Here is a 72,089-nt window from a genome sequence, read left to right as displayed (position 1 = left end):
CAGGTGACAGTCCCAAGGGGCTCTGTGACCGAACCCATCACACCTACCTTCAGGGTGAAATTCACAAGGCTGATACTCCACTTAAGTCCCTCTGAAGCCCTATTTTAAGTGGGATTTAAGTGGAGTAGCAGCCCTGTGCTAGCTGTGTATAGAGTAGAATTTCACCCTCCATGCATGACTGGTGTTGTCAGATGTTTGGCTGCGTGCATGTTCTCCCGTGTGCTGTCTCAGCTCTGCGCAGACAGCTGGCACAGCCGACCTCGAGCGCACCACCCAATACATCCACAGACTCGGTTCATAGCGAAGGCACTTGGTCAGGTTTATTGCTGACGAAGCATGGTGCTAATGCCCTAGCTCAGTGGTTACAGGTACACTAACACATGTATGCCCATGACAATGGACCGGCTTAGTTAGTGGCAGGACTTTCCACTATCCCCTAGGCCAGACAAAGACACTCCCTCTGAGATACATCTTTATACAGCAATACAAACAAGTTACATATCATCCTTGATGTATCAGGGTGCCAACCTCCAACGTATTAGGGCGCCACCCATTGCCTTGTACCTGTAGGTGCGATCAAAACACCTCTTCATCATGCTGTCATCCTGACCTTATCCTTAAGATGGGTCAGCATATTCCTGTTATCTTTGGGAAATGTGTTTATCGGGGTGTTCTGGTACCACCCTTCTGGAATGTGCTTGCATGAGTGTTTTGTGCCTAGCGCCTCTTAGGAATATATGTTTTTGCAATATCAATCCTATGCTTGCCAAATTCTGTGAGCAGAGCCTGCCTCTTGTTCACAACTTAACTTTGCTTCATATCAGCAAGGTTTTAACTACCTTAGCCCAGGCCTCAGGCCTCATACCAGGCCTCTAATATAAGGCCTTATGTTTCAGGCCCTCCTCTTACTACAACTGGTTTAAGTGAAATCTCTGATTTGGTGTGTTGTGGCCTTTTAAATCGTTTTATGCGACAAATGCAGGCAGTGACTGGATAGAATGACTGATCTGCTCCCAATCCAAACAGCCAGCACCTGTATTAATGTCATCCTTCTTCTCCTTTTGTTTCAGGGGGGGAAGGGGCTTAGGGCCTCTGAAACAAATGGAAAATGAAGATCTTGGAGAACCTCCCTTGCCCAAAATAAAGCGAAACCAGCCTGAAGAGAAAACACTACTGGGGGTAGAAAAAAAGAAAAGAAATATCTGCAAGTTGTTTACTAATTACCCCCCACTTCCTCAGACTAGACCCTGAACAAAACCAGAGGCTGAGCTAGTTCCATTGCACCATTGTCAATGAGGAAATACAGCTGCATGCCCCCGCAGAGTGAGACCTACTGCCCCCTCGCAGGGTTTAGACACGCGACTGACTGCCTCTTTGGTGCGGGGAGAGGCGGTTCTTCCTTTCCTTTTCTGCTCCTACAGACAATCTGACTCTGATCACCACCGATAATCATTCTTTTCCTGCTTTCACTTGGCATTGACTGGTCTGTAAAACTCAGAGGTGGAGCTGTGGGCGCTTCAGAACGTGGCTGGGAGTAATGGCCGTGAGGCTGTACAAATACTGCATGTGAGCATTGAAATAGGTCCCTCATGCACCCTTCCAAAAAGAGAGCTTCCTATTTTTCCCTCTCCCGTCACTTCTGAAACCATAAAATGGTTTCATGAAAAGCCACGACATACCAAATGTTTCACACTGAGAACGCCCGCTGCAACCTGCTCACTTCTTTGAATTGAGTTCTCTTTCACAAAGACTTAGCTTGATTCAATAATTGCTTTTAACTTCTCACTGGAGACTCGTATTCTCTCTCTTCCACTACAGGGCTGTTCTGCTTTTAGCAAGTGGGGGTGGTGGGGTCTGACCCAGAATAGCAAATGTTATCAGGTGAAATTCGTGGCACATAGAATCACAGAAGATTAGGGTTGGAAGAGACCTCAGGAGGTCATCTAGTCCAATCCCCTGCTCAAAGCAGGATCAATTCCCAACTAAATCATCCCAGCCAGGACTTAGTCAAGCCGGGCCTTAAAAACCTCTAAGGTTGGAGATTCCACCACCTCCCTAGGTAACCCATTCCAGTGCTTCACCACCCTCTTAGTGAAATAGTGTTTCCTAATATCCAACCTAGACCTCCCCCACTGCAACTTGAGACCATTGCTTCTTGTTCTGTCATCTGCCACCACTGAGAACAGCCGAGCTCCATCCTCTTTGGAACCCCCCTTCAGGTAGTTGAAGGCTGCTATCAAATCCCCCCTCACTCTTCTCTTCTGCAGACTAAGCAAGCCCAGTTCCCTCAGCCTCTCCTCGTAAGTCATGTGCCACATCCCTCTGATCATTTTCATTGCCCTCCGCTGGACTCTCTCCAATTTGTCCACATCCCTTCTGTAGTTGGGGGGATCAAAACTGGACGCAATACTCCAGATGTGGCCTCACCAGTGCCGAATAAAGGGGAATAATCACTTCCCTCGATCTGCTGGCAATGCTCCTACTAATGCAGCCCAATATGCTGTTGGCCTTCTTGGCAATGAGGGCACACTGCTGACTCATATCCAGCTTCTCATCCACTGTAACCCCCAGGTCCTTTTCTGCAGAACTGCTGCTTAGCCAGTCGGTCCCCAGCCTGTAGCGGTGCATGGGATTCTTTCGTCCTAGGCCTGGTGCTGGCCCTCTTCGCAAGGGTGAACTTAATCCAGCCTCAGTAATTGCTGACTTTTCCCTAGACGATGTCACTTTTCAGATCTAGTGTGTTGAAAAATGTCAGGGTGACTCCCTACAGTGAAATTATTGCAAGAGGGGCAGTTGTATGAAAATCTCCAGTATGCACATATAGTGCATTCTGGGCTGGCTTGTCAAAAACCATCGGCTGCCTCCTTTTCATGCCAACCTGTTGTTCCTCGATAGTTTCCTTTACAAGATAGGCAGCCTTAACGAGGAGTTACTGTCCACACAACCAAAATAACATATCCTAGCTGTGTTTTTATAATGTGCCCGTCTGGTAGCTGAGTGCTCTGTATTGCCCTGTTTTCATACACTCTCTAAAAACAAGAGCCGACATTAGTAGAAAAGTGTCTTTCTTCTTCTTTGTGTTTTCATAATTGTATTTCTGTAAAAAAATAAGATAAAGACAAAGTGAAATGTGTGGTGTTAGCATGATGTCGTGTAGTGTATTACTGAGTGCACATGTGATGGAATAAAAATGGATCATAATTGTCCTTTTTCTATCTTTCTGTCTTTTTTTAATTTGGTGCATACTTTCTTATTAAACTCATCATAGGCGCCATGTGTTTTGTGGCCAAGTTCTGTTGAATCGAGCTATTGGTGAGACCTCGGAATTACCTGCCTGTGTACTACACGGCCTGGGTAGTGTCATTTCCTCTTCTTCGTTTTCTCGCATGCATCGAGCGAGGATCTAAGATATGAATGGACAGCGGGGCCTGACCCAATGCTGGCTGAAGATAATGGAAAGAATCTCGTTGACTGCCCTGGGCTTTGGATCAGATCAGTACTCTGAGCTTTTCTCAGGGAGTAGGCCTGCTGGCCTTTCTAGGCGCCTGGCAACGTATAGATTGATAGAACGTGTGGCCAGAAGGGACCATTGGATTGTCTAGTGTTACATCCCTGCCGTGTTGGCAAATGACTCGGATGTGGAGGACAGTTCCTGTGTGCAGTGTATAATGCCATAGGGCAGGGTTAATTCAAACTTGGGGATAACTCTGACTTCAGCAGGGTTACGTGTGGAGGTGCACTGGCCCAGAAACGCTTCCTGGAGGCGTTCTGCTTGCTGAGAACACAGGCAGGCAGAACGAGTCTGGAGGTACTGGACGAGGACTTGAACCAGGCAAGTGTTCTAGGAGCGCAGGGTGTGGTCCTACAGGCCCCAGCCTATACACCAGAGGGGAAGGGAAGGGGGCCATGTCTGTGCACTGGGGTGAATTTCACCCAGCATGTACAAGGAGGGGATTCTGGCTGCTCTTTTGTAGTAGAGTACAAGCGAACAAGAGCTTTCTGGGTCTTTCCCCACCACTGCATATTTTTGCAAGAACAGTCAGATTATGGCCCAAAGATAAATGGGCTAGATCCTCAACTGGTGTTGATCAGTCTCGCTCCGACAAAGTCAACAGATCTGCATCAATTTACACCAGTTGAAGATCTGACCCAGTAGCTGGTGTATGAGCACAGAGAAAGCTATTTTTCATAGGCAGGACTGATTCTTGTTTTGGCCTATCCACACCCATTGTGGAACCCCTGAACTTCTTCCTTAGGGAAAACGGCACAAAACTAATGTCTATCACAGCTCCGGTATGACTGAAAATGATTCAAATCCTGAGCTATATTTTCTGAGTTCTGGCATATTTGAATACTTCTCTGTTTAATAACATTTATACAGAACTACATTCCACATGTAAAAATATGGTGTGGATAGATTCTTATAAAACCTGCTACCTTCACTTCACCACTTCCTCCACCATTCCCATTTCAGTCTGTATCCGCCCCGAGGGGCAGGTGGATCTTGTGATGGAAGAGGTAGATACTAACTGGGATAATGAAGCCAGAGAAGAAGTGATGCACTGGGACAACGAGGCCGAACTTACAGTGTATGCTCCTCCCAGCCACTCACGGAGAGAGGAAATTCAGGAAGAAGAAAAGAGGTAGGAAGAAAAGGTTGATATTGGAAGGGGCTGTTGTATTATAAAGAACGAAGTACTCTGCTGTGGAGTGTTATGAAGGTTGAATATCATCCATATGTGTCTGTTCTTTCATTGTAGCCATACAATATGTTGTGTGAGTTAGTTGGCAGATGGTAATTTACACAAGTCTAGGAAAGTGATATGCACTGCAAACCTCCCAAAGTTAGTAAAACAAGCCATTGACTTTCCCTTTGATTTCCATAGGATTTGGATCATAGGAAATGCCAGATGGGATCAGACCAGTGGTTCTGCTAGTCTGGCATCCTGCCTCTGACAGGGTCCAAGACTACCTGCTTCAGAGAAAGGTGCAACAGACCCTGTAGTAGGCAGTTATGAGATCACCTACCCCAGGGAAAGTTTCTTCCTAACCTCTAATAGTTAGAGTTTGGCTTATGCCCTGAAGCTTGAGGGTTTAGATCCCTTCCAAAAGGCTTGCTTAAAAAAAAAATAGTTACTGTTAAAACTGGAAATTCTTGGCCCCTTCTCCTTATAATTCATCTAATCTCTTCCAAAAAACTGTCGTATGGGGTCTGGTCTTGTATCATTGAAGTCATTGGCAGTTTTATCATTGATTTCAGTGGGAGCAGCATCAGACCCTTGTGCTATAGTGTAAATAAAGACTTACTTAACTGACCTTTTCCTCAGTCTTGTGGGAGACGCCAGCCTACAGATTTGAAATCTCTGCTGGAAAGACTGGATTGTTAGAATTCAGTCACCTACCGGCTTCAGTGTGGTGGACATCCGAAAGATAGTCAATGGTATAGTCCAGCCTGAAATGCTTCCAGAGAGGCTGCAGTGTATTGTGAAAGCACCTTTGAGTTCAATAGCAGCATTTGCAGGTGGTGAGAAAATTGTAAGTATTTGCAAGTGCTGAATTTCAGGTTTTCAGTAACACATCATTGCAGAATAGAAAATTCTACTGGGAAGTGGCCCCATGTGGCTAGAGATTCCGTACATAGAAAAGAAATTTCCAAGAATAAATACATCTGTAATATAATTTCAAATTATAGCCTGTATTGCACAAGAATCAAAGGAAATCCATCCTCCTACGTAGTGTGATTTAATGCTGCAGCCCCATGGAATCAGGCAGGATCTGCATTCTCTAATAGTGGAAGAGGGAGAATGGGTAGTTTTTTTTCTTATCCTATGGGACAAGGGCGGTTTCACGAAGGAAAAGCAAAATCTGAGTCTGTTGGTGGAATCCTGCTGGTTTAATCTCATTCTGTACATCAAGCTAACATAGTAATGGGGGCGGGGCCTGGAGAAGGATATCGGGATGAAGCTAGGAAAAGAGGGAACAGCGCCTGTGATACACGGCCCTGCATAGCCATAGAAAATTGGTCACTTTGAATAAGAAACTGGGCCTGGAATATATTTCTTGGGATATCAACAAGTTACCACTCTAGGCTATCCACAGGGAAGGGAAGAGAAGTTGGGATGAGCCTGGCTGGCCAATGGATGTCAGCATAGCCGCGCACATACAGAAGAGGGGTTAACTTTTCTACATTGCCTTCAAACAAGCGGCTAACAGCGAGGTCGTTCAGTAGCTTGCTTTGTGGGGGATGGGAGTCTCTGTACCTCTTCAGCGGCCTGCTGGCTAACTCGGTCCGCACTCCTCTGGGAGAGTGCGTGCCAGAATGGGAGTTGTGATCCCCTTTAACAGTGCGCTGAATGCATCCCCACCCTGAACGAACTCTGACCAATGAGCCACCGAGTCCACTATCTTGCTGACAGTAGCCAGGAACAGGTGCTTGAGAGGAAGGTGTAAAACCCCCATAATGGGGTCCTGGCTAACAGTCTGCACTGTAATGTAAATAAGACCATAGAGGGGAGAGAGACAGTGGTGGAGAAACTGATCTGGTATAACAATTCCTATGGTCCTAGAACCATGTTTAAACATTGTCTTTACTGCTAGCTCAGAAATGAGACACTGAATTCTATGTGTGAATTTAACCTGCAGGGCACAGTCCTTGATAGATTTTGCTGCTCTGCAGTTCTGGAGCTGGGAATCCCATTCCTTCTCACTGATTAGCTTTCCTGACAATAAATGACGGTGCTAACGTAAAGGGAGCCCCAGAGTTCCATTCATTCACGTGCTGCTTAATGGTGCTTCCTTCCGCCATGCTGAAAATGTATTTATGGATTTGTTATGAAAATATCGTACACGGTTTTTTTCTAATGTACAGTGCTGGAAACCTAGCATTCCACATGGCCAGCAGCGGATTTCCTGCCCTGGAGGGTGAATACTACTAACAATGAGGTCTTATAAAAAAGACACTCTTCCTGCAGCGCAAGTTGAATTTTTAGTGTCCAAGACTGTATTTCTCTGTATTTATAACATTTTTACTCCATTACTCTGTAGATATTCTGTATTCACTCCCCCACCCCACTAAGAACCCACATATGATAAAGGCCTGTGAAACAAGGCATGGCCAATATCCCCAAATCCCTCTCCTCCCGATATTTCTTTTGTGGTATTGAGCAGGTACATTCCCTCACCCCTGCCCAAAGGGGACCTGAAGATTATTGCAGAGTTGTGTAGGTAGAACTGGCTATATTTTTATAGTCTAAAGATTTCAGATTCCCACCTAAGGCTCAAACTATGTATAAGACAATGAATATTTAATATAAGAAACCTTTCCTTTTCCAAGGTTGCACTCATCATGTTCCCAGAAAGGTAATGAGGAGGAAGAAAGAAAGATTGCAGGGTAAGTGCTATTCAGAGTTGTGTGAGTTCTTTCCACTTTGGCTCAACATGGATTTATGATTTTATATCCAAATCTGTTCATGTGCATTTGCAGGCCATGGAGTTTAAAAGGTTTGGGTGCAACTCATCCAGCAGAGGGATAGCTCAGTGGTTTGAGCCTTGGCCTGCTAAATGCAGGGTTGTGAGTTTGATCCTTGAGGGGGCCATTTGGGGATTGGTCCTGCTTTGAGCAGGGGGTTGGACTAGATGACCTCCTGAGGTTCCTAATAATCTATGATTCTATGACAAACACATTTGGTTTTGTCCTAAGCTGAATCTCACTGCAAACCCACAGGCAAGATTCAGTTTGGATGGGTTCATGCTCTTTGCGTGGGTTAACTGTTTTGCCAGAGCCAGAGGAGACAAGAGGCCATGTAGGAAAATATCGACATGATGTGCTGCAGGGGACTTCTCCCGCGGAGCACACTTTGAACTTGAAAAGCTCTGACAAACAGCTGCCTACAAATATTTGCAGAGAGAGAGAAACGTTTTGTATATCTGGATGTGTCACAAAGTTTAGAGCCACAAACAGAATTCACATGAACCACTGCAGGTTTGCAAAAGCAGACCACACTCAACCTTAGGCTGAATTTGAATGGGGTGGGAATTCTGGTCAAATGTTCCACATCTTCTAGTGTCCTTTCTGAGGGCAACTGATATGCTCTTTGCAAGATATGCACATATCTTCTTAACTGTCAGGGAGGTTAAGCACTGGAACAAATTGTCCAGGGAGGCTGTGGAATCTCCGTCACCGGAGGTTTTTAAGAACAGGTTAGACAAACACTTGTCAGGGATGGACTAGATAATGCTTAGTCCTGCGATGAATGCAGGGGACTGGACTAGCTGACCTCTTCAGGTCTCTTCCATTCTTATATTTCTATGTCTCTGTGCAGGAGACAGAACTGTTTTCAGAGATCATTGCTAAAGTGCAGCCTGGAAAGGATGCTTTAGCTAACTTGGCTTATTCAAGGGCTTGCTGATGACGTGAGGTACCTAGTAACCAGCAAGTGTCTCCTAGCGACATATTCTCCTCCTTAGCAACTGCTCAGCTTCTCCTAGCAACTGCAGCCCTTTGGTCCCTAAACTGTTGCCCCCTCCCACAGGGGGTTCTGCGGCACTGCCTGCACAGCCACTCGATCCGATTAACAGGAAATAGGATTTGCAGCTAATCTGCAGACATCAAAAGCGAGAGACAGAATCAAAAATCTTGGTCTCGAAGTAGTTCCAGATAATTTAAAAACATATATGTTAATAAAATGCATTCAGGATTATTATGAATATTATGGAGCTGGATTTAAAGATGGGATTGTGTGTTAGATCCACAAATGCAATTTAATACAAGTAGGTGAATTTTTAAATCGTTTTTCTGTTATAGGAAATAGTTGAAGTGTCCACAACCTTTATAGATGGTTACATTGGGCTACGGATACATTAGAAAGCTTCTTGGCTTAGCGGAGTGGTTTGTTTTGGTTTCACATGGTGCAAACATTTGGAGTTTTATTATCTAGTATACTACTGCTACTGTAATACTATACTCTGCCTTTTAGTTAAAAAACTGAAACGCCTAGATTTTCACCTGGAAACTGAAAATGCACTATTGTTCAATGTTTAAATTCTACAATTTTTGCTTATTATTTTATCAAAAACTGTTTTTCAGAAACTGCTGCACTGTAATTTGTTGAGCTTTGATGCAAGTGAAATCCTTTATTACTGGTTATTAGCAAAATGTATGTTTCAGTTTTGATTGCAATTGTTCTTTCAGTGTGTTTGGATTTTTACTGGAAAAGAGAAAGACTGGGTGTGTTTCTGGGATAAGATCAAAAGATTTGAGATGGGATTTTGAACAGCTTTTCTTAATCAAAATGAAAACAAAAATCCTGTGAAGTAACAACTAAATGCAGATGAAAGACTCATCCTTTTTATTATACATCCTCATCGTTAAGGACCTACCTAATATGTGATAATTGTGGGCATTGCAATTTTCACGTATTTAGCTATTTTCTTATTTATTTTCTTAATGATCCCCATTTTCCATCCCCAAAAAACCCCACAAAACAAAAAACAAACAAACGAAACAAAACACCACTACCACAACAACCAACAACTTGATTTGGGGGTGATTTTTGATTAAAGCTGTTGGAGCATTAAGAGAAGATGATCACCAACCACAGCTATCTGATTTTTTTTTCAGTTAAATTTAATAGTCACCTTAAACTGATAACATTAATCTTGTGGGCCCGATTTGTCAAAGATGGATGGCAGAGTCGTATGTACAGATTTAGTTTTTGGACACTAAAGTTGGCGGTTAGGAGCCGAAAATGAACATTATGTGTTACATTGACAATTTAGATGTGGAAATGAGGGGTTTAGATGGTGTATACAGGTGCTCCTGTTGGAAAATCGGGCTCTCTGCTGTTATTTGATGGCTCTCACTTAAATTAGAAATGTATTGAGCACAGCAAGATGAGTTTGTTTTCCTACAAATGTATGTTTTATATGATTTTCACTTGGTCTCCCACTTAATATTGTTTCCAACATTATAAGAACGTCTCTTCTCACACACTAGTTACAACGTTCATCTCATGCATTACGTTTCATTGATATTTGTCTATTCTTAACTAAAGGCTGCAGGGTAGTGCCATGAAAAAGGTGCTTTTGTCAAAAATTTGGAATAATCAATATCTATTTTCTTTAGAGCGGGCTTTGCAAATGGCTAAATGGACCATGGCCTCTTATAATAACAACAGTTATTAAGACTCTCTCCCTTCAGCTCCCTGCCTAGGTCTCTGGTATAGTTGTGTGTTCTCATTAATCTGCAAATGGGCTTGAGTAGATAGCCTATGAAGCAATGGTCTTGCAACCTGACACTCAAGAGACCTTTCCCTTAGAGACATTTCCACTCCCCTGATGGCTCTTGTCCGTCATATGCCCAGGCTCGGAAATGGCTGGCAGAAATCCTGTTCTTATTTTGCTGCTTTTCATCTGCGTTCTGTAGCTCCCTGCCTCACTCTCCTTGCGTTGCTTACAGCGGTGAGCTGGATGAGTGCGCCTTTGCAGCCGCTGGCCCGGGTTTGGAGCCGCTAGAAGAAGACCAGGGGGCTGTTCCCAAAGGCCCTTTGCTACAGGTACAAGAATGCTTCAAAGTCTTGCAGTTCAGGTTGCTAACCGCCCTCTCCAGAAACAACTACTTGCAAGTTTAAGGATGATCCCTGTGGAGACATAATGCTTTGGTTTCTGCCCAGGGAGCTTCCTAGCCGGGCAGACTCTGGCCGTTCTTTTCTGCAGGCTGCGGGAGAAGTTGCTGAAGCAGCCGAGCCATTATTGCAGAAATTGTCTGTTAGAGCTACTGGCTCTGCTCCTCCTCCATCCTTGCTCCAACCCCCCTGCTCCCCCAACCACTCCCTCTTTGTCCAGGGAAAGGTAGCTTTGCCTGTGTCGTTGTGCCCTGAGATGTGCCAAGGGTGCACACCTCTTGCAAGGTCTTCCCGCCCCTTTTCTGTGGAGCAGAGCCCATACCAATTCCGCTGTGTTCAGGACCTTCGTCAGCTGGATTTGCCTCCGGGTACATATTTAGGCTTTGCTTTTGGAACTATAGAAGAAATAGTTCACGGGGCAAGGAGCAGTGATAGCGTTGACCCACTCCCCTGCAGTCTTGAACTTGCTTTGGAAAAGAAAATCTAGAAAGCCCTGAAGTTGAGGGAGTTTCAATTGCTTTAGATAGAGCAGCTCAGCAGTAAAGATAGAAAGCTGGACTCAGAAGACCCAGAGGAAAGTGAGGAGACGAAATACCATCGTGAAGCTGGGGATTCAGGATTGTGACATATTTAGGTACTTTATTAATGGATGCTAACAGATGGCAGCTAGACACCGTGAAAATAAAAAGTTTGAAAACTACAAATATGGGAGAGAGAGACTGCCTGGGTGCTGAATTTAGATAAATGGTCAGTGTTTCCCCTTATAAAACACTAGAAGCTCTACACACTGCCCCACTAAAAAAAAAAGTGCATTATTCAGGGGGGCTGGAGCAATTTGTACAGTGGGGGAGCTGAGAGCCACTGAACCAAACTGTAAACCCTGGATGTGATGGAAAGCCCTTCAAGCCAGGGGTGCGGCAGCACCCCCAGCACCTATTGCGTCAGTAAAGGGTAGAGTTTTATGCCCAGTGCTGTGTTCTGGATGCTGTAGAACTGCCAATGTACACTTTATGCTCATCACATTGTATTAGTATTTCCCATGTGGCCCTATAGTGTTATACAGTATTTAAAAAATTAATTGAAAAGGAAAAAAAATAATTGTCACAACCTCCAAGAAGCGTCTTTGCTCTAAAACGAATGAACTGTATAAAAGGAGCTTACAGCTGATATGTTGATCATCCAGACCACCTCTGTCTTTTCTCCCCCAGATACAGGGGAACTTGTTAACATATTTTAGAAATATTAACTCTCAGTTTGCTACCAAAACTGCATTGAAATCCAACCCTTGCGTATAAAGGATTGTTTTTCTGTTTTGCTTTTTGTAATGGAAGGGGAGGTTTTTCTTTAGAACTGTCTGTTTGTTTTGTGAAGGTGGAAGAGGAGAAAGCTGGAGCTGCCAGAACTGATGCTGAAGGTACAGTATATAATGCAGAATGGCGTGGAATTATTATAACCACAAATGGCAATGAGATGTCTGGTGAGAAAAAAACGACGGATAGACTCACCCTTTTGAATTCTTATTTGATAGAAACGAACAAGTGATTCTTCTGTGCGAGGGGCCTGCTTTCTGTGGTCTTTTACTAGTTGCAAGTATCCTATAGGAGCAATACAGCAGCGATGTTGTTATCAGTTATGCCCAGATATAAGAGGCTGGTAGTTACACAGCACTTAATCTTGCTGATTAAGTTAACCTTGCTGTGAAATAAGGATTTCTCCTTCAGCTGAAGGAGACCTGGAGGAGAAAAAAGTCTTTTTCTCAGCTACCTTGTTTTATCTGAAAAATAACTGTCTCCATCAAATGCATTTTAATTTAACATCTTAGGAGGTAACGTTTTGGTAACAAAAATTAGAGTGGGACTTGATTCGTAAGACTATCAGAGACTCACTGGGCCAAGGTAATTCCTGGCATCGCTCCGCTGAGTTCAGTGGAGTTACCTGAGGGATGATTTGACCCATTGCTCTATTACTTTTTTGAGAGTTGTTTTTTTTTTTAACTGCCAAGTGTGTGTTCTTGCAGCTACATTGGATAGAACATTACAATTTCAGCAGCAACACTGCAGGGCAGGTCTTTTCTGTGACTGAAGTTCACAAGCCCCTATGTACTGCTTACGTTCATATAAGCCTTGCGTTAAGAGCTTAAAAAGGTTCATAGGCATCTGCATTTAAGTGCAATTTCCCACAAGGATAGTCTCAAAATAATTCTCCTAAACCCTCCTTCAACACAAAAGCAACAGCAAGCTGAATCCAAACCAGTAGCAATTAGCCAGGAAATGAATTATGGGCTAGATTCTCTGCTCCACTTAGTCCCCTTTGCATTGCTCTGGCAGCACATATGGGAGGGAATTTGGCCTGGTCTCCCCTGCTAGGGATTCAACAGCATGGGGGCCTCTCCACTGGGAGCAGAGCTGGAATAGCGCCTGCAGAGACCCTGGCACAGGGGTTGTATCAGGGACAGGCTGAGACAGGAAACAGGCATGACTAACACGTACTGTGCTCTTACTCTCCTGGCAGACAGTCCTTTGAGTGCTGTTGCCAGAGGATGCAGGTTAGAGCAGCCCCCATGCTGCTCTACCCTGCCCTGGGGCTGGGCAGAGAATCAGGGATCTGTAACCAGTTCTGTGATGCCTCCAGTGCTCTGGAAACTCAGCGCAGTGGAGAATATGGCTCTATATTTGTAGTGATTTAAATTTTCTTTTAAAATAAAATTCCACATGGATAATTCTTAGAGCCTGATGCCTGGTTTCATCATTGCCCATCATTCCCCGACACTCTCCTGTCTGGTGGGAGAGCAGAAGAGCATTGTGTTGGCAGATGCTTGTAGATGACCATTGCGCATTGTATGAAAAGACCACAGAACAGAAAAGTGATATCAACGTTACGGTTTGGGCTGCGATGGTACTCAGGTATACAACACTGGATTCCAGCAGAAGACAAATAGAATGATGCGAGTCACAGCCTAACCTCACAGGAAACATTTTGTGTCCAAGACCAGGGATGGAGCCCTCTCTCTCCAGGATTTTACTGCCAGCGCAACAAGAACATGGAGAGAGAAAAGACTTTCTATTCCAAACAAAGTTTTCAAAAGTGTCCATTAATTCCAGGTGCCTCCGTTTTTGGGTGTCTGCTTTGAAGCACCTGGAGTGTGATTTTCAGAGTGCTGAGTACCCTCTTCTGCTGCTGTAGCCAATGCTAGCAGCAGGCTTCTGGGAGTCTAGAGGTGGGCTTCCAAAACTAGAGGCACCTCGAATGGATAGACATTTTTGAACATTTGACCCTTAATGCTTCTTTTAATCTTTGGGTCTTATCTGTGATACAGATTCATTTCAGCTGGATGGGAATAGGGATCATGAATGTCTGCCCTTCAGACTGATGCAATTTCATATTCCACTAGGACTTGTGCTTTGGAGACTGCTTGTTTCGTATTCTGGGCAACTGATGAATGAGAGACATTAGATCTGGAAAGGCCTTAAAGTGAAAACAGTGGGCTTTGGGCAGGCAGGGGAAGCGAAGCAGCGGAAAGGGGTACTTGCCCTTTCCCTTCTGGAGAACGTTGCTTGGCTCAGACGGGAGATGTATTTGGTGGTGACAGTCTAGTTCCTCAGGGGACATTTGCCGTTGCAATTTTGTCGTGACTCTCAGTCTCTGTTTAGATGAGACTCAGTAGTGAAATAACGCTGGGTGCTGAAAATCAGGACAGAGGCCCCTTAGTAAAGTTGTGTGTAACCCACACACCTCCTGGGTGTAGTGTTCTGGCCCAGCTAGTGGCACTGGGACCACTTAGAGAGAGGGAACTTAATGAGTCTGCTGTACAGCCTTAGCAAAGAGCCCTATAGCTTTCAGCTTATGTATTTAGCTCCCGAGGTCCCAGGTTCAATCCCGCCTGCCGGTGTTACATGTGTAAGGGAAGCCTGTATGGCACTTGCTTCCTCTGTTCCTGATTCTAAGCTATTAGCTTTTGCCCTTGTGAGCACTAAAACAAAAATCACCACCAATGTTGTATTTCTCTTTTAAAGAAACAGCTCATCTGGAACTAAAACAAGACTGTCTCACCTGATTCTATGTTTCTTGTTGCAGCTTCAGACGCCCTGTCCTTTGCTTGAAGCGCCTAGGCTCCTAGCATCATGTCCAAGCAAACCAGAGACGTTGAGTTAGATCGCCTGGTGCATGACCAGCCGCTTGACTGCAGGAGCTCCTCCCCTTCCTCCCAAGGCACAGTAGAGCAGCTACCCAATGTTCCCAGCTACCAATTCTCCACCATCTCCCGCATCCCCGTCCTCATCTCCAAAAAGCAAAAGTCTGGTGTGGTGAACCCCAGTTTTTTGAATGAGGAATGGTCCCCTTCTCATCCTTTAGGTAGTATAGAGGATGGCTTTTCTGATGTGCTTGCATGGCTTTGGGCATGGGCTTTTATCTCTGTGTGTCCTTTCTGGTGCTCTTGTTTTTAAAAAAACATGTTCCATATTGCAACATAGTGATGCACGTTATTTCTATAATGGAATCATTTTGTGTTAATATCACTGAATTATAATTACAGTATTGTCAAGTTCACCCAACAAAGAACATTAAAAAATGTCAGGGTTGAAAAAAACAACAACCCCACAACACCAATAAACAACAACCCCACAACACCAACAAAAAACCCTCACAACAAAAAAAAACCACCACTCCCCTTCTCACTGCTCAAAAATCTCAAAAGCAACCCACAATTAAAGGACCAAATCTCCAGTACACGGACACTTTCTGTCGCTAACACACCCACATACACGCTCAGCGAGAACAAAGGAATGGGAAGGGGAGTCTTGTTATAAGCAGTTTAGTCCATAAGTGTTAACCTTGCTTTTGTGGATCTGTTTCACAACGAAAGCGCCAGGTTCTGCCATTCTTATGTCAAACATTAGCATCCTTCACAAATAGCCCCACAGAAACGGGTGGAACTCCTTTTGGGACATGTGATAGAACGACATTAAAATTCACCACTCTGCATGAGTACGGGTGGCAGAACCTGCCTCTTAATGGCCTTTTAAGGCTTAGTAGTGTTTGTTGTGTGACGTTTCTTGTGTTTTGCTTGCCTTGTCACTTCTAGCTGAATATCTTCTCTGATGAACAATGTAGAGGTTTGAATGGGTTTGTTTGTGCATGCGACTCTCTCTCCTGTGCTTTTGGGGTGATAGTCATCTCTGGGCAGAAAGCCCCCCACTGAATATAAGTGGTGCAAGGCCCTCTACACACGAGGCTGAATTTTCACCTTTTGTAAATAAAAGTTGCAAGGACTCGCTGGCTGGGATTTTAGATATCATCATGAGGATAGGTTTCGGCAGGTGAAGGCCAGGCATGCAGAGTGGGACCCGGGTGCCGGCTGTGCTCCTAACTGTAACGTGCGTGGCTGGTTGTTCTGAGATTCCTGCCAGATTGAGTCGAGAACCTTCAAATTATTATTTAAATAATGTCTTATTTGGGGTAAAAACAGGCAGTCATGCAATTTGAAATCTACAGAATGAATCGGAACTCTAACAACATAATACTGATGTAAACCCCCTTAGAAAACTTCATGGGTGTGTGTATGTAGGAGTTGAGGGACTTTACTTATGGATACCTAGCTGGCAGCTTTTGATGTTGATAATCTGAGTCACTTCACCGTATTTTTTCCCATAATGTGGAACGAGCGACTACAATCTGTCCAGGATATTTAAAAGACAACATCACTCTCAAGCTATGAGTGCACAAGAGAAGCAGCTCGATCAATTCATGTTGTGATGCTTAATGGGCCAGATCTTCAGCTGATGTAGGTGACTGAAGTCAATGAAGATACGCTGATTTATATCAACTGAGCATCTGGCCTGGTTCCCCCCGCCCTTTCAGGATGGACCTTAACTTTGAATTTTGTGGCTTTGTTAGTTTCTTTTCCAAGCTGAATGGTACTACATGTGCTGTCAATGTACATAAATACATAAGGCCTGGAGACAGCTTAGATTGACGTCAGTGCCAACAGGTTGACTAATTTTGACGTTGAGCAAAACCACTGGTCCCAAGTGATTCTAGAGAGATTTTTGCCCCTTAATGTAGCCCGTTTCCTTTTCTGATTCCTTTTCTGTTTTTTCTCTCCAAGAGCCATCGTCCAGTAGATATCCCATTGTCAACGTCAAGGATGTCGACGCCAAAAGCAGCTGTGCAGGGGTGCAGAAACACGACCCCCATCTGCCCCCGCCTTCCCGGAATAATTCCCACACGCTCATGGTACCAGGCGCGCCTGTGGCTCCGAAGCGGTATGGGTCTGGAAAATGTCTTAAATGCTTTGTGTTCTGCCCGACTTTAGCTCTAGGAAACATCACACCCTGACAAGCAGCCCGTTAACCATTACCTAGGGTTGTCTTTAAACCATTCTCTTCAAGTCTGCCCACGAGTGTGGCACCTGTTGTTCCACACTTGGGAGATTGCAGGTGTCTATAGATACCAAGACAAAAATCTTTGTTAAGGAGAAGTTAAGAATGTTTCAGTGTAGCAGCCAATTTTCCAGGTACCATTTGACACTGAGCTGGAGTGTCTCCATATACGAACTTCATATGAGCTAGACTGTGAAATTAGAGCACTTACCTGAGAAGAGCAAAGATCAGTAAGTGACAAAGTAGCTCACTTGGCATCAGAGAGGAAGGTGGTAGGAACTAGATCTGAAAACCAGTGTTCAGTGGTGCACCACTGTGAAACTACGTGCCAAAAAAGGGATGATGGTAGGCTGGGAAAGTTAAGGTAGTTTTGGTACCTAGTTTGAAAAGTGCCAACTTAATTCTGCATTTTGAGTACTCCAATCTTGGCTGTGTGCCTGAAGCTTTAACTTCACCAGGACAAGGATTTTTGGAGATGAATTTCCTTAGATTATTTTAAAAAAATGGTTGCCATGTTTTCTGTTCCTGCAAACCCTAGCAGGTCCACAAGATGGGACAATCAAACCAGTAGACCTTAGGAGGTCTGGGGGAAATGCCCCCTTAGGCTGCTGGTCACCGAGCCTCCTGCTAACCACTGTCCTCACCCACCATCTTGTGTCCTGATGCTGCTGGTCTCATACAGTCTGCAAAATGGGAGCTCCAGTCCTGAGAATCTCTGTAGGTCCTCAGGATCAGGGCTTCTCTCCTATAGTGATTCGGAGATATGCAGGAGGGGGTCCCTCCTGTCAACTTACTAGTGTGAGAAGGACTGAGGCTGTCCTCCAACGGGCCACAGGGAAGGGGGGGAATGTGGGTGGAAGAAGGATTGGAGGTCAGCAGTACTGCCGGTGGTCCTGGGGCATGAGGAACCCTGCCCTGTTCCCCTGCTGCATAAGCTTGTCTTTCGTATTCGAGACTGGAGCTGGACAAAGAGTGGAAAAGATGATTTGTGAAAGTGTCAGTGTCTGACGTGATTCTGTCTGACCCTGTTCAAATCTTTTTAGTCTGCTTTTCCATGAACATCGTGTCTGGGTTCCCTCTGCACAAATGCGTGTGGGGCATACAAATAGGGATATGTGCCTGCGCACAGGGGAACAAATGTACTCCTGAGTGACTGAGCATGTTTGCACTGCGAGGACTCACCCAGCCTCTCCCTGGATCCATGTGTTTGGAAGTGAGAGTGTTCAGAGGTAGGGAGAGACAACGGGCGTGTTTTGAATCCCTGAATCTAAGGGCTTGTCTACATGGGGAAATTTATGTCACTTTGGAAGTGGTTTAGGCTAAACCAGAAAAAGGCACTCTCATTCCCCTCTCCCTCCCTCCCTCCCTCCCTCCGTGAAAGCAACGGCAGACAATCGTTTCGCGCCTTTTTTCCTGGGTTACCTGAGCAGACGCCATACCACGGCAAGCATGGAGCCCGCTCAGCTCACCGTCACCGTACGTCTCCTGGGTGCTGGCAGACGTGGGACTGCATTGCTACACAGCAGCAGCTCCTTGCCTTTTGGCAGCAGACGGTGCATTATGATTGGTAGCCATCGTCGTCATATTCCTGGTGCTCTTTTAGCCGACCTCGGTGAGGTCGGTCAGGGGCACCTGGGCAGACATGGGAGTGACTCAGCCAGGTCATTCCCATCTTCTGCCAAGCACCGAGGAGATGACGATGGCTAGCACTCTCACTGCACCGTCTTCTGGCGAGCAGCCAGGAGATGATGATGGCTAGCAGTCGTACTGCACCGTCTGCTGCCAGCCTAAGATGTAAAAGATAGATGGAGTGGATCAAAACAAGAAATTGACCTGATTTGTTTTGTGAAATCAACGGCCTACTAAACCCAGGGTTTTGAGTTCAATCCTTGAGGGGGCCATTCTGTGTGACAGTTGTTTGTGTTTCTTCTTGATGCAAAGCCACCCCTTTTGTTGATTTTAATTCCCTCTAAGCTATGTCGTCAGTCGCCTCTCCCTCTGTCAGAGCAACGGCAGACAATTGTTTCGCGCCAAACCAGGCGAGGAGGCGACGGCAGCGCGGTGACGAGAGTGATGAGGACATAGACATGGTCATAGACTTCTCACAAAGTACAGGCTGGGCAATGTGCCCCGGCAATGTGCACATCATGCTGATGAGCTCTGCATAGTCACCTGTGCTGATCAGCTCGCCACGCTGGCCAAACAGGAAATGAAATTCAAAAGTTCACGGGCCTTTTCCTGTCTACCTGGGTAGTGCATCTGAGTTGAGAGCGCTGTCCAAAGTGGTCACAATGGAGCACTCTGGGATAGCTCCCGGAGGCCAATACCGTCGAATTGCATCCACACTACCCCAAATTCGACCCGGCAAGGCCGATTTCAGCGCTAATCCCCTCGTCGGAGGTGGAGTAAAGAAATTGATTTAAAGAGCCTTTTAAGTCGAAAAAAAGGGCTTTGTCGTGTGGACGGGTCCAGGGTTAAATCGAGGTAACGCTGCTAAATTCGACCTAAAGTCGTAGTGTAGACCAGGCCTAAGAGTGTCCACCTGGGGAGTTATACCAGTATAATTATACCAGTATAGTTATGCCAGTAAAATTTCCCCTTGTAGACAAGCCCTAAATAACTACAACATCCACATGAGTAATAGCGAGAAGCAGAACAGAGAGAAATCCTTTGCCTGGACTTACTTTGAACATGTTCCAGCCTCAGAACCTACAGCGACATGCTGACGCCACGGACAGAGCTTGCAGAGGGTGGAATAGTACCAGGTGCAACTCCCTTGTGAAACCTCCTCTACACATGACACGGGGTCATGAAGGCTCCTGCTGGCGTGATGTCAGAAGATTGCCGACAGGGAGGAGGGCTGTGAGCCTCACCACCACTGTCAGGGAGAAATAGGATGCTGTTGCTTGCTGGCCTCTCATCAGGGAACAGAAATTGAGTTTACCAGTCACACGGCTTGAATCCCAAATGTCCATAAAGACTATTTGCTCCAAAATCACTAACGAGGCCTGCATTTATAAAATGCCAGATCTGTTGTTGGCTGATCCGTGAACAAAAAAAAGTATCAAATCTGAGTCCAGGTCTACACTTCAGACCTATTTCGGTAGAAGTATGTCACTTGGGCGGTGAAAGATCTGCACCCCTGAGCGGTGTGGTTATACTGACCTAACCGCCCCTGTAGACAGCACTATGTCAACAGGAGAGCTTCTCCCATCGACCGAGCTGCCACCTCTCGGGGAGGTGGAGTAACTACACCAGCAGGAGAAGCTCTCCCATCGACGGAGTAGTGTCTTCACTAAAGCGCTACAGCGGCTCAGCTGCACTGTACGTGAGGACAAGCCCTAATAAACTGTTCACAACGAATAGATCAGAGAGCTCCAGATACATCAGGGCCAGATCCTCGGTGGGTGAAAACTGGCCTAGCTCCATTGATTTAGTCCAGCGGTTTTCACTTCCTTGTTTGCTGGAGGATCGGAGTAGGACAGAACATCACAACAGGCTGTGAGTTGAGATGCAACTTTCTCAGCCCTTAGTTGAGACAGTCTATGACTCAACACCCCCTGCCTCCTCTCCTGAGGACTGGGAGAACCGCAGCCCAGGTTTCAGTCTGCTGGAAGTTAACTACCCCAACCCCAGTCTCCCAAAGGATGCCCCACCAAAACCAGGCCTCATATTTCTAATCTAAAAAAGCAGCAGAAAATAACTTCTTTTTTTTTCTTGAAAGAGGTGACATTCCTTGTCTTTCTCATCATATAGGACCAATATAAACCAAAACCAAAACATGTTTTCCCTTTGCAGATCACTTTTAAACATATTCTTGTCCTAGCTTAATGGATCTTTTGTTTTCCAGGTCCCTAAGATCACCCACAATGAAAGAGCAGAAACCACTGTAGTCCAGTTTACCGAATAGGTTTATTAGAATTGGAAAAAATAGATTGAGAATTAGCAAGTAAAATGCCAAACTGCAAATAGTTGACAGCATGAAGAAGATCTAGTGTTAGAAAGTCACTGGATTTCACCAAGGGGGATTTTATTTTTCTTCGAGACCTAAAGACAAAGATTTTCCAGTAACAATGTGATCCCAGCTGGAGAGCCGGTGACATTAATCTGACACTGAACCGCCTTAAGTTCAACATGTGGTTAAAAAACCCAATAAAACAGATGAATAGAACCCCCTGTGCTGAGTGAGTGACTGGTGAGCGAAAGGATTTCATCTTTACCGGGGTCAAAATTATGCAGTGCGGCTTCTAGAGCTGGCAGACAATCGTTTCTACCTTTGGTCTTAATTCCAGGGCGCTCTAATAAAAAGGACTTTAAAGGTAGTTTAGCTGCAGTCAGTGCCAAGGTAAAGGAACTGGCCCGGATGAGTGTTTCACCTTTTGGAAAAATGAAAATGAGGGATAATTTTTTGAGACAGAAAAGCCACTGGCGAGTATGTCAGCCTTTGGTTTGCTTAGTTGCTCGCTGTCCTGTACAGTCTGTCTGTTTTGTCTCTCTGTGTGCAGCTCCTATGTCATTAACAAAAATAGGCAGAGAAGGTTCTTCCCTGTCCACCCTCTTCAGTAGCACAGACGGTTCTCCTTCCTTTTTCCTCTTGCTGCCGTACCACAGCAGAGGAAACACTGAGATTAACCACGGAGGCAGACACTCCGTTCAAAAGTTTCGAAACCCTGGTCTAAGCTAGGAAAACGATCTGTTGCAAGGACATCACCAATCAGTGGTGTCGAACTAATGCTGAACATGATTTGACTGCATGTAGCCACAGACAAAGCAATTCCCATACCGTTTCAGAAGCCAACACGGTTCCTAAAACAGTGCTGAACCTGGTTTGTAGTTGGCTACAGCGGCAGTTTGAACCAAATTCAGATCCCTTTTAGCTGCACCTGTTGCTGATATCCATTGTCAGCATGGAATATTATTATTCCTTGCTAACAGTTGTCGTCAGGAACAGGGACTAGCATAAATAAAGCCTAATGCTGCAGGTGAGAGGTCCAGCGACTTCCATATATTTAAATCTGTTGCAAAACCTGGACTGTATTCCTGGTGCTTGTATTTCAGATTCAAGTAATCTTCCTCCTCCCACCAGGTAGAGATGTAAGAATTCTTGAGCTGGCTTAATATGGCATCTTGTTATTAAAGGTGGACCGAGATGCAACATTTTGACCCAGTGTTCAATCACCCCAAAATCAGAGGCTTTGGGATCTGTGGGTTAGTTTTGGACTATTGTAGAGATGGGAACCAGACAGAAATTTCAGAGTTGCGTTCAGATTCTAAACAGCCACAAAGTTCAGACATAATCAGACACTGGGTTTTGGCTCAGACCCATCTATTCTTATAGAGGTGGCCTTTAGGTATTTAGATTAGATATTTTTGACATATGCATCTGTGTCCTGGAGTAGTCTTGTTTAGCATGTGCACACTAGAACCTTCGTTTAAATTTTTCTCTGTATAGCCCTTTCAACCATAGCAAGATACCTCATTGTGATGCTGACACCTAGTAGACACAGGAGGAACAGACAGTACAGATCGCTGTCCTGGATTGGTGAATCCCATATAACTACTGCCTAGATAATGATCATTCCTTATCAATGGTGTCTGTCAGTGAGGTGAGAAAAATAACTTTTAAATCCACAGTGTGCATATAGTTTGGAGCATTTCAAGCTGCCTGCTATTTGAGCATTTATTAAAGGAGCAGACAGTATACTCGCAGAGTGTGTTATATCTTGTTTGTGTGATGTTTTTTGTTCAACCTTCTTAAGATGACCACTAGAGGTCCTGTGCCTCTACTAAGATTCTAAGATGCAGTAAATCATCTTCTATTGAACCTTTCATAGGCACAATATCACCCATTTTTGGAGGGGAAAAATATACATCTAATTCATTTTAATAGAGGGAAAAATCTACTAGAAGTGTTTTGCATTCAACAATTTGCGGGTCATGCACTGGGAAGAAAGCATCATAAAACCATATTTCAGTTGTGCTGCAACATTTTTGAGGCCTCATTCAAGATTCCCAGGTCTCTTTTTTAGTCTTTCAGGAGTCCTTCGCTAGTTTCTCTGAGGGGTAATAGATGTTCTAGTGTAAGGAGTCTTGTATGAGTCAACAGTTATTTGCCTACAGGCATGAGGAAGTTCATCTTAGCACTGGCTTGCTTGATGTCTCTTGAAAAATTATGTGTGTCAGGATAATTCTTGTCACTGCAGTAAATAATGTCTTTTTTCTTGATAAGTGGTCTTGGATCAAACAGTATAGATTGCTTACTAGTCCCTGGCTACTTTATAACTATTTGGTTGCTTTGGTTGAAATCAAGTGGTGTAACTTCCACACTGATCAATAACCTGTTTTTCCATGATCTTCGTCCATTTGTCTCATTTCTTTGTCATCTGATGACTAAGATGGACTTGGGGTGACATAATTTTGATAAAGTGACACTTGTCATACATGGTTTAGATCTATAATATCATGCTGAATGATTCACAGTTTGTTTAATGAGTGTCTTGGATACAGATTCTCCATGAATCACACCATTCCTTTTCTTTGTGACCCCAATGAGTTGTGTACTGTCATATAAAACTCAAATTCTCTGTAAACCGATGGAAGTTTTGAACTTGAAATGAGTGTCAGTTGTTTGGTGTGATTTTCATAGAATCATAGACTATCAGGGTTGGAAGGAACCTCAGGAGGTCCTCTAGTCCAACCCCCTGCTCAAAGCAGGACCAATCCCCAGCTAAATCATCCCAGCCAGGGCTTTGTCAAGCCGGGCCTTAAAAACCGCTAAGGACGGAGATTCCACCACCTCCCTAGGGAACCCATTCCAGTGCTTCATTTTGTCATGAATGTCAAAGTGCACAAATACTTTTCTAGCATAGACCCAGCAGCTGACTGCTGCCGCTATTAAATATTCATATCCATTGCATATTGAGCATGTTTTGATGAAGATGAATGAATAATGGCCAGTGGCTACTGGGTTATAAAAGTAGAACTGGTTGAAAAACAAACAAACAATAATGAAAATGTTCCCAAATCTCCCTACTCGTTTTAAACCAACAGTGAGATCCTTCAAGGTGTTTAGTACCTTCCAACAGAGGATTTCAAAGCACTTTGCAGATATTAATGAATCAAACTCATAACAACCCTATGAGATATGGTAGTATTGTTCTCCATGTTACATGTGAGGGGGAAACTGAGGTACATCAAAGTTAAATGACTTGTTCAAGGTCAGAAAGAAAGGATGTGGCATAACTGGGAACAGAACTTGGATTCTAAAGAGTTCCTATACTTTGGTGAAGAGACCAGTATAAATATCTAGATGTACAGATAGATAGGCAGAACCAAGATCCCCGGACTTTGATCTTGATACATTTTTATTTTCCTTGCTTCCTTTCCATTGTCAATGTTCCCAGTTGGCTAATGCACTAAAACACAGTCCATTAATGCACTGAGCAAGCAAAATGCACATTTTATTTTATCTGAGAGTGATTAAAAAAATCTGTGAAATTCATCATTCATGGAGTATTTGAGCTGTTTGAGTAATCATAAGTCTTATTCTTTGATGCTCCCTCTCTCTGCTTGAGCCTGTCTCATAACCAGTTCACGCAGCTTCTTAAAGGCAATCATCTCACTGATATTTGACACAATTTAATAAAAATACTTTTGAGGCTAAGTGTGAAAAATCTTCTAGCTCTCTCTAAAAAACCAAAATGCTTCTCATGAATGTGTAAAATAGGACACAGATAGAACTGTATTCATTCTTTCTCTGTCACAGGATCCTGCATATGTCCCAGTAGCACGTTTTATATTTATTTATATTAGGGCTGTCAAGCAATTAAAAAAATTAATCGTGATTAATCGCGCTGTTAAACAATAGAATACCATTTATTTAAATATTTTTGGATGTTTACTACATTTTCAAATATATTGATTTCAATTACAACACAGAATACAAAGTGTACTGTGCTCACTTTATATTTATTTGTGATTACAAATATTTGCACTGTAAAAAACAAAAACAAAATTATTTTTCAATTCACCTCATACAGGTACTGTATTGCAATCTCTTGATTATGAAAGTTGAACTTACAAATGTAGAATTATGTACAAAAAAAATCTGCATTCAGAAATAAAACAATGTAAAACTTTAGAGCCTACAAGTCCACTCAGTCCTACTTCTTGGTCAGCCACTCAGACAAACTAGGTTGGTTACAATTTGCAGGAGATAATGCTGCCTTCTTCTTGTTTACAATGTCATCTGAAAGTGAGAACAGGCATTGTCATGGCACTGTTGTAGCTGGTGTTGCAAGATATTTACGTGCCAGATGTGCTAAAGATTCATATGTCCCTTCATGCTTCAACCACCATTCCAGAGGACATGCGTCCATGCTGATGACGGGTTCTGCTTGATAACGATCCAAAGCAGAGCGGACTGACACATGTTCATTTTCATCATCTGAGTCAGATGCCACCAGCAGAAGGTTGATTTTCTTTTTTGGTGGTTCGGGTTCTGTAGTTTCCGCATCGGAGTGTTGCTTTTTTAAAACTTCTAAAATCATGCTCCATACCTCGTCCCTCTCAGATTTTGGACGGCACTTCAGATTCTTAAACCTTGGGTTGCGTGCTATAGCTAGTTTTAGAAATCTCACATCGGTACCTTCTTTGTGTTTTGTCAAATCTGCTGTGAAAGTGTTCTGAAAATGAACATGTGCTGGGTCATCATCCGAGACTGTTATAATATGAAATATATGGCAGAATGCAGATAAAACAGAGCAGGAGCCATACAGTTCTCCCCCCAAGGAGTACAGTCACAAATTCAATTAACACATTATTTTTTTAACGAGCATCATCAGCATGGAAGCATGTCCTCTGGAATGGTGGCCGAAGCATGAAGGGGCATACAAATGTTTAGCATATCTGACACCTAAATACCTTGCAGTGCCGGCTACAAAAGTGCCATGCGAATGCCTGTTGTCACTTTCAGGTGACATTGTAAAGAAACTTGTTTGTCTTAGCGATTGGCAGAATAAGAAGTAGGACTGAATGGACTTGTAGGCTCTAAATTTTATACTGTTTTGTTTTTGAATGCAGTTATGTAACCAAAAAAAATCTGCATTTGTAAGTTACACTTTCACGATAAAGAGATTGCACTTCAGTACTTGTATGAGGTGAATTGAAAAATACTATTTCTTTTGTTTATCATTTTTACAGTGCATATATTTGTAATAAAAATAATATAAAGTGAGCACTGTACACTTTGTATTCTGTGTTGTAATTGAAATCAATATTGAAAGTGTAGAAAAACATCAAAAATATTTAATAAATTTTAATTGGTATTCTATTGTTATAAGTGCAATTAATTGCAATTAATTTTTTAATCATGATTAATGTTTTGAGTTAATCACGTGAGTTAACTGCGATTAATTGACAGCCCTAATTTATATACTTAATAGAGGAAGCTGGTCTTGTGGTTAAGGCACTGGATAGGGACTCAGTAGATGTGGGTTAAGTTTCCAGCTGCCATAGATATGAGCAAATCATTTAATCATTCCATGCCTCAGTTTCCCATCTATAAAATAGGGCTACTAGTACTTCCTTTGTCTTTCTTGTCTATTTCGCTTGTAAGCTCTTCCGGGCAGGGACTGTCTCCCGTTCCGTTTGTAGCATTCTGTGCCTAGCACAACAGAGCTGTTTGATCTTGGTTAGAGCTTTCATTGCTACAGTAATACAAATGATATATTTGTAAGGTATCTATCATAAGCATCCAAGCACAGTGCAACAAAACACACAATAGTAAAGCTAAATTTAAAAAAAATCACTTTCAAGTATACAGTCCAAACGAGCCAAAGGATCTGCCACCAGGACAAACCGGATAGCTTTTAGGCATACCACACTAGAACTAGGTAATCTTTGGCCACTCACCCTGATACTTTAACTAGATCATTTTCTGCTAATCATTTTTTCTTTTCAAAATTCAGGGCATTATCTCTGACCCTGCTGAAACTCTGGTTCATGCTTTTGCTCTATTGCCACTGAAGCATTGCATTCATTTCTGTCTTGGTTTCCCTGCCTTGTCAGGTTTTCCAAGACAGTCTTTTCAGAACACTGCAAAATGCATGACTCCTCCCTTTCCCCTGCCCAAGAGCTCACATTTCTCATGTGGTGTCTTTATTTAGGCAATTACTTTAGCTACCTGTGAACTTGAAGACGCAATTTAAATTTGTATTACTTGTATTCAAAATCCTTCATACTTCAGTTCCTTCAAATTTGTGCAATGGGGTTTGTGCATATCTTCTTGGCTGTGCATCACACTCTGTGTTTTAAAAAGCTTCTTTTCCTTTAGTTATTTTTAGATTCATGGCTGCAAGGCTCTGTTGGATTTGGTTTTCATCTTGTACAGCACTGTGAACGCTACTTTATAAGTCAATAAGTGACAATATTCTACAATTATTTAGATAGCTCAAATAGGTACTAATAAACATATTTATCGTTAAAGTGGAAAAGTCTGCAGAATTCCATATCTATAGTACAGACTTTGGAATTTGTGCCTGAACTTGTATTGTTGATTATTTATTTAATCTCTTTCATGCATAACTTTTACTTCATGTAAACACACTCCTATTAAATAGCTATGCCATCTTAGCCATAGAGGACCTGTTCCAAGGCCCATTTAAATCAGTGGATTTTAATGGGCTTTGAATCTAGTCTTGCCAGCCCAGGTTTGACCTTTGCTATAGAGATATAATGCATATTGACTTCTTTTGAAGGTGCAGCCGTAGTGTATTTAAGGGCAAAATTAGCTCACAGAGTCTTGCAGAGAAGGGCAACAAAAATGATTAGTGATATGGACCTCTGATGAGGAGAAATTATAAAGACTGAGACTGTTCAGTTTAGAAAAGAGACAACTAGGGGGGGATATGAAGAGGTCTATAAAATCATGAATGGTGTGAAGGTAGTGAATAGGGAAGTGTTATTTACCCTTTCACGTAACTCAAGAACTAGGGGTCACCTTATGAAATTAACAGGCAGCAGATTTAAAACAAACAAAAGGAAAAAGTTCTTTACACAACGCACAGCCAACGCGTGGGACTCTTTGCTATGGGATGGTGTGGTTAAGCACTGGAATAAATTGCCTAGAGAGGTTGTGGAATATCCATCATTGGAGATTTTTAAGAGCAGGTTAGACACACACTTGTCAGGGATGGTCTAGATAATACTTAGTCTTGCCATGAGTGCTGGGGACTGGACTAGATGACCTCTCGAGGTCCCTTCCAGTCCTATGATTCTATGTTGTGAAGGCCAAAAGTATAACTGGGTTCAAAAAAGAGTTAGATAAGTTCATGAAGGATAGGTCCATCGATGGCTATTAGCCAGGATGGTCAAGGATGGAACCCCATGCTCCGGGTCTCCCCAAACCTGCAACTGCCAGAAGCTGGGACTGGATTACACAGAATGGCTCACTTGAGATTGCCCTGTTCTGTTCATTCTCTCTGAAGTATCTGGCACTGGCCACTGTCAGAGACAGGAAACTGGGCCAGGTGGACCGTTGGTGGTCTGACCCAGTATGGTCGTTTGTATGTTCTAATGGGAGTATCACACAGAGATTCAGTACTTTCTCAGGCAATTAAGAAACCGAGGCCTGTTAGGAAAATATTAACTTCCTCAACCCACATGGATATCTTCAAGGTATTTAGTAGTGATACCCCAGGTTCCCACAGAACCCCTCCCCCACAAGTGTTTAAAATCAGCTGAACTTTAAATTCCTTTCTTGGTAGATTGTAACATCTGCCAGGAAAGTAGATGAGTTGCAGCCACAGCAGACTACCAAAGCCTTTTCTCTGAGTCCCCAGACATTCAGAATTGCTAGAGGACAGATCTCTCTTTCTTATCTTCCCAAGGGCATTTGTGTTAATTTGAAAATAAATTTAGAGGCATTCTTCCCAAACTTCACATGACACAAAAAGACAGATTGCATATTCTGGAGGATGTGAAGGATGACTTTAAAGTGTGTCAGGTAAGAGGCTTTAAGGAAATGAAAAGAGGGGGTTGTACTTTTTCAACAAAGCAGGAAGTTTGCTTTTCCTTAAAGAATGACTGTTACTTTCAAAAATACATTTGACCAACTCTGCAAACCAGTGTATGAGGACTACTGGTTTATAATATTTGCATTCTTGTAAACATGTGGGCTTGAATAATAAAGGACATATGCAGTTAGTGAAAATATGTTGGAGTCTCTTGCTAATTCGTTTTTTGACTGCAAGGCATCCTTATACAATGAGGAGGCCAGCGACGACTCACGTGAGTTGTTTCGGTACCAAGTCACTGGAATGTCTTGTAGCTAAAATTTAAGTCCAGTACGGTGCAGTGAGGTTTCAGATCTCTATTCGGTGAATTAGCTTTGTGTAGAACTATCAGCCGCATGAGGCATGATATCATAAGACCCGTGCAAAACACGGAGTATTGTTGGTTTTACCTCTAAGTCTGTTGAAATCAGCTGAGGGCAGAATTTGGTTCTTGATTTCCTATAATCGATTGTGTGTGTTTGTTTTTGGTCTGGCAAGCAGAGTGGCCCCAAACAAATGTGTGGGATTCACTGAGGCTCCCCCAGACTGACCTTTGACCAAGGCTAACCAAGGAGGGAGTTTCTCGTATATTGTGGGCTGACCTGACTTAGAGGGTTTGTAGAGATACTGCTTAGCCATTCATTATGACCCATAACTAATTTGTGGGTTATCTATTTCCCCACATAATCACATTTCTCACATGTGCAAATGAACCCTGTACGCGTTTAGGATGTCCAACAACCTCCTCCCAGGTTGCAATGTTAATGTTCAGGCTGCGGCTGTTGGTGCAAAAGACTCTTACATACAGCAGCCCTTAGTCTCAGAGACTAAGGGCAGGTCTTCACTACCCGCCAGATTGGCGGTTAGTGATCAATCTATTGGGGATCGGTAGACGCGATAAATCGATCCCCGATCGCTCTGCCGTCGACTCCAGAACTCCACCACTGCCGAGAGGCAGAAGTGGAGTCGACGGAGGAGTGGCGGCAGTCAACCCCGCGCTGTGAGGACGCGAGGTAAGTCGATCTAAGATACGTCGACTTCAGCTGCTATTCTCGTAGCTGAAGTTGCGTATCTTAGATCGATCCCCCCCCCCCAGTGTAGATCAGGGCTAAGTATGTTAAACACCTGTATGATGACTACGTCTTCCTCTTGCATAAGAAGCAAAAATCCCCAAGACTGCTCCTGAACCTCAGTTTCCTACATGGTAGTGCAGTGCACTATTGAGTGATACACTGAGACATACTCATTTTATTTTATTTTATTATGATAATTATTATTTATTATTTACATTAAATAGCGCCCCAGTAGCAATCTGGGCCCCATAGTGCTAAGTGCATTCTGTAGCTGAGATACAAGAGACAAGAACAGATTTAAAATGTTTATAAAAGCTAATGTTAAAATGATCTAATATACAGGTTAAGGAAAGAGTGTCTATACATCTAGGTATAATGCTTAAATTATCCAAAAGTACAAAGTTTGGTTTAAAAATCATACAATAAATATAGTACATAATCTACAATATCCCCAATTTAGGTTAATAAATGTAATGATACAGTTTAGATATTAGCTTCCAAATATTTGGATAAATCACTCATAAAAGGTTATACTAAGAGTAGCTTGTGGAAAGCAAATATAGCAATGAGTGTAGATTGTCCCTCAGTAATTGAGAATTTAGGGTAGGTTGTCCCTCAGTAAATACAATCTCTCAGAGAAGTATTTCAGTTACTTTCCCGACTTTGCTTCTCAATGGCACTCCAGCTCATCTCTCCTGGTATTGCCGATGTCCGGTGATGTGTTCTAAATAGATGTCCCTTGACCACTTGATGGCGTCCTATACCACGAGTTGCCGAGATACAGCAGACAATATTAAAGCTCTCTCTGAAGTTCTGTTATTTTACATAGTAAATTACTCTGATTTGGTTTAACATTTTTAAACCTTACGTGGAGGCTTGTGTGGAGTGAGTGTGTGTGTGTACGAAGGGCAAAGAACATTTTCTTTCTGATTGTTTTTGTTCCTGATGCCATTTACTCATTTTTCTTTAGGAGGAAGCTACGCTCCGAGGAGGACAGCATAGAGGATGCATCCCCAGTTGAGTCTCCAGTCAGAGCCTCACCTGGCCAGTCCAACCTACAGAGAAAAAAGTGAGTTGGGTGTACTGCTAGAATGAGAGGCCCAGATTCATGAATCAGTGTAGTTATTAAGATTTCATATTTTGGTGCATAGATACAAAGGTGACTGGCACCTTAGAAATACCTAAGATACAACAGAGAAATGGATAGATGGATGGATATCTAGCACTGATAAGTAAGATGTTTCAGCGCAGTGAGTAAGGAAATATACTGTTACCAAAGTTAAAACTGTTCCTGTTATTCTTCATGCACTGTGATGAAAAATGTTCTCCTAGATTTTGCTGGCCTAGAACTTTTGCATCAAAAACCATAGACTGTATAAGTAGTGAAAGGATAATCTAATTTTGAATCAAAGATTTGAGAACTCATTTAAAAGCTGCATTTAATATCTATTCTATTTTCTAATACAGATTCATATTTAAGGAAGATTTAAAAAAAAATACCATTGCCAAGTGCTGCCAGATTTGTAGACATCACTGAAAGATCTGGCTTAGCTTGCAGAGAAGATGGCTGCCTTTTTAATTTGAACAGTATTACAGAAATGCGGTGCAGCCAACTTGTATTCGTTGTTCAGAAACATCTTGTTTCTCCTTTCTGGAATGAGAGGGCATTTTACATCATGTGTACTCAGTCCTGGACTTCTTTACGGTGTTCTACTAATGCAACAGTCCTGAGAGGAACCTCTCCCATTGAGTGCTTGTCTTTATTAAAAAATTGGATCATGCGAGACCATGGCCTTGAGGAGTCACTTGAACTAACACAATGTTCAACATGATTTAGCAATCCATGTAGACAGAAATTGTTGTGTCAGCTGATCATGAATAAACCCTATTAGAACCCTAGCGTTCACAACACCCAGTTGACATGCAGCTAAACATGACTTGTCTCTGCCTACACTGAGGTTAAACATGACTTTGCAATCATATTAGTTAACACAACCCAACTTTAACCTGACCTATTTTTTTAGTCAAGACAAGCTGTGGGAGACTGAAAGGGGAATTCACAGCCTACATGTTCATAGGCTTCCCCTAGCTGTCCATAGGCTTCCCCTACAACTCCATCCAGTGGTTCTCAACCAAAGCCCTCTCCTGGTATGACAGAGCATGGCGAGTGATGGCAGAAAGTAGCATGTGTTCTTAATAATTACCAAGTCGTTTCTAGCACTGTCTGCCCTTTGAAGCAAACGTACTGTATGACCTTGTGACACTGTAAGCACCTAGAGGATAATACAGTGATAAATAATAGCCAACATGATTTGTCAAGAACAAATCATGCCAAAACAACCTAATTTCCTTCTTTGACCGGGTTACTGGCTTAGCAGATAGGGGGAAAGCAGTATATGTGATGTCCCTTGATTTTAGTAAGGCTTTTGACGCAGTCCCACATGACATTCTCATAAGCAAACTAGGGAAATGTGGCCTAGATGAAATTATTATAAGGTGGGTACAACTGGTTCAAATACCGTACCCAAAGAGTAGTTATCAATGGTTCACTGTCAAACTGGGAGGATGTATCTAGTGGGGTCACACCAGCGTCTGTCCTGGGTCCGATACTATTCAGTTTTTTCATCAGTGATTTGGATAAGGGAGTGGAGAGTGTTCTTATAAAAGTTGCAGATGACATCAAGCTGGGAGGGATTGCAAGCACTTTGGAGGACAGTACTAGAATTCAAAATGACCTTAATAAATTGGAGAATTTGTCTGAAATCAACAAGATGAAATTCAATAAAGACAAATGCACAGTATTACATTTAGGAAGGAAAAATCAAAGTCAAAATACAAAATGGGGATTAACCAGGGTGGATTGTTTCAAATCAAAGCAATTTAAATAACTGATTTTAATCATGATTTAAATCAGCAAGCAGGAAACCTTGATTTAAATCTCTGATTTTAATATGTTTTGCATTTGTACTTTTTAGTTATTTTCCTTAAGAAAGGTGGATTCTCATTGGTTGGTAACAATAAAAAAAGTTGATTGGCACCTAAATACACTCCTTTCACTAAATTTGGTGCTTCTTTTTGCAAACCAGGAGAATACACTATTTCCATATATATTTATTTAAGCAGTTATATAGCTGAACTTACATTTATTCTGGGTCTTATTTTTTACATTTTTTATTATGTTAGAAAATGGTGAAAAATGCATTTCTTATTTACTAAATGAATAATTTTGTACTTGTGATTTGTGTTAAGCTCTATTTGGATGGGAATTTGAATGCAATTAAAAAGGCAAAAAAACTAGCATTTTAAAGTTGTTTTTAATTAGTTAAATACAACTACCTTAACAGTGCTGCATAAGAAAAAAGTTTATCAAAACATGTTTTGCATTTAAAACTGATTTATTTAACAAAGGAAGTATTATCAGTAGTTAGTGAATTTAACTGATTGTGTCTTGTCTCTGTTGTCCTTTAAGATTTTAGAAATAGTCGGTCTCATCCTCTCACACCTATTTTTTATTCAAAGATTAGAAGAGGAAAACAAGCTTTCCTGTTTTTCTCAACTTCCTATTGGTTTTAAACTTTGAATGAATGATCATTGAATTGGACTAGTTAAATAAACTGAAATGAAGAAAATATTCTCTCTCCCCTGCAGAAGAGGCTACTGCTGTCAAAAGCTGGTTTAGCATGTCAACAAACCCTGGCTCGAGGTGCTTAGCCAGTGGCTTCCATCAGTTCAGTGGTTGGACTTTCTTTAAAACTTTGGCAGTAAACATATACTGCGTAATTTAAAAAAAAGTTAAATTATTTCAATAGATTAGAGTAAGTTTAGGGCTAACATAGGTTGTCATAATTTCAAATTTAAGTTAAAAAAACCCCCTCTATTTTATTAAAATAAAATCAGATTTAAATAAAAAAATCAGATTTTTAAAAAAGAATCATCAACTTTTATCCATCTTGGGAATAACTGGCTCGGCAATAGTACTGCAGAAAAAGATCCAGGGGTTATAATGGATCACAAATTGAATATGAGCCAACAATGTGATTCAGTTGCAAGAAAGGCTTGCAACCTCTTGTGTCTTACATACACTATGTCTGCTGTATGTATGTAGTGTATGTAAGACACAAGAGGTAATTGTTCCGCTGTGCTTGGCACCGGTAAGGCCTCAGCTGGAGTACTGTGGTCAATTTTGTGTCTGTGCCACATTTTAAGAAAGATGTAGACAAACTGGAGAGAGTTCAGAGAAGAGCAACACAAATGTTAAAAGATTTAGAAAATGTGATCCATGAGGAAAGAGTAAAACCTGGGCATGTTTAGTCTTGAGAAAAGAAGACTGAGGGGGGACCCGATAAGTCTTCAAATACCTTAGGGGCTGTTACAAAGAGGATGGTGATCAATTGTTCTCCATGTCCATGGAAAGTAGTTACAAGAAGTAACCAGCTTAATCTGCAGCAAGGGAGATTTAGGTTAGATATTAGGAAAAACTTTCTAACTGTTACTCTAGTTAAGTAAAAACAACAAGGAGTCCGGTGGCACCTTAAACAGATTTATTTGGGCATAAGCTTTCGTGGGTAAAAAACCTCACTTCTTCAGATGCATGGAGGGAAAGTTACAGATGCAGGCATTATATACTGACACATGAAGAGAAGGGAGTTACCTCACAAGTGGAGAACCAGGGTTGACAGGGCCAATTCGCTCAGGGTGGATGTAGTCCACTCCCAATAATAGATGAGGAGGTGTCAATTCCAGGAGAGGCAAAGCTGCTTTTGTAATGAGCCAGCCACTCCCAGTCCCTATTCAAGCCCAAATTAATGGTGTTAAATTTGCAAATGAATTTTAGTTCTGCTGTTTCTCTTTGAAGTCTAGTTAAGTAGTAGAACGGGTTACCACTACTTAGGTTGTGGAATCCCCATCACTGGAGGATTTTAAGAAGAGGTTAGACAAATACCTGTCACGGATGATCTAAGGTATACTTGATCCTGCCTCAGCATGGGGAGACAACGACCTCTCGAGGTCCCTTCCAGCTCTATGTTTCTATGATTCTCTGACTGTAATCCATGAGACTGAATTTACTTTAGTTGTCACTCTTGACCGTGTACAGTTATGCAATAGCAACACGGACAGGGTTGATCCTACGGGTGAAAAAAAAGGGCTGTCACCTGCTTTTATTTTACATTAGTAAATTCTCTGATGGTTTTTCTGCAGCTTGCCAGAGCGAGCGGGTTCAGCAACAAGCCAGAACAGTTCGACAATCAATGACCGGCTGCAGGAGCTGGTGAGGCTCTTTAAAGACAGGACTGAGAAAGTGAAAGAGAAACTGATTGACCCAGATACTACCTCTGATGATGAGACCCCTGTGGCATGTGAGTTACAGCTGGGTTTGGGACCTCTCAGTAGACCGGGAATCCTGAGCAAGAGGCAGAAGTTACTGAGCCGGAGAAACTGGTTTTGTAAAGCCCAAGCAATAAAAATGATGATATGGTTTTGTAGCCTGGAAACTTAGCAACTTACCTGTCTTCCATGAATAGATAAAGGGTACATAAAAGGAGACAGAATTGTTGAGTAGAAGTGTGTGGAAATGATGGTTCAGTGGATATAAGTAGCCCCCTTAGAGCGGTGTTGTAAGATTCTCAGTGATTGGTGGTTTCAGTCTAGTTCCCTATGCAAAAAATGCACATTGCAAACAAACAAAAAACACCGCTCCAGATGACGTGGCATAATTAGCAATCGTTACCCAATAAAAAGGGAGGGAGGATGGTCTTCTGTTTAAGGCAAAGGGCTGGACTTAAAGAGAGCTGGGTTCTATTCCTTACTCTGCTACAGACTTGTGTGACCTTGGGCAATTCAGGTTAATCTCTTTGTTCCTCAGTTGTTTCATCTGTAAAATGGAGTAATAATACTTCCGTACCGCAGCAGAGTGTTGTGAGGGTAAATATACCAATAGTTTGCCAGTGCTTTGAAATTTACAGCTGTATAAGTGCAGAATATAATATTATGATTATGAAAGACACAGGAGTAAGCTGGCATGAAGGCTGAGCTGCTTCTTTGGCCTGGTCTACACCGGGGGGGGGGATCGATCTAAGTTACGCAACTTCAGCTATGTGAATAACGTAGCTGACGTCGACGTACTTAGATCGACTTACCGTGGTGTCTTCACTGCGGTGAGTCGACTGCTGCCGCTCCCCCGTCGACTCCGCCTGCGCCTCTCGCAGCGGTGGAGTACAGGAGTCGACGAGAGAGCGCTCGGGGATCGATTTATCGTGTCTAGACTAGACGCGATAAATCGATCCCCGCTGGATTGATCGCTGCTCGCCGATCCGGCGGGTAGTGTAGACATACCCTTAGTCTTTGAGAGAGGCTGGTCTGTGAAGAGAACATGAAAGTCATGAACATTAACAAAGCTCTTAGCTAGAAATGCAGACTGGCCTTTCATGAAGAGGTTATGTTAATAAGAGAAAAGTTTAAAGACCAGGGACAAACATGAGAACTTTAGCCTGTCAGAGAAGTTCGCGCTGCTTTCAATAATTCTATGAATTTTCATAGCCCCTTCCAAGAAAACCTCTCCAGAACCACCGCCGCCACCAGAAGAAAAAGAGACAGACGCTGAAGTGGAGGAACATTACTGTGAGATGCTCTGCTGCAAATTCAGATCCTGCCCCTGGCCAAGCCGTGTGAAAAAGTACCGGTTCCCAAGCAGCATCGACCCTCTCACCAGTAAGTAATTGAAAAATACTATTGGTTGAGATAATGCTGTGGCTCCATTAATGAGAAAGGGAAGATAAAAGTAGAGATGGCATGGAAAGAAAGCAGGAGAGGAGGAGAAAGAAATGGGAGAATTGGGAGTGTGGCAAGGACACCAGGGAAGGAAGAAAGGAATGATTTAGACCCTGTCTGATTGAATTTTTTTCATTTGGAAGAGCAGAAGGAAGTGATAAATTCCATTAGGGATCATAGCTAGCCTCAGTTGTTGCCCCAAAGCTGATGAGGGTGGCAATGCACCAGTGGTTTTTGGCCATTTTATCTGACAGACTTTGTCAGACTGCTCTGAAAATCTCCTGAAAACCCAGTTCCTTCTCCACCAGCTACTCACTCTTCTTAACCACCTGGCTCATCTCTAAGAGTCAGCTCTCTCCAAAAGCCAGCAGCTAGTGCAGTGTAGTTGCAAAAGAAAGAAAAAAAGTGCCTATATCCTGGAAGCAGAGCAAAGGCAGTCTGATGTAAGTGCTTGGAATGTAGGAAGTTTTGTTCCCTTTAATTTTTAGTACCTAATTCATTCATCCTTACAGTCAACCCTATGGATAATATGCGGCTATTCTCTGTCAACTGCTCACTAATTTTGATCTGTGCTTCCCTCTGCTTAGATTTGATGTACGTGCTGTGGCTTTTCTTTGTTGTTCTGGCCTGGAATTGGAACTGCTGGCTGATTCCAGTACGCTGGGCCTTTCCATACCAAATGCCTGAAAACCTCCATTGGTGGCTACTTGTAGACTATCTCTGCGACCTCATCTACTTTCTGGACATCACTGTCGTTCAGGTCCGCCTGCAGTTTGTCCAAGGAGGAGACATAATTGTAAGTGGCGGCTAGTAGCGGTTCCCTCACAAGGCAAAATTTCAAACGGGACTTTGGCTTGCTTTGGGTACCTCCTGCTATAATACTTGAAGTCCGTAGAAAGTTTTTTTTGGCAAATGTTGGAAGATATAGCAAAAAGGCAGCTCTCCCGCTGCGTCCCTTATTTACTTCGTGGGCCCTGAGTGAATTTTTTTACCCACAGAGCACACTGAAATGTTCACTGTGCAGAGGAGAAGCTATGTAAGAGGCTTTTGGAACGACAATTTACTCAATGTCCTAAGGAGAATGTCCTCGCAGCTAAGCGAGGTTGTTCCTCAACACCCCCACCCCCCTTTTATCAAGCCACATCTCCTTGTTTTCCTTATACAGAAGATCTACCATGTTCACTGTGGTGAGGTCATGGCAGTATCTATACTATGGTGGGGAGAAGATGTCATTTCCCTCCTCCCCTCTTTCCCATCCCAATCCCTTTCCCACATAATTAGGTCTCTTCTGCTCCCCTCTGCTATATAATAGGAAGGAAGCATATGGTGATGCTGTGTAGGTGCCTCCTCTCTGCCTTTTCAGTCAGGTGCAGGTCAGTAAACCTCACCGCCAACCAGTGATGATGTTTCCCTCTGTTTCCTGTTCTCGTCTAGACTGATAAAAAGGCCATGCGACAGAACTACCTGAAATCCCGACGCTTCAAGGTCTGACACACCGTGTTTGATTTTTACATGTATTTATTATTATTTAAAGGACACATTACAATCATATTTTGAAATCCATTTCCTCTTGCTATTAGTCACACCTCTGAATATTAGGACCGGAATAATGTTTAAAATATGTGTGATAGTTATCTTGACAGATGTAGATCAGGTTTAGCATGGCCCTGTCTGGGTAGGAAAGGAATGGAAAGGAGGCTGGGTATGTGTCTGGACAAGGGCTAGCCATATATAACTGGGGATCGCACTTTGATAGGTAAGTGCCAAATAGGGTGACTGGATAGCAAGTGTGAAAAAATAGGGATGGGAGTGGGGGGTAATAGGTGCCTATGTAAGAAAAAGCTCCAAAAATCAGGACTGTCCCTATAAAATCGGGACATCTGGTCACCCTAGTGCCAAAGGCAGCAGTAGCCTCCTCAGAGAGGGCTAGGAAGAGGAGAGCTCGTTGGAGGTGGGCAAGAGAACATGCTGCACACAGTTAAGGGCGGTGGAGATCCTGTTTCAACGTTGGCTTCCCCAGCGCACCAGTTGTGTGTACAAATGTATGGAAGTTTGTGCATAATCATGTCCGCAGAACATGAGTTTTATTTCCATTGATTTATCCTACTGCCCCCCTGGATCCCCGCTATTGATTTCAATGGAAGTTGCTTCCTAGTAAACGAGGCCAGAGTTGGGTCCCGAATACCCTTTCCTGAGTGCTGCTAGAAGCAAAAGAGCCCCATGATGGTTTCAATTTACCACCGTGTTTTCTGTTGTGGTCTCACATGTGAGTTTTAGATGGACGTGTTGTGCCTTCTTCCCCTGGATTTCTTTTACTTCAAAGTTGGCGTAAATTCTCTCTTGCGGTTGCCTCGCTGTTTAAAGGTAAGTCAGGTGGTTACAAAAACAAGGGGGGAGACTGCATTTTTAGTTAATGTAACAGAATCGTGTACTGTTTTTGATGCGCTATTCCTGTCTGCAGAAGTAAATTAATTGTAGATGACAGTACAATTGCATGGGGGCAGGGAGGGGAAGAGGTTTGTCCTTTTGAAGGTATTACTAAAAGTTACCATACATTTTAGTTGTGATTAGGAGCATCATAATTTATTTTATTTGGGGGGACGGGTGGGGACTATAAGAGCACATACTAAGGGTCTGATCCTGTGTCTATTGAAGATAATGGAAGTTTTGCCATTGATTCCAATGACAACCATAGGCGCTGACTCCGTGGGTGCTTTGCACCCACCGGCAGCTCTCCCCCCCCCCCCCCCCCCGCTTGCCTCTGCTCCGCTCCGCCTCCTCCCCTGAGCGCGCCGCGGCTCCGCTTCTGTTTCGTGGTGGGAAGCGCTGGGAAGGTGGCACGCTCGGGGAAAAGGCGGGGCCAGGGCGGGGATTTGGGGAAGGGGTTGGGATGGGTGGGGCAGGGGCAGGAAGGGGCGGGGTGGGGTGGGGTGGAGTCGGGGCGGGGCCGGGGGCGAGCACCCTCCGGCGCCTGGAAAAGGTGGCGCCTATGATGACAACAGGAGTCATAAGAACATAAGAACATAAGAAAGGCCGTACTGGGTCAGACCAAAGGTCCATCTAGCCCAGTATCTGTCTACCGACAGTGGCCAATGCCAGGTGCCCCAGGGGGAGTGAACCTAACAGGCAATGATCAAGTGATCTCTCTCCTGCCATCCATCTCCATCCTCTGACGAACAGAGGCTAGGGACACCATTCTTACCCATCCTGGCTAATAGCCATTTATGGACTTAGCCACCATGAATTTATCCAGTCCCCTTTTAAACATTGTTATAGTCCTAGCCTTCACAACCTCCTCAGGTAAGGAGTTCCACAAGTTGACTGTGCGCTGCGTGAAGAAGAACTTCCTTTTATTTGTTTTAAACCTGCTGCCTATTAATTTCTTTTGGTGACCCCTAGTTCTTGTATTATGGGAATAAGTAAATAACTTTTCCTTATCCACTTTCTCAACATCACTCATGATTTTATATACCTCTATCATGTCCCCCCTTAGTCTTCTCTTTTCCAAACTGAAGAGTCCTAGCCTCTTTAATCTTTCCTCATATGGGACCCTCTCTAAACCCTTAATCATTTTAGTTGCTCTTTTCTGAACCTTTTCTAGTGCTAGAATATCTTTTTTGAGGTGAGGAGACCACATCTGTACACAGTATTCGAGATGTGGGCGAACCATGGATTTATATAAGGGCAATAATATATTCTCAGTCTTATTCTCTATCCCCTTTTTAATGATTCCTAACATCCTGTTTGCTTTTTTGACCGCCTCTGCACACTGCGTGGACATCTTTAGAGAACTATCCACGATGACGCCAAGATCTTTTTCCTGACTCGTTGTAGCTAAATTAGCCCCCATCATGTTGTATGTATAGTTGGGGTTATTTTTTCCAATGTGCATTACTTTACATTTATCCACATTAAATTTCATTTGCCATTTTGTTGCCCAATCACTTAGTTTTGTGAGATCTTTTTGAAGTTCTTCACAATCTGCTTTGGTCTTAACTATCTTGAGTAGTTTAGTATCATCTGCAAACTTTGCCACCTCACTGTTTACCCCTTTCTCCAGATCATTTATGAATAAATTGAATAGGATAGGTCCTAGGACTGACCCTTGGGGAACACCACTAGTTACCCCTCTCCATTCTGAGAATTTACCATTAATTCCTACCCTTTGTTCCCTGTCCTTTAACCAGTTCTCAATCCATGAAAGGACCTTCCCTTTTATCCCATGACAGCTTAATTTACGTAAGAGCCTTTGGTGAGGGACCTTGTCAAAGGCTTTCTGGAAATCTAAGTACACTATGTCCACCGGATCCCCCTTGTCCACATGTTTGTTGACCCCTTCAAAGAACTCTAATAGATTAGTAAGACACGATTTCCCTTTACAGAAACCATGTTGACTATTGCTCAAGAGTTTATGTTTTTCTATGTGTCTGACAATTTTGTTCTTTACTATTGTTTCAACTAATTTGCCCGGTACCGACGTTAGACTTACCGGTCTGTAATTGCCGGGATCACCCCTAGAGCCCTTTTTAAATATTGGCGTTACATTAGCTAACTTCCAGTCATTGGGTACCGAAGCCGATTTAAAGGACAGGTTACAAACCTTAGTTAATAGTTCCGCAACTTCAAATTTGAGTTCTTTCAGAACTCTTGGGTGAATGCCATCTGGTCCCGGTGACTTGTTAATGTTGAGTTTATCAATTAATTCCAAAACCTCCTCTAGTGATACTTCAATCTGTGACAGTTCCTCAGATTTGTCACCTACAAAAGCCAGCTCAGGTTTGGGAATCTCCCTAACATCTTCAGCCGTGAAGACTGAAGCAAAGAATCCATTTAGTTTCTCCGCAATGACTTTATCATCTTTAAGCGCTCCTTTTGTATTTTCATCGTCAAGGGGCCCCACTGGTTGTTTAGCAGGCTTCCTGCTTCTGATGTACTTAAAAAACATTTTGTTATTACCTTTGGAGTTTTTGGCTAGCCGTTCTTCAAACTCCTCTTTGGCTTTTCTTATTACACTCTTGCACTTAAGTTGGCAGTGTTTGTGCTCCTTTCTATTTGCCTCACTAGGATTTGACTTCCACTTTTTAAAGGAAGTCTTTTTATCTCTCACTGCTTCTTTTACATGGTTGTTAAGCCACGGTGGCTCTTTTTTAGTTCTTTTACTGTTTTTCTTAATTTGGGGTATACATTGAAGTTGAGCCTCTATTATGGTGTCTTTAAAAAGGGCCCACGCAACTTGCAGGGATTTCACTTTAGTCACTGAACCTTTTAACTTTTGTCTAACTAACCCCCTCATTTTTGTATAGTTCCCCCTTTTGAAATTAAAGGCCACAGTGTTGGGCAGTTGAGGTGTTCTTCCCACCACAGGGATGTTGAATGCTATTGTATTATGGTCACTATTTCCAAGCGGTCCCGCTATAGTTACCTCTTGGACCAGCTCCTGCGCTCCACTCAGGATTAAATCTAGAGTCGCCTCTCCCCTTGTGGGTTCCCGTACTAGCTGCTCCATGAAGCAGTCACTTAAAGTATCGAGAAATTTTATCTCTGCATTCGTCCTGAAGTGAAATGTTCCCAGTCAATATGGGGATAATTGAAATCCCCCACTATTATTGAGTTCTTAATTTTGATAGCCTCTCTAATTTCCCTTAGCATTTCATCATCACTATTACTGTCCTGGTCAGGTGGTCGATAATAGATCCCTATGTTATATTTTTACTAGAGCATGAAATTTCTATCCATAGAGACTCTATGGAACCTGTGGATTCGCTTAAGATTTTTACTTCATTTGAATCTACACTTTCTTTAACATATAGTGCCACTCCTCCCCCTGCACGGCCTGTTCTGTCCTTCCGATATATTTTGTACCCCGGAATGATTGTGTCCCATTGATTGCTCTCAGTCCACCAGGTTTCTGTGATGCCTATTATATCTATATCCTCCTTTATCACAAGGCACTCTAGTTCACCCATCTTATTATTTATTATTTAGAGTCAGTTCCATATCATATGATTATAAATTTTCCACATTGCTGTAACGGGATCTGATGTAAGCAGGGAACAACTCTCCTGTGAGAGATTTTGAAGCAATTAAGGTTTTAAAAGAAAGTAAAAGAATGTTTTAAAAATTTGAGGACAGCTGAAAGAGTGCATATGAAAACTACTTTCAGCTAGAAGATTAGACAGCTCAATGGGCTATGGAGTCACTACATCAAATCTAAGCCATGTTAGTAGCAAGTGAAAGTCATTTCCACCTATTTTGTGGCATATATGAAATGAGACACTCATCTCCGGATGGTCCCTAATGGACTGGCAGTAATCTGCAGGATTAGGGGAAAGGCCAAGATTTGAAAGGTTCATGGAAGATTTGAGTCTCCAGGGCTGTCAATCCAGCATCTTACCCCAACTCTAAAACATACTTAAAATTGTAAAATACTGAATAAAATAAAAAAGATCAGTGATAATTAAAAGAAGCATTGGAATCTCTCATCTCGCGCCTTTTGTAGTTTTTAATACAGAACTACTCTAGGAGTACAATTGAAAGGAAAATGAGATTTTTTGGAGGATGCCTGGAGGTGAAACATAGTTTTGCTAGTTAAAGAAGTAATTCTCAACCTGGGGTAAGCGTACCCCTGGGGGTACACAGAGGTCTTCCAGGAGGTACATCAACTCATCTAGACACGTGCCTAGTTTTACAACAGGCTACATAAAAAGCACTAGCGAAGTCAGTACAAACTAACATTTCATACAGACAATGACTTGTTTATACTGCTCTATATACTACACACTGGAATGCAAGTACAATAGTTCTATTCCAGTTGATTTATTTTATAATTATATGGTAACGATCAGAAAGTCGGCCATTTTTCATTATTAGTGTGGCTGTGACACTTTTGTATTATTACATCTGATTTTGTAAGCAAGTAGTTTTTAAGTGAGGTGAAACTTGGGGATAGGCAAGACAGATCAGACTGCGGAAACAGGGACAGTCATCTGGAAAGGTTGAGAGCCCCTGAATTAAAGGATTCTCATTCAACACTATTGAAAACTAGTTACCAGCTGTGATTGATGGGAAGCTAATGCGCATTGTATCATTCTCTTTAACAGTACATGGCCTTCTTTGAGTTTAATAACCGGCTTGAAGCTATCCTGAGCAAGGCATATGTTTACAGGTGAGACAAACCACTGATACATTTGTATCTTTTTGGAGGAAGATATTTTTGGGACTGTTCTTTTATTGGAGGCGGAAGAGGTGCAATTTGGTGGAGATGCAGCAATCTCCAGCCAAACATAGTTCCTCTTTGTTCCCCATATGTGATTCAATCATAGTCATTCTAGATAGAGAAAATTCTTCCTCCTCCTTATTGACTGCCACAATCGCAGTGACTTCGGCTGAGGCTGGAAATGTCTCCTGGGAGGCTGACAACACTAATAGCGCATCATGAGATGATTGGCAGACACACATCGGAATCAAACATCACCTTAGGGCCTCTGCAACCCAAAGCGTATTACTTTTCCAGCGCTCCCTAGCCAAGAAGCAAGCGACTCATTTTCAGTCATTCTCATTGTAGCACATGGCACTGTTTCGAGGATATGTGACAGATCCACAATACGAAAGATGACTGTAGAAAAATTATCTATATTAATAATAGCCTTTAGTCATTACCCTCTTCCCAGTTGCAGCTCCATGTGTTCAATGCTATCAACATTATTTGAAATGATCTTTGTTCCCAAAGCAACTGGGGGCGGAAGTGGTGGGGATAAACAGTGTAAAGCAGCAGGTGAAAATATTCTTTCCCCTACATTTTCAGAGTTGTGCAGAGCTTTAGCTGTGTGACTGGCAGGGAATCCCTTGGAATAATTAGAGTCAAATGTTCCGAAGCACTCCTTTTCTCTTCCCCTAGGGCTATAAATATCAGAGCTTGCCCTGTGTTTCCATGAATTATTTTTCACTTTTAACAATGATATTTTGGGGGATTTGAAGGTGTTTTTCATTATCGGGCACCTTGTAATCTTTCCTCTTTCATTGTTGCCTTTCTTTGCAGAGTGATAAGGACCACAGCCTATTTACTCTTCAGCTTACATGTGAACTCATGCCTGTATTACTGGGCATCATGGTACCAGGGACTGGGTTCTACCATATGGGTCTATGACGGGAAAGGAAACAGGTACTTAGTATGCGTGCCTTCTGTTTTCAAATAGGCCAATGCAGCAGAATAGGAGTGATAAAGAGAGAGTCAGGATGCAGCCAAGTCTGAATTAACACAGCACTTTTGACATATGAGTCCACCTTTTAGTCAAAAGCCTACCATTTCCAGTACAGCATCAGCGCTATTTGATTTATATAGGCAGGGCTGCCTATTATTAAGGTTGCCTGACACTTCCCATTATTACACCCTCCATTGCTTATAACTTTGGTAAACGTTAACCATTTAAGTTGAAATTTTACGTGCCGTGCGTCTGCCTGAGTCTGAATGATTATAATAATTATTATTATGATGTTATGTTTCTGCCAAAATGGTCCAGCCATTACTAAGAACTAGACTAGGGGGAAAAATACATTGTTTTGCCATTTAAAAAAATTCTGGAGACTTTTTCTCTAAGAAGCTCTAGTGCCCCCATGTTTTCCACCTGTCCCCTAAACTTCTTTGTCTCTGTAGGTTTTCCAGGAACGTTTGCATTTAAGGGAGAGGAGAGGCTTTCACCCCCTTAGTTTCCCCCTTTTCACCACATAACCATTCTCTCTGTAGTTTCCAAGTGGTCTCTTGCTGACTGTGTCAGAGCAGTTCTAATGGTATAAAGCAGATACTGACTTTTCAGGTGAAGGAAACTGGTTGAAAAGTTGTTCGTTTTCCCCTTTATAGTTATATCCGCTGCTATTACTGGGCTGTCAAGACTCTAATTACTATTGGGGGACTGCCTGACCCTCAAACTCTGTTCGAGATACTCTTCCAGCTTCTGAACTACTTCACAGGGGTCTTTGCTTTCTCTGTCATGATCGGCCAGGTAAGTGAATAATCAATTTGTCTTCCCATCTCTATGATGCAGGTTCACCGTGTTTGTTATTTTTAAGGTCACCTCTCTGAAATCGTGTTTCAGTTTCCCCAAAAGTACCCGCTGGGCTTTCCAACTTCATACATTGAAAAATCCCAATAGCATCACTGTTCATTCTGACATTATTTTAAGGTTTGTTTTACTAATATGGAGGGGCTCCTGACCCGCTGCATGCCAATGGTTTTATAAGTTCGAGGATGCAGATCCTCTGTCGTGATACACAATGTATGTTCAGTCAAAGAAGCTAGTTGTTAATAGTCTTTTGGATACTTAACAACTATAAGGAATGACAAATAAACTAGTTCCTTAAATTTTGTTCTCTTCCCTCCTCCAACTCAGATGAGAGATGTAGTTGGCGCTGCTACAGCAGGACAAACTTATTATCGGAGTTGCATGGACAGTACCATTAAATACATGAATTTCTACAAAATCCCCAGATCCGTTCAGAATCGGGTCAAAACATGGTATGAATACACTTGGCATTCACAAGGCATGTTAGGTAAGAATTAGTATTTAGGGTTACTGTCTTTATTAAGACTTTAAGTTCATGTCTTTCTGATATTTTAACCTTGGCCTATGAACATCAGTGGAAGCTGGCAGCTTACAACGTTTTGTGAACTGGTTATCAGTGTCAATTGCAGATGGTCTAGAGCAGCGTTTCTCAAATGCGGCCACTGTGGCCACATGCGGCCACCAAGGACTTATCTTGCGGCCACAACCTCCTGGGCAGTGATTGGGAGGGGAGCTAAGCACTCCCTCCCCCGGGGCCACCCAGAGGGGTTGGGCCATGCCCCCCTCTGGAAGCACAAATGCCGGAGGAGCAGACAGGTTGTGTGAGTTCCCCACCTTCCCGGGGGTGGTGGAGCTCAGGCTTCCGGCTTTAGCGCTGGGGTGGTGGGAGGCAGGCTCCAGACATGCAGCAGTAGGCTCTGGACATGGGCTCTGGCTGTGTGGTGGCAGGTTACAGCCACGGGCTCCACCCCCCAGCCGCAGGGCCTGGCAGGCTCCATCCCCCGAACCCTCACCCATCCACCCTATCAGCCTTGGCCCCCACTGCCTCCCTACCCTCCCATCCGACCAAGGCTTAATTTGTCCCCTGGCTTGCCAGGCCTGAGTAAGTCTGCTGTGAAAAGTGATATTTGTATGTTTGTTAATATCATATTTCACTGCCTCCCAGCTAGCTAGCAAGTCTGCTGCTGTGAAAAGTGATATTAACAAACATACAAATATCACTTTTCACAAAAGCAGACTTACTTGCTAGCAAGTCTAAAAAAAAACCCAAAACCAAAAAAGCAAAAGAAACAACAAAAGACAAGAACATGCAAAGCACCTTATTTTTGTTTCTCTTCTGTTTAGGTCCAGTAAAGAATAGACACAATTGTCCATTATTTTTATTACTGAATCTGCAAAAAACCCGACATAAATAGATTACTATGATTTGGACGTGTATATGTGCATATTTTATTTGTTTTTCCTAAAGTTAAATATTTTAGGGAAAAGTGTCATAGCGGCCACCAGCAAGAGTTGGTGGCCGCACTCTGAGGCCACCAAAAATTTGTTGTGAGAACCCCTGGTCTAGAGCAAGAGATATGTGTCATTCTGTCTAGTCTCCCTCCTCCACAGTTAATTGCACTGAGATTTTCCAATTAAACCCAAAGGGCCACTGCTGAGTTTTGGAAAGTCACTGCAGTCATTTTGCCACACCAGTGGCAGCACAGCTTTAGGGCACTAACCCTAAGGATTTTGTGGGATTTTTTTTTTCCTTTCTCATTTTACTTATTTCTCTATATTTCTTCCTTGTTTTACCCTACTTCTATACTGTCCACTACACTAGTACCAGGATTCTAATTCCCAGCCTGGTAGTGAACTAGCATGATCATACAACAGCGCATTCCAAGCTTGCAACTCCCAGTCTATAGATGAAGTTAGCTGAATTGAGATTGTTGGCCAAATCACAACCTCCTGTGTAGGAAAAACCTGCCGTTCCTGCTAACTCATCCCGTTATGGGAAAGCACGATCTGCACTGACTCGTTACCGAGCTCCATATTGGAAAGCTAGGTACATTTCTGTAAGTAGCCAGTTCTTTGTTTTGTTTCCCCTTTTAACAGACGAATCGGAGCTGATGGTGCAGCTGCCAGACAAGATGAGGCTGGATATTGCTATTGATGTGAACTACGACATAGTCAGCAAGGTGGCGCTCTTTCAGGTACTGTCGACCTTCTTAGATCGTACATTACTTGACTCCTGAGAGGCTCCTACAAATTAAGTAATTCCACTTCCTCTTTTGGGTTCAGGGCTGTGACCGGCAGATGATTTTCGACATGTTGAAGAGGCTCCGATCTGTTGTTTACTTACCTAATGATTATGTGTGTAAGAAGGTAACAAGCATTTTCCTTACATAAATTCTCTTTAGAGACTTGGAATAAAGTGATGCTCTATGCAGTGGGGAAGAGGCAGGGCCAGAAGTGGAAGCTCGTTGCTGGAATGATATGGATTTTGTTGGCCAATGCGTTTGGCAAGGAGATACACCAGGCTAACCCAGAGATGGGACCATATTGTGGTTGACACTGCAGCCACCCAGAGGCATAAAGAGATCATAAAGGTCTCCTGGGGAATTCCCCCGGTGCAGAAGTAGCTTAAGGCTGGCTTATGCAGCTTCACACTACCCTCCTGTGCAGCCAGGGGCGGCTCCAGGCACCAGCGCACCAAGCGCGTGCCTGGGGCGGCAAGCCGCGGGGGATGGCGTGTCGGTCGCCATGAGGGCGGCAGTCAGGCTGCCTTCGGTGGCATGCCTGCGGGAGGTCCTCCGGTCCCGCGGTTTCGGCGGCAATTCGGCGGTGGGTACGCCGAAGGCGCGGGACTGGCGGACCTCCCGCAGGCATGCCGCCGAATCCGCGTTACCAGCGGAGCTCCCGCAGGCGTGCCGCCTAAAGCCGCCTGACTGCCGTGCTTGGGGCGGCAAAATACATAGAGCCACCCCTGTGTGCAGCCTCTTGAGTAGGTGTATACTGAGAGTGTGGCTCGGAGCAGGAGAGTTATGTTGGGGACAAGAGTGAGTGTGGATGGAGCGCAAAGTGTTCCAGCTCTTCTGAGCTGTAGAGCAGCCCACAGGCAGTCATACCAGGCTGCTGTAAAGTGAGGCAGCCTCTTGGTTATGCCGGGAGCCACAGCAGTCCCCAGAACAGTATAGCCCCTTTGGGCCACTCCTGTCTTTCACCTCCAGTGCTGCCCTTCCTGAGAGCTACCTGAAGCAATGAGAAGAGCCAGGCCTGGCTAACACCAGGAACTGATAAGTTGTGCAAGGGAGATTCAAAGCAAAAATGTGCTCTGTGTCACTTATCATATTGTGCAAAGAGTGACCTCTGCTGATTTAAATGTGCACAGCACTAACACCAATTGGAAAAAATACAGGGGGGAATGCAGCTCTGAGTGCTCATTAAACAATAACCACTGAGAATAAGCAGGATAAAACAACAACAAAAGGCAAGAATATTTAGAAAAAAATGTTGAGAAGCATTTGTTTAAAAAAAAAAAGATGATAAAACCTATTCCCGTTTTGGAACCTCCAACATTCAAGATCAGCAAGTGGAAAGCGATGAAAAGATCTTTATGAGACAGAATAAAACAACATTAATGAAGTAATTGAATAGTTTAACTTGGAGCATCAGGGTCGCTGTACATTTTCCATACGTTTTCTTCCCCTCTTTCTGGGTTCCAGCAGGATGACCAATGCACACCCCACAAGTTGTTCTAATCTTTGTTTCAGGGGGAAATTGGCCGAGAGATGTACATTATACAAGTTGGACAGGTGCAGGTGGTTGGAGGACCTGATGGCAAAACTGTGCTTGTGACACTGAAAGCTGGATCAGTGTTTGGAGAAATAAGGTCAGAGAGAGGATCGATGGGGAATTGGGAGAATAAAATGTAAGACTAAGACTAAGATTAGAAGGAAGTTGGGGAAATAAGGCAGAGGTGGAGAAAAATAAAATTTGGAAATAAGATCTGGAAAGGAGGATCCATTGCTAGGACCTGTTTGCTGTTATAATGAAAAGGGGTCACAATTTAACACCGAGATCTGTTAACACAAATAAATTCCACTTTTTAATTTTAAACTTTCGAACTGTCATTGTCTCCCTGACTCCATTCTCTGTAAGTCTACACAGTCTGAACTGACTTGGTTGTCTAGTGATAGTTGCAAAGGCAACTCTCTTGGGGAAGAGAAAAAGGGAAAAAGAGAATGGCATATATTGGTCATCAACAACCATCCTGGCTGATTAAACAGCATTGACAAGAGTCCTCTGCAGTGCTTCTCAGGTGAAAAGATCGCTGACCACAATATGGTCAGATATAGATAAAAATGGGGATACCACAGGCCTGCAACAAGGATATTGAGGGTCCCCCTGGATAAAAACAAATCACTCAATAAACTGTATAATTGATAAATAGAGAAAACTGACTATTCCAACATGGATCACCCCTTTCCAATACCAGCAGAGTGAAAAGAAATCATTGCAAGCTTCCTGTTCTAGGCCATTTGCCCTGTGCTGATATGGCTTCAGGTAGGGAATCCACGTGAGTGAGAATGGGTGAAATCAAAGCACAGTGAAAATAGCTCATCGTTATCAGGAAGAGAACATATTTATAATGAGTTAGGCTGGCTGTTCAGGTCATCTGACCCCAAAGCAGAAACAAGAGCTTGAGATACAAACATGAAAACAAAATATTATCGTTTAAAAAAATCTGTGCATCCCTACTGGCCATGATCTACATACTCTGCAGTGGTAATAAAGAAGGGTGGAACTAAAATGCTGACCTGGTTATCTTACATAAAGTTTCAGAGGGGTAGCCATGTTAGTCTGGATCTGTAAAAAGCAACAGAGAGTCCTGTGGCACCTTTAAGACTAACAGATGTATTGGAGCATAAGCTTTCGTGGGTGAATACCCACTGCGTCAGATGCATGTAATGGAAATTTCCAGAGTCAGGTATAAATATGCAGGCAAGAGGCAGTCTGGAGATAACGAGGATAGTTCAATCAGGGAGGGTGAGGTCCTCTGCTAGCAGTTGAGGTGTGAACACCAAGGGAGGAGAAACTGCTTTTGTAGTTGGCTAGCCATTCACAGTCTTTGTTTAATCCTGATCTGATGGTGTCAAATTTGCAAATGAACTGAAGCTCAGCAGTTTCTCTTTGGAATCTGGTCCTGAAGTTTTTTTGCTGTAAGATGGCTACCTTTACATCTGCTATTGTGTGGCCAGGGAGGTTGAAGTGTTCTCCTACAGGTTTTTGTATATTGCCATTCCTGACATCTGACTTGTGTCCAGATAAATTTATCCGGATAAATTTACCTCACCCTCCCTGATTGAACTAACCTCGTTATCTCCAGACTGATTCTTGCCTGCATATTTATACCTGCCTCTGGAAATTTCCATTACATGCGTCTGACGAAGTGGGTATTCACCCACGAAAGCTTATGCTCCAATACATCTGTAAATCTTAAAGGTGCCACAGGACTCTCTGTTGCTACATAAAGTTGGTTACTATGGTAGTATGTAAACGAAAGTCACTACTATTGTTAATATCCAACACTTGTACATAGCTGCCCAGAGTGCAGAAGTGATTTGTAACACACTGGTGGTCGGTACTTTTCTGTCTATATTAAGCTAGTTTTAAAGAGCAATCTTATAAAATAACTACAATGAAATCATTTTTATGTAGTGACTTTCATACCAATGTATCACCAAAACACTTAAAATATTAGATGCGTAAAATGTCATGGTTGGCAAAAGTTGAGCTCCGAGTACACTGGCAACACATCTCCTGCAGCAAACTCTGCTATCAAACCATGTGAAAGCTCAGATTTTAAATGGTAAAAACTGTATTGGCCTTACATACAATCGTTTTAACATCTCTTGGTATTTTAATTAGCTTGTTGGCAGTGGGAGGTGGAAATCGTCGCACAGCAAATGTTGTGGCTCATGGATTTACTAACCTTTTCATCTTGGAGAAGAAGGACTTGAATGAAATATTGGTGCATTATCCAGAATCTCAGAAGCTGCTGCGTAAGAAGGCTAAGTGAGTGACAGGATGTTGCTAAAATGTCATTTATCATAAACATGCAGATACAGCACAATTTTCAAACTCTGAAAGAACAGGTGATCTTTGGGGTTGCACACTGGAGAAATTACACCCAACGCATTAAGGGAAAATTTTCAGTGCTAAGCACATCAGACTGTACATGCATCTTCTTTTTGGGCCTCAGTTACATCAGTTCTCATAAACGAAGCAGACTTGAGCCTGATCAGGACTTGGGTAGAGATAAAAAACGTAGGTGCTCCAGGAATCGTTGATGTTTCAGCAGACGGTGCTCTTCCCTATGAGTTAGCACTGAGCTAATGGCGGTGCCGTTGGAATTGCGGTTCTGCAGATGGGATGTTACACTGAGGTCCTAATAATTTGTGGTCATTTTAAAACTTCCATGGCACTTTTCACAAGAAAATGTAATTTATCTGCCTTGATCAAATTGCAATGTAAGGGCCAAACTGTGACACTGGCTGAAGCAGGAACTTTAGGAATCACTTTGCTCTCCTACATATACAACCCAAATCACAAGTAGCAACACAGAGGGTGAGCAGCCTCTACTTCCTGTTTCACACTTATGATACTGGGGAGTGAGCAGCGCCTTGGCTCCCCCCACTCATGCACCAGCCAGTACAGCTGAGCCAACGTGTCAAGGCAAGTAATCTGAACTAGGTCTAGAGGTGAAGCAGATTATCCCCACGTCCTCTTGGAGCAAGAGCGGGGAGCTAGCCTTTGACTCTCGGAATCACACACTGGTTCCCGTTCCGCTCGTGAGCAGTGTAACTATCTTTCCTTGGGGATGGTGTCACAACTGAGTCTTAAGTAATTACATTCTGACTACTAAAAATCCCAGCTGTAGTTAAAGATGTATTTCTTCATCAATTTTGCTGAGGAGAGTGCTATTAATTTCCTTTCCTAATTTATTGCTGTTTTCATCCTAGGCGTGTCAGGATATCATTTGCACTTCAGGAATGGAGTAGACTAATTAGGGCATCTAGTTTATCCCTCTGGCGTTGCAGAATTGTTCCCTGTTTACTTGTGTTTTGTATGGTCTACGTTTAAATGTGTGGAGCAATGGGGCTGCTACCACACCCTGTGAAAAATTATTCCTTGATATTCAGCCTAAATTTTCCCCTCTAGTAATTTAATCTCAATAATTAATTTTCATTCTATTCAACACAGCAGCACAGAGGTTTGGAATTCTACTACTACCTAGCTGCCATGCTAGAATGTTAGAAGTAGACCGAGGGACATGGGTAGGTGGGCAACGTGCAAGTGACATGGACATATGTACATGCTAATGTAGCTATAACACGGCTCTGAAATGTATGTATTTGTGCATGCACATTTACAATTGGCTTCTGCAGAGAATGATGCATGCGACTAAATTTGTTTTCTGCACACATTTGTACCAGTCAAACGTTATCACTCGAATGCACACAGGAACCGTGAATGCAACATGGGAACAAACACAACCAAAGCAGACTCATCGAATCATAGACCCACAGGGTTAGAAGGGACTGCCAGGATCATCTAGTCTCACCCCCTGCCAAGATGCAGGATTTGTGGTGTCTAAACTATCCAAGGCAGGTGGCTCTCCAGCCTCTTTTTGAAAACCTCCAGTGAAGGAGATTCCATGACTTCCCTAGGCAGTTTGTTCCATTGTCCTGCTGTTTTTACAGTTAGGAAGTTTTTCCTGAGATGTAAACCAAATCTGCCATGCTGCAGTTTGAAGCCTTTTGTCCTGCCCTCTGTGACATGAGAGAACAATTTTTTCCATCTTTTTTATGGCAGCCTTTCAAGGATTTCGCAAAAATAACAGGAGTACTTGTTATTTTTGCGGATACAGACTAACACGGCTGCTACTCTGAAACCTTTCAAGGATTTGAAGACCGTTATCATATCCCCCCTTAATTTCCTCTTTTCCAAACTAAACACACCCAGTTCCTTCAGCCTTTGCTCACGTGGCTGCATTCCATCCCTTTGATTATCTTTGTCGCTCACCTGTGGATCCTTTCCAGTTTCTCTACGTTCTTTCTATACATTGGTGACCAAAATTGGACACCGTACTCCAGCTGAGGCCTAACCAGCGCCAAGTAGAGCAGTATTATCACCTCCTGTGACTTGCATGCTATGTCTCTGTTAATGCAACCCAAAATTGCATTTGCTTTTTTTGCAACAGCATCACATTGCTGACTCATGTTGAGGTTGTGATCCACCACAGCTCCCAGCTCCTTCTCAGCAGTGCTGCTGCCACGCCAGTTATTCCCCATTCTGGATTTGTGCATTTGGTTTTTCTTCCCTAAATGTAGCACCTTACATTTGTCTTTGTTGAATTTCATTTTCATACTCTTAAAAATTTGAACAAAATATTCACAGGAATTTTTTCCCCACAATTTTCCCAGCTCTACTCTGCAACAAAGTCTAATGTGTTGAGAGTGCCGTTAACAGCTGCAAAACTTGAACTGTCTGTGTTAGAAAATTAATCCAATATTGCATGTCTCTGGACAAAATTAGTCTCTTTCTTATTCTAGGAAAATGCTGAAAAACAACAGTAAACCCAAAGAAGAAAAAGGCATGCCAAAAGATGTGCTTATCATTCCTCCAAGACCTGGGACACCTAAACTCTTTCAAGCTGCCCTGGTAGCTGCAGGAAAGATGGGAGGCAAAGGAAAACTTGCCCATATCAGATGGAAATTGCGAGAGCTGAAAGCGATGCAAGCTATGCAGGTAAGGACAAAGGATTGGAGTTTTTGTTCTTTCATTCACAATGAAACTATCATCTTGCAACACTGTTCATGGAGACAACAAGAAACAGCAGAGAGTCTATATTTCAGCTGAACAATAATGAACCATTGGTTGATCACAATCTACATGCTCATTCTTTCTTTCACTTTTCTGCTCTGACTATCTACAAGGGTGCCAGTTGGTGGCAATCATGGACAGAAATTTGTCCATAAGGAAATCAGCGGAGATAACCAACTCATTTCATATTAAGTCAGACTAAGTTTGAGAGCAATATGGAATAAATGGAAAAGCTTGAAATTCTCCTTTCTCTCTCTGCCAGACATATTAATTCATGTTACTAATACTGTGGTAGTGCCTAAGGGTCCCACTCATGGATTAGGGGCTCATCACTTTTACTTTATTTGTGTTCCAGGAGTCCAGTTCCACTCCAGTTCTGCTGAAATTACCAGTCCGACATGATTCATCTAGAGCCTCCTGCAAATCAGGTGACCACCCTGACGAGGAGGATATCATCTCAAAGTCTTCAGATAATTCAGTCTTTATTCGCATGAGTCCTGCCCCACAAAGCAGCGAACAGATTCTTTCTGTGGAGGTTTCAGACAAGGAAGAAAAGAAATGAAAAGCAAACAACCCACTGTCCCTCTTAGAAAGCCACTGCCATGAGTTTCAGCCAGACAACTGCATCCTATAGAAGCTTTTACTGGCTACCGATTTCTGTTCAATGGCTTTAAGCGTCGCTCACGAAGCCACCTTGATATGCTCTGCCTTTCTTGGGTGCTTAGACCCCAAGGCTGCTGTTGATAAGGCTCTTTGCCATAGGGCCCAGAACTGTACAAAGCTTCTGCACTTTGGAAGTCAACGTTTATTGAACTCCTTTATAAACATTCCCACTAAATACCCGGCCAACCCTCCGGCCTCCAAATCCAGCCTTACAGTGAAGGGAGCCTTGCAGTAATGAATACTGGCTTTTTCCAGTTCTGAATGGTTAGTGGCCGTTTGCATCAGATATTCGTGCAGCCCCTTCTGAAGGTTGCAGTTGTTTTTCCCCCTTAATGTGACTCATAATTTACTCAAAACAAACAGAAGAAAAGCCAAGATTCCTGTCCATTTGCTGCAAGGTTGTCATAGACGATGCTGTGTAAGACGCGGAAATGATGGAAAAACCGACGTGGTTCTAAAGAACAGCAAAGAAAATTAGCATAACTGATAGCCTGAAAGACAGGACTTCTCCCGAGTTCGGAATTCCGAGATATGCAAACAAGCATGTAATTTGTTTCAATGGGGTGTGTGTGTCACCACATGAACATAGCTTGGTTTCATAGGCTTATCAACATTTTTAACATCATCTTTGCAATTCCTTTGTTACTTGTTGGATCTCAGGCCCTCTGCCTATAAGGAAGCAGGCTACTGCTTCGCACATTGCTTATTATTGTAATACTGTGCTCGTCCTCTCTTTGGTTCGGTGCTCATCCAATAGACAGTACTGTGGTCGGGACTCAGGCTGAGCAAAAATTGATCTTTTGGTTCAGCGTCTGAACCAAGAAATTTCATTTGGGTTGAACGAACATTTCCCTTCTTTGCGTAAAGAAGAAATAAGGTGTTGGCTACATGGGGCAGTCCCAAAATGTATTAAAATAGAATTTCACTCATTCAACAAAAATAACAGGAGTACTTGTGGCACCTTAGAGACTAACAAATTTATTAGAGCATAAGCTTTCGTGGGCTACAACCCACTTCTTCGGATGCATATAGAGTGAAACATATATTGAGGAGATATATATACACACATACAGAGAGCATGAACAGGTGGGAGTTGTCTTACCAAGTCTGAGAGGCCAATTAAGTAAGAGAGGAGGGGGGGGAAAAAAAAAAAAAAAAAAAAAACAACTTTTGAAGTGATAATCAAGATAGCCCAGTACAGACAGTTTGATAAGAAGCAAGTGTGAGAATACTTACAAGACTTGGTAAGACAACTCCCACCTGTTCATGCTCTCTGTATGTGTGTATATATATCTCCTCAATATATGTTTCACTCTATATGCATCCGAAGAAGTGGGTTGTAGCCCACGAAAGCTTATGCTCTAATAAATTTGTTAGTCTCTAAGGTGCCACAAGTACTCCTGTTATTTTTGAGGATACAGACTAACACGGCTGCTACTCTGAAACTCATTCAACAAATACTCATGCTCTAATTAGTAGTGCAGACCTCACAAGTTTACCTATGGAATGGCCATGCTGCTAAACGAGTAGGACGCCACTGTAACAATTACACTCATATGTACTTTATACATTTGCCACTTTTCAGATCTTATTTTACAGGGAAAGTTTTGATATGAAATGACTGACCTTTACCTTACCCCTTCTTCACCATTTACTATCATGCATACAAGTTTTCTCCCTCCCAAGAATGGTCCTCGGAGAAGTTATGTGGGCTTCTCTGGGGGCAGAAATACATGTCAATGCTGATTAGTAGCATCTTGATGTCTGTTAAGAATTCTTACAGACCGCAGCACATTTAAGGAACTCAGATATGTTACAAGTACAGCTGAGGTCACCACTGCTCTTAACACTGCAGGGTAAAATCTTGAGTTTTGATAAGCGTGTTGAAACTTCCCTGAATATTTCTTATCCCATGAAGATTTGTACATTATTTACAGTTTCCTACATTTTGGTGGAAAGTGTATAGTATTTTTTCACTATATCAACATTTTAAAAGTCAAAACAGGAAATCTGTTGAAAAATTATAGGTGAAAATGGGGTTTTGATTCCTGGGTATATTTTGATATGGTTTGTAAGGATAGTTTAAATGAATAACATGCCTTGTGCTGCAGTGGCTTTCATATTCCAAAGCATTTTCATTAAACTTTTAGATTATTGTTCATCATGTGTGGGTTCATTTCTGGAACAGAGAATGTGTTAAAAATTCTTGCTTATTTTAGCTTTGTCTATTAATTTGCTATACGTTGACAAAACAAATTTATGTGCAAGCTTTTAGGACAATTTTCTCAGACTTAAAACAACCCCAAACTAACGTTACAAATTTGTCATAGAGCTATGAGTCTTTATGCCATATTTCACGTGAGCACCTGGACAGACTCACCTTCTCTGTGCCAATCAAGAAGTTCAGTGGTAACATTACCACAAAGCCAACTAGCTAGACAATACACCCAGAATTCTTATATTTACTTGCTGATTGATTTTTGTAAAAGTTCAGAGTGCCTTTCAAATGTCACCAAATTTTTAATAGCAGCCGCCAGAAATTTTTGAACTCACTGTTATCAGAGGCTAACAGCCTGAAAAAGTCTCTCAGTGAAATCCTGGCTCAATTGCCCCATAGCATCTGACTGCCTCTAGTTTTTAACTGCATCTGGTTGTGCATGCTTTTGTTCCTCTTAGCTCTTCAAATTTCCTGCATAGCAATCATTTTTAAAAAGAAAGTCAATATGCTCAATAACCCTGCTGAGTTCAAGGTAAATGTGTTGGCTCAGGCCAGTGTCTAATTCTATCCCCATTCCTGGTTTTTATATTTCCTTATTCTTTAATGTCACTTTAGAAGCATTGAAATCCAGCATTTGTGGATGGGGAGGACCCCTAACCGATCCTCTGGTTTCTAGCAGATGCGTTCTACCATTTCGGCACCTTTGCTAGTTATTATGGATTCATTTACTGTCCTCACCTATTAATCAGGAGCCTATGTTTTTTTTCAATCTTCCATCTGGAAAACACAGCACTGCTGTTTTCACATGCGTTGCTTTCTTAGTAAATGTCACATCCAGTGGCTGCAGATCTATCGCACAGACAGTGTTTTACCAAATTTATTTTGCTAATAGTGTTTCCAAGCAAATGACCCTACAGGGCCGGGTGCTGTTCATACACACTGTAAAAGACAATCCTTCCCATGTAGATGTTACTATCTAAATAAATTGAACCAGAGGCTGTTCAAGACAATCTGAGGCGCTAAGCAAAACTTAAGTGGGCCACCCCATCTTACTTCCTGGAACAGAGGTTCTCAACCAGAGGGGGCATGTCGGACCTTCTGCAGGGGGCGTGTCGAGCCTTCTGATGGTTTGGTGGTTATGGTAGAAATGGGGGAGGGGAGGCAAGCACCACATTACACTCAGGTTTGGCCAAATTTGAGTGAGTGGTGTTGTGACCTGACGTGCTGGATTGCAGCACTGCTTCGGTTTGGGCTGGACATTCCTGCTGCCCTAGACTGAATCTGACACCCGAGACAGCTGCCTAGTTTGCCTACAACTAGCAAGACGCTTGAGACAGACCTGCTGACATGTAATGCTTTGTTATAATAACATTAGGAGGTACTTTCACTATCCACATAAAAAGCAACTATTCACTAAAGGACCAATGGAGCTGATATGCCTTAACAACCTAAATTATTTTAATCTTTAAGGAAGAGGAGATGAAAGCTGCATTGCCTCAGCTCAACTGGTGAGAGGCAGGGAATGCAAAGCAAAGCCATCGGTGCAAGTCCAGAATGCAACTAACCCACCATAATACTGTTTAGGGACCAGGGGAAATCAACATGATAGGTAATCTGGAATGGTGCCAAAATGTCTAATCTGGGGGTAAAGGGTCCGAAATTACTTGAAGAAGTCAAACAGCCAGCACTGATATTGAGGGAGTTAGTGAGCCGCCTGCTGCCAAATTGAGGATTAAATCTGAGGCAATATTTTACGAGCACCTTCCTTGGTGACGACTGATTTGATTAATAAAATGATATGGAACACATAAGGCGTGTTTCAATGGCAATGTCACATTTTATTAACTGTGCGGTAGCTCCCCTTTTTTAAGTGCCTTCAGCCTGGCCAGCTATGCATTGTACAGAAGCTAGACTACGCTCAGGCAGGGCAGCCGTTCGATATTCCACAGCTGAGGGGAGCTCGTGCTCAGACTGTTTTTGGCGGGGTTGTCCCCCAGTAGCTCGCGCCTCGACCGTTATTAGGCGGGCAGCCGATAAGACACCAAAACAACGTCCTCTCCCCGTCCCGCCTTCACAGGGCAAGCGCGCTTCCCCTCCCCCTCCTGTTTTGTTCCGCAATCCCCGGCGCGGGGCACTGGTGAGAGTGGCTACCACAGGGGTTCTCAAACTGGGGGTCGGGACCCCTCAGGGGGTCGCGAGGTTATTCCATGGGGGGTCGCGAGCTGTCAACCTCCACCCCAAACCCCGCTTTGCGTCCAGCATTTATAATGGTGTTAAATATATAAAAAAGTGTTTTTCATTTATTAGGGGGGTCGCACTCAGAGACTTGCTGTGTCAAGTCACCAGTACAAAAGTTTGAGAACCACTGGGCTAGAAGAACTAATAGCCTCCGAGGAGTTTTTAGGTCAACCCTCCCTCAGGCTATTAGATGTCCAACCCCTACCACCACAGAAGGAAAAGCGGTGTGGGAGAGGGGAAATCCTGTCAAACACGGTTCAGTCCCCTTTCCTGACCCCAGCGTGACCCTGCGTTTCCTCACCGCCCCAAAGCTTCCAAGGGAGAGGAGGAGAGGCTGCTCCTCATTAACTCACGGCTCATGGGCTCTGATTTCTATGCGTTTTAAACGGGAACTTTCAAATGACGTTGTCACACCAACAGGAACTGAGAAGAAAAATTAGCTCTCTGCCACAGAGGGGCGGGGTGACAATACAGAACAAGAAGTCTGTGCTCCCATTAAGGGGAGGAGGTTAAGAATATTATTAACTCATACCAGGAGGATATAAACAAAAATGGCCAGGGCGGAATGGTTTGGGACAGCTATACCAATTGCAAAAAGATTAAAAGCTATGAGCGCTTTTTGATTTCACCTGACAGCTGCCAACACTTCTCTCATCTCTTTCCTGCCATTGTAGTTCCACGTCTGGCAGAGCTCCAGCATACAGTCTGGATGTCTCTTTGAGACTAAGCAACTAGTTTCCATGTTTCTGCTTCCGTTTTTGCTAAAGCTGATGGTTAAAATGAACATGTAAAGATGATTGTCTCTGCTTATGGTATTCTGTGTGTTTATGATGCCCAGTGCCTTTGTGTGGATCGTTAATCTTCATCATATTAAGATTATCGCCTACTGTGGATAGTCCCTCTTGTGACAATTTTAAATCCCCCATTCTAAAAGTTTTTAAGTTTTAAGTTTTACAAGAACTAGGGGTCACCAAAAGAAATTAATAGGCAGCAGGTTTAAAACAAATAAAAGGAAGTTCTTCTTCACGCAGCGCACAGTCAACTTGTGGAACTCCTTACCTGAGGAGGTTGTGAAGGCTAGGACTATAACAATGTTTAAAAGGGGACTGGATAAATTCATGGTGGCTAAGTCCATAAATGGCTATTAGCCAGGATGGGTAAGAATGGTGTCCCTAGCCTCTGTTCGTCAGAGGATGGAGATGGATGGCAGGAGAGAGATCACTTGATCATTGCCTGTTAGGTTCACTCCCTCTGGGGCACCTGGCATTGGCCACTGTCGGTAGACAGATACTGGGCTAGATGGACCTTTGGTCTGACCCAGTACGGCCTTTCTTATGTTCTTATGTTCTTAAGTCTGCTAAGAAGTTAGCAGAATGTGAAATGTTTCCAGGCAGCAATGTTAGTATACCACGAGGAAAAGAAGCCCTTCAACTGTGGAACAATACAGTTAGCAATGAAAGGAGAGAAGCTAGAACTATCCACAATGACTCCAACATCTCTTTCTTGAGTGGTAACAGCTAATTTAACTCCCATCATTTTGTATGTATAGTTGGGATTATGTTCTCCAATGTGCATTGCTTTGCATTTATCAACATTGAATTTCATCTGCCATTTTGTGGCCCAGTCACCCAGTTTTGTGAGATCCCTTTGTAACTCTTCACAGTCTGCTTTGGACGTAACTATCTTGAGTAGTTTTGTATCATCTGCAAATTTTGCCACCTAGCTGTTTACCCCTTTTTCCAGATCATTTATGAATATGTTGAAAAGCGCTGGTCCCAGGACAAATCCCTGGGGGACACCACTATTTACCTCGCTCCAGTCTGAAAACTGACCATTTATTCCTACCCTTTGTTTCTTGTCTTTTAACCAGTTACTGATCCATGAGAGGGCCTTCCCTCTTATCCCATGACTGCTTACTTTACTTAGAGCCTTTGGTGAGGGACCTTGTCAAAGGCTTTCCAAAAGTCCACGTATACTATATCCACTGGATCCCCCTTGTCCACATGTTTGGTGGCCTCCTCAACGAATTCTAACTGATTGGTGAGGCACAATTTCCCTCTACAAAAGCCGTGTTGATTCTTCCCCAACAAATTGTATTCCCCTATGTGTCTGATAATTCTGTTCTTTACTACAGTTTCACCCAATTTGCCTGGTAGTGAAGTTAGCCTGGAATTGCCAGGATTGCTTCTGGAGCCTTTTTTCAAAAATGGGTGTCACATTAGCTCTCCTCTAGTCATCTGGAATACTTCAAGACCAATATATTAACAGATTTTTCAAAAATCAGCAGAGTGGACTAGGAACTTTTTATTATTCTCAGTTAGATTATCCCTATAAGCCTCTGAAAGTTGAACAATAAAATTATCTTCCGACTCCTTTCTCTGAATGGTATAAAGAAAACTGAGACAAAAGCTAGTGTTGATTGATTCACAAATTTCCCAGGGATCTTCCGGTGGAGATGAAAAGGTACATGCCGCTAGTGATCAAGATCTTACAGAACTTTTGCATAACATTGCCAACAGAAAGAAAAATAAGCATGGCATTTCTGTTGATTAATATGTGCCTGATGGTCTCAGTTTTCAGGATGAAACATTAAATGGTAATGCTACTATAACTGGTAATTCTATATATTCTTGGGCATTTGGAATTGTTCTACTTAGTGGTGTGTTGATGACTTCTGTTCACTGAATAGCTGAAGATGTGCTGTGGGATTATTTAGAAATGATAGACCTTCTAGATCAATATGACAAACTAAGAAGGTGGACAGCTGTAGCAGCATTTATTATCTCTATTATTGTTTTATCATAAAATGTGGTTTCCGCTGGACACCTTTTATAAATCCATTTATTTTCCATGCCTTATTGCGCTGCATTTTTGCTGTATTTGCGATGGCTTCCCTTATATCGTATACTATTGAATATTTTACAACCTATACTTACCACAAAACGGCTGTGTCTATGACCATCAGAATGTTCCCTGAATGATATTCGGAATGCTCCATGTATCTTTATTAGGTTTCTCATTGGCTTTTTATCATTTAGTGTGATGCAATTCAGGTTTGGTATTTACATGACACAGATGCCTCTAACTACAAATATCATTTTTATTTTTCATGCAGCACTTGAGTGATCTTATAGTGCAGCAATGGAAGTGCCCAGTACCACCTTATCACTAGATGCTCTGCATGGCAGTCTTAGCTATGGGCATACATTCTCTGCCATATTATTGTATAACAGTCTTTTGGGTGTTCATATTAGTGGAAATGATGTGTTCTTGTACCCACCCTTTAGTCTTGGTTTCTTTTGAGGCTTATGCTGAATATATATCTCCCCCTGGGATTGCAAGAAGTGTTAGGTTTTTGCTCTTCTTCTTTTATTTTGGCCCAGGTATGACATTTGGTGCCTGTATTGGTAGTTTTGTATATTCATATTGTGGATGCAAGATTTTCTTTCAAGTCTATGCTGGCTTATCTTTTGTAATACTTGTTCATAGATCACTTTGAAGTTTGTCCTCCCCAAAAGGTTGTGTAGCTTTTCAAGAACTTTATCTGTACAAAAACATCCAGTCAAATGCACTTTAGCTAATTTACAATCTGATTGTTCTGATACTTTGATGGAGATGGAATCTACTAGTTTTATTATGAACACAGGCAGAGTCCACAGTACACAATCCCTAGTAATATTAGACATAATAGATTTCCTTACATATGACTATATATATCTCCTAAATAGTTCTCTGCTTCCTGGTGTTGATCTTGGGAGAGACATGGATACAGTTTATATTGCTCTAATTGAGCCATATTTTTTGATGGGAGGGACCAACAGCTTTTTAGAAGAATTGGGCATTACAAAAAAATCTATGCTTTTTAACATGGCATCGTTTTAATGAAGTAGTATTCAGATTCTTCTCTTTTTTGTTAGACTCCAATGTTACTCATATTAAACTGAATTTAAATATAGAATAATTAATGTGTATTATAGAAGTGACCTTCTATAAGATTATTGATGTGTAGGTGGTGACCTATTCTGTGAACATCTAATAGTGGCCTATTAATGAAAGGGCAGATTGGGATATACCTACTCCTGCTGAATACCACTTTGCACCATGAGTGGTCTCAATGAAGTCCACAGGGCTGCTTGTAGAGTAAAATACTTCTCAATGTGTGTACCACAATCTATCATGAAGTGATATTAATAAGGTACATATGTGTAGAAAGAGAAAAGCAATGCTGAAGTGGCCTGGGATTTGGTGATGGGAAAAAAGCTTTAATCTTTGATTCTACAGCGGACACTAGGAGCTTGTCTATTCTGAGAAGTTACATCATGTTAAAATATATCTCTTAGGAGGCCTTGGCTACAGTGGGAAAATGAGTTGTGCTGGAAAACTTTTTAACTAAGGGTATGTCTACACTACGGGATTATTCCAATTTTACAGAAACCGATTTTTGGAAACAGATTGTATAAAGTCGAGTGCACTTGGCCACACTAAGCACATTAATTCGGCGGTGTGCGTCCATGTACCGAGGCTAGCGATGACTTCCGGAGCGTTGCACTGTGGGTAGCTATCCCATAGCTATCCCATAGTTCCCGCAGCCTCCCCCGCCCATTGGAATTCTGGGTTGAGATCCCAATGCCTGATGGGGCAAAAAACATTGTCGCTGGTGGTTCTGGGTACATCCTCCCCCTCCCTCCGGGAAAGCAACGGCAGACAACCGTTTCGCGCCTTTTTTCCTGGGTGAACACTGCACTGCGGACGCCATACCACATCAAGCATGGACCCCGCTCAGCTCAAGACAACAGTCATGAACATTGTAAACGCCTCGCGCATTCTCATGCAGTTTATGCTGAACCAGGACCAGAAAAACCAGGCGAGGAGGAGGCGGCGACTGCAGCGCGGCGACGAGAGTGATGAGGACATGGACATGGACACAGAATTCTCTCAAACCGCGGGCCCCAGCGCTTTGGAGATCATGTTGTTAATGGGGCAGGTTCTAGCCATGGAATGCCGATTCTGGGCCGGGGAAACAAGCACAGACTGGTGGGACCGCATAGTGTTGCAGGTCTCGGATGATTCCCTGTGTCTGCGAAACTTTCGCATGCGTAAGGGCACTTTCATGGAACTTTGTGACTTGCTTTCCCCTGCCCTGACGCGCCAGAATACCAAGATGAGAGCAGCCCTCACAGTTGAGAAGTGAGTGGCGATAGCCCTGTGGAAGCTTGCAACGCCAGACAGCTACCAGTCAGTTGGGAATCAATTTGGAGTGGGCAAATCTACTGTGGGGGCTGCTGTGATGCAAGTAGCCAAAGCAATCACTGAGCTGCTGCTACGAAAGTAGTGAATCCCATTGCAGCAAACTCAGGGAATCCCATTGCAGCAAAGCCATCCACTATGACCTGCACATTTCCCAAACTGTGGTGGGGCGATAGATGGAACCCATATCCCTATCTTGGCACCGGGGCACCAGGGCAGCCAGTACGTAAACCGCAAGGGGTACTTTTCAATGGTGCTGCAAGCACTGGTGGATCACAAGGGACGTTTCACCAACATCAACGTGGGCTGGCCGGGAAGGGTTCATGACGCTCGCGTCTTCAGGAACACTACTCCGTTTAAACGGCTGCAGCAAGGGATTTACTTCCCAGACCAGAAAATAACCATTGGGGATGTTGAAATGCCTATAGTTATCCTTGGGGACCCAGCCTACCCCTTAATGCCATGGCTCATGAAGCCATACACAGGCAGCCTGGACAGGAGTCAGGACCTGTTCAACTACAGGCTGAGCAAGTGCAGAATGGTGGTAGAATGTGCATTTGGACATTTAAAGGGACGCTGGCACACGTTACTGACTCACTCAGACCTCAGCCAAACCAATATTCCCATTGTTATTGCTGCTTGCTGTGTGATCCACAATCTCTGTCAGAGTAAGGGGGAGACCTTTATGGCGGGGTCGGAGGCTGAGGCAAATCACCTGGCCACTGATTACGCTCAGCCAGACACCAGGGCGATTAGAAGAGCGCACAAGGAAGCGCTGCGCATCAGAGAAGCTTTGAAAACCAGTTTCATGACTGGCCAGGCTATCGTGTGAAAGTTCTGTTTGTTTCTCCTTGATGAAAACCTGCCCCCTTGACTCATTATCTGTAAGCAACCCACCCTCCCCCTTCGATCACAGCTTGCTTTCTAAGGAAATAAAGTCACTATCGTTTAAAAATCATTTATTCTTTATTAATTGATTATAAAAAGAGGGAGAGAACTGACAAGGTAGCCCGGGTGGGGTTTGGGAGGAGGATAGGAGGGAAGGAAAAGGCCACTAAAAAAGTTCAAAGTAATGACAGCCTTTTGGTTGGGCTGTCCACTGGGGTAGTGTGCGAGGGTGCACGGAGTCTCCCCCCCCCGCGTTCTTACACGTCTGGGTGAGGAGGCTATGGAACATGGTGCGGGGGGAGGGTGGTTATACAGGGGCTGCAGCAGCAGTCTGTGATCCTGCTGTCGTTCCTGAAGCTCCACCAGACGCCGGAGCATGTCCGTTTGCTCACGCAGCAGCCCCAGTGTTGCATCCTGCCTCCTCTGATCTTCCTGCCGCCACCTCTCATCTCGAGCGTCTCTCCTCTCCTCACGTTGGTCCCTTCTTTCCTCACGTTGGTCCCTCCTGTCCTCACATTGGTCCCTCCTGTCCTCATGTTCACTGGCCTCTTTCCTGTACTTTGAAACCGCGTCCTTCCACTCATTCAGATGAGATCGTTCATTGCGGGTCGATTCCATGATTTCAGAGAACATCTCGTCTCTCATCCTTTTTTTCGCCTCCTTATATGAGATAGCCTTCGGGACGGAGGAGGGAGGCTTGAAAAATTTGCAGCTTTGGGAGGGAGGGAAAAAAGGGAGAGAAGTATTTTAAAAGATACATTTTACAGAACAATGCTTATACTCTTTCATGGTGAACAACACTGTTCACATTACATAGCACATGTGATTTTGGTACAAGGTCGCATTTTGCATCTTAATATTGAGTGCCTGCGGCTTTGGTGTTAGAGAGCACAGATGCAGGTCCGGGCAACAGAATTCGGCTTGCATGCGGCCATGGTAAGCCATTATTTTTTGGCTTCTGTAGCCTTCAGAAAAGCAGCGCCCTGCTTTCGCACATACCCAGCAAAGCCCATTGAGTGCTGCGGTTTTCCTGTTAACGTGCAGCAGCAGAAACCAAACTACCCCCCCCCCCCCCCGATCCAATTCTCTGGGATGATCGCTTTATCCCTCCCCCTCACCATGTGGCTGGTATCAGGGAAGATCCCTGCAGAAACCAAACTAACCCCCCCCCCCATCGCCTTACCCCTCCCCCCACTGCGTGGCTGGTATCAGGGAAGATCCCTGCTAGCCAAACGCGAAAAGCTCAGCACCAATGATCCCCCTCCCCCCGCTTGGCTAATTGCAGGGAAGGATTTCTTTTCAGCCACAGGCAAACAGCCCAGTAGGAACGGCCACCTCTGTCCCCTTAATTAAATTCCCGTATTTCAACCAGGTTACCATGAATGATATCACTCTCCTGAGGATAACACAGCGAGATAAAGAACGGATGTTGCTTGAATGCCAGCAAACACTGGGACCATACGCTGCCAGGCTTTGTCATGCAATGATACCAGATTACTTGCTACTAGCATGGTGTGGTCAAGTGTCCTACCATGGAGGACGGAATAAGGCTGCACTGCCCAGAAACCTTGTGGAAAGGCTTTTGGAGTACCTCCAGGAGAGCTTCATGGAGATGTCCCTGGAGGATTTCCGCTCCATCCCCAGACACGTTAACAGACTTTTCCAGTAGCTGTACTGGCCGCGAATGCATCCCAAGTCCTCAGGGCAAATTAATCATTAAAAAACGCTTGCTTTTAAACCATGTTTTAGATTTACAAAGGTACACTCACCGGAGGTCCCTTCCATGGCCTCATTGTCTGGGGGTTGGGAGACTACTTCTGTCAGGCTGAGAAAAAGATCCTGGCTGTTGGGGAGAACGGAGTGCTGTGTGCTCTCCGCAAGCTCATCCTCCTCCTCCTCCTCCTCATCTTCCCCGTCCGCAGAATCCTCAGTCATGGCTGAGATTACCCCTGCCTCGGAATCCACGGTCAGAGGTGGGGTAGTGGTGGCGGCCCCCCCGAGAATTGCATGCAGCTCAGCGTAGAAGCGGCATGTCTGCGGCTCTGCCCCGGACCTTCCGTTTGCTTCTTTGGTTTTCTGGTACGCTTGTCTGAGCTCCTTAACTTTCACGCGGCACTGTAGTGAGTCCCTGTTGTGGCCTCTCTCCATCATGCCCTTGGAGATTTTTTCAAAAGTTTTGGCATTTCGTCTTTTGGAACGTAGTTCTGCTAGCACTGAATCCTCTCCCCATATAGCGATCAGATCCAGTACCTCCCGTACGGTCCATGCTGGTGCTTTTTTTTGATTCTCGGACTGCATGGTTACCTGTGCTGATGAACTCTGCGTGGTCACCTGTGCTCTCCATGCTGGGCAAACAGGAAATGAAATTCAAAAGTTCACGGGGCTTTTCCTGTCTACCTGGCCAGTGCATCCGAGTTCAGATTGCTGTCCAGAGTGGTCAGAATGGTGCACTGTGGGAGGCCAATACCTTTGAATTGCGGCCACACTAATCCTAATTCGAAATGGCAATACCAATTTCAGCGCTATTCCCCTCGTCAGGGAGGAGTACAGATATCGATTTTAAGAGCCCTTTATTTCAAAATAAAGGGCTTCGTTGTGTGGACGGGTGCAGGGTTAACTCGGTTTAACGCTGCTAAATTTGAGATAAACTCCTAGTGTAGACCAGGCCTAAGACATGTTAATTAAGCCATTGTTAAACCATACTTAGCACCTAGTGTAGACAAAAAGAATTGTGTTTAAAAACATATTAGCTGTTCATGGTCAGCTGGCCAACTAATGAACAGCAACTAATGAACAGGTTAAACATGTTTGATCACACAGTGTGTACAAGGTCTGTCACGTTTAGCACATCAGCTTGCTTACCCATTACCAGCTTATACAACGCTAAACATGTTTAACACTGTGTTAGCTACCACTACTCCTGAGGGTCATGTTCTAACACAACGTAATTTCCCTATGTGGACAAGTTCTAGCTGAGTAATAAAATAACCAAGAAAAAAGGATAGCAACCATAACAATTTTGAAATGAGATCGCTAAAAAGATAATCTGATTTTGAATGGAGAACAATGGCTCTGAGTTATGTACAGATACAATATAATGTAAATGCACAAATCAGGTTTCATTAGCCAATTTATCCTCTTTCAAGTCAAATAAACATTTTATAAGAGGAACACTATAGTGCAGGCTTATGTAATTGAGAGTATGAAGCTGAAGTACCTGATTTGTGTAGCTGTATTATTATTACAGTACACCTAATATAACTCATTCATTTACTGTTGTATAAGTTAACGGGTGATGCCACCTTTTAATCAGAATATACAGTGTGATGTCATGAAAACCTTGTAAGTCAGACTCTCTCACAAATATAAATAACCAGAATAGTCAGAATGCTCAACAGTCTTTTTAGCATTTAAAATGTAAAATTCAAACAAGCAAACAACATTAGATCCATAGTTTTTAACTGACATCTTTAAAAATGTTAACAGTTAGAGATTTTTCTGTTCAATAACATTTTTCCATTTACAATTGTTTTTAGTTTAATTTGTTATTTAAAATCTGACGAAAAACATCCTGCACTTAGGACGGAAGAATCCCATGCACTGCTACAGACTAGGGACCGAATGGCTAAGCAGCAGTTCTGCAGAAAAGGACCTGGGGATTACAGTGGATGAGAAGCTGGATATGAGTCGACAGTGTGCCTTTGTTGCCAAGAAGGCTAACGGCATTTTGGGCTGTATAAGTTGGGGCATTGCCAGCAGATCGAGGGACATGATCATTCCCCTCTATTCAGCATTGGTGAGGCCTCATCTGGAGTACTGTGTCCAGTTTGGGTCCCACACTACAAGAAGGATGTGGAAAAATTGGAAAGAGTCCAGCAGAGGGCAACAAAAATGATTAGGGGGCTGGAGCACATGACTTATGAGGACAGGCTGAGGGAACTGGGATTGTTTAGTCTGCAGAAGAGAAGAATGAGGGGGGATTTGATAGCTGCTTTCAACTACCTGAAGGGGGTTCCAAAGAGGATGGAGCTCGGCTGTTCTCAGTGGTGGCAGATGACAGAACAAGAAGCAATGGTCTCAAGTTGCAGTGGGGGAGGTTTAGGTTGGATATTAGGAAAAACTTTTTCACTAGGAGGGTGGTGAAGCACTGGAATGGGCTACCTAGGGAGGTGGTGGAAGCTCCTTCCTTAGAGGTTTTTAAGGTCAGGCTTGACAAAGCCCTGGCTGGGATGATTTAGTTGGGAATTGGTCCTGCTTTGAGCAGGGGGTTGGACTAGATGACCTCCTGAGGTCCCTTCCAACCCTGATATTCTATGATTCTAAAAAAGGCAAGTTACAAAAAGAACAGTTTAACCATGTGTTAGGTGTACAGTAAGGTGCTGCCTGTGGTTAGAAAAGTGGGCAGGTATTGTCTTGCTGTTTATATTTAGAGTACGATTTTTTTGAAATTTAAAACTATTTCTGTTTAATTGCATGTAAGACAATAATGAAAGTAAAGGCAAAAAAGCAGACTCATGGATTAGAGTCTCAGGTCTAGAAAGAAATTGCATGATATGCAGAAAGCCTCCCTAAATGGCATTTAATTATAAACCTTGGGATGAAATTAAATACCTTAATCCAGGAGACTGGAGTACTTAATACTCAGGTCATGCTACTAATTCTGTGAACAGCCTACAGACCACTTTCCCCATGTATTCTTTGTATTGTATGTATTTAATCTGAGAATTAAAAAAAAAAAAAGGTGTGAACATCATGATTGTGAAAATTACAGCATTCTGTAAATCCACTATTCCTTTTTTCTCAATTCACAATAATTTAATGGGGGGAATTCTCCCATATTCTAAATATCTAATTATTTTTGCTAGTCTTTCAATGTATCCTCTGATAGGTGAACTACAAATATTTTGTATTGGGGATGCATTTGTACAGAATACAGAATCTGAACCCTGCCTCCTGCTTTCTTTAAAAAGTTTGGATCTAGATACAGACTTGGCAGCTCACACTTATTCCTGTGATGGGCTGAAATAGGACACTGAATCCAAACATCCCCAGCCCTGGACTTTGGGGAAATTTAGATTCAGAGTCAAATCTATATCGGAACTCCATCTACATCTGAGCTTTGGCTACATCGCTACTTTTTATAGAGATTTTACCACCTATAGTGAACAATTTTTAGATGGTAAATTTTGATCAGCACCAGCCTGGCTAGGATTTCAACGGGTAGCCTAAAAGTGGGAATCTATTATATTAACAGTTCTTTATCCAGTCCCCTGAGGGCTAATTATTTTGTTTCTAGGTAAGGGTGTAGATAAAACTGTCCTGTTATGGAATAAATCTCTCCAGTGTCTAAGAATCTTATACACACTTTGCTGGTAGAAGGGAAGGAGAAATTAAGCAGCAAACAGTTGGTGTTGTGCTCCTGTAACCTCAGCTGAAGAATTGGCCCTGAATTCTCATTTGTATCTATTTATAATGAAATGGTGGGGCTGGGCCTCCACAGAGCTGAGCTATGGGGATTGGAGCATTGCTAGCCCCAAGTGTTCAAAAATCAGGTCTAACCCCCCCAAAATCAGAAGATTGGTTTAACCATCACAAGATTTTTTTAAAACAATACATTTTGAGTCTTTTCATATTTCTTCTGGTTTCTGAGCCTTCATGGTTCACTCTTTCCAGGTTTTCTCTGCAGCCATGAGGACTAGAGACTTACCGTTCTAACAATAAAAGCTACGACTCTCCAATATTCACATGACTACAGGAAGTGGGGCTGTAAGAAAAACCCAAATATTGCAAGACTTGCAATAAAAGTGCAAGACCAGCAACATTGTCCTATGCAGGCTTGCAGCCCACCAGGGATGGGTCCTGGGGCTCTAGTTAGGATCAGCAATTGCCAAGCACCAATTATCAGGCCGTGTAATTTTAAGAAAGCAGGACTAACACTGGGATTACAATTGTCTCCTCCTCAACCCTGGCCTACCTTTGATCCTGAAAAATGATGTTCTATTGTCTTAT

The 72,089-nt window shown here is 43.1% G+C and overlaps 1 protein-coding gene across 1 annotated transcript; it reads left to right on the top strand.

The window, feature by feature from the left end:
• The first annotated feature begins 14,743 nt into the window (after positions 1-14,743).
• CNGB1 (cyclic nucleotide gated channel subunit beta 1) lies at positions 14,744-55,388 on the top strand. Its single transcript, XM_065416799.1, has 18 exons — positions 14,744-14,975; positions 16,729-16,885; positions 31,099-31,197; positions 35,328-35,485; positions 36,666-36,836; positions 37,484-37,692; positions 38,331-38,381; positions 39,174-39,260; positions 43,997-44,061; positions 44,935-45,057; positions 45,754-45,895; positions 46,283-46,442; positions 48,053-48,150; positions 48,239-48,322; positions 49,711-49,829; positions 51,869-52,015; positions 54,556-54,742; positions 55,182-55,388. Exons 1-18 carry the CDS (start codon positions 14,744-14,746, stop codon positions 55,386-55,388), a joined length of 2,496 nt encoding a protein of 831 aa, XP_065272871.1.
• Positions 55,389-72,089: the final 16,701 nt, after the last annotated feature.

Source organism: Emys orbicularis, chromosome 14 (genome assembly GCF_028017835.1).
Source record: "Emys orbicularis isolate rEmyOrb1 chromosome 14, rEmyOrb1.hap1, whole genome shotgun sequence".
NCBI lineage: Eukaryota > Metazoa > Chordata > Testudines > Emydidae > Emys > Emys orbicularis.
The sequence above is the reverse complement of the archived record's forward strand: the minus strand, read 5'-3'. Positions and strand labels throughout refer to the sequence as shown.

What these genes read in the sequence shown, in the direction of transcription:
- CNGB1 (XM_065416799.1), top strand. Translation starts at nt 14,744, where the DNA reads ATGTCCAAGCAAACCAGAGACGTTGAGTTAGATCGCCTGGTGCATGAC. An exon ending in CAGCATCGACCCTCTCACCA is followed by an intron (nt 36,837 to 37,483) that starts GTAAGTAATTGA and finishes CCCTCTGCTTAG; the next exon opens with ATTTGATGTACGTGCTGTGG. An exon ending in TCAGTGTTTGGAGAAATAAG is followed by an intron (nt 49,830 to 51,868) that starts GTCAGAGAGAGG and finishes TATTTTAATTAG; the next exon opens with CTTGTTGGCAGTGGGAGGTG.